General features: G+C 40.1%; 2 protein-coding genes across 7 annotated transcripts; both read right to left on the bottom strand.

The window, feature by feature from the left end:
* Positions 1 to 9,633: 9,633 nt before the first annotated feature.
* On the bottom strand, positions 9,634 to 13,940 carry LOC128734603 (transcriptional repressor CTCF-like). Its single transcript, XM_053828882.1, has 5 exons — positions 13,773 to 13,940; positions 11,239 to 12,242; positions 10,245 to 11,030; positions 10,065 to 10,183; positions 9,634 to 10,002 (listed from the first exon to the last, which is right to left on the bottom strand). The coding sequence occupies exons 2-5, from the start codon at positions 12,233 to 12,235 to the stop codon at positions 9,949 to 9,951; spliced, it is 1,956 nt and encodes a 651-aa protein (XP_053684857.1). The 5' UTR covers positions 12,236 to 12,242; positions 13,773 to 13,940; the 3' UTR covers positions 9,634 to 9,948.
* Positions 13,941 to 21,360: 7,420 nt separating this feature from the next.
* Positions 21,361 to 66,183, bottom strand: LOC128738865 (motile sperm domain-containing protein 2-like). Of its 6 annotated transcripts, none has more exons than XM_053834315.1 (10): positions 66,016 to 66,183; positions 64,886 to 65,205; positions 64,176 to 64,830; positions 53,246 to 53,395; positions 52,844 to 53,185; positions 52,547 to 52,776; positions 27,946 to 28,021; positions 27,236 to 27,348; positions 22,152 to 22,349; positions 21,361 to 22,086 (listed from the first exon to the last, which is right to left on the bottom strand). In XM_053834315.1, the coding sequence occupies exons 3-10, from the start codon at positions 64,273 to 64,275 to the stop codon at positions 21,724 to 21,726; spliced, it is 1,572 nt and encodes a 523-aa protein (XP_053690290.1). In that variant the 5' UTR covers positions 64,276 to 64,830; positions 64,886 to 65,205; positions 66,016 to 66,183; the 3' UTR covers positions 21,361 to 21,723. The 6 variants fall into 6 exon arrangements, with proteins under 6 accessions (XP_053690290.1, XP_053690292.1, XP_053690289.1 ...); XM_053834317.1 differs by having other exon boundaries at positions 64,904 to 65,205; XM_053834314.1 differs by lacking the exon at positions 64,886 to 65,205 and having other exon boundaries at positions 65,985 to 66,183.
* Between the last annotated feature and the right edge of the window lie 5,906 nt (positions 66,184 to 72,089).

Here is a 72,089-nt window from a genome sequence, read left to right as displayed (position 1 = left end):
CGTAGTACACGTTTCCGGTCGAAATAAAGCATATATGCAAGGCGCTTCTATCTAAAGCTTCCTTTAGTTCATAGCAGTGTCTATAGAAGAACGCTCAGGCAGCAAGCTGACTACAGATTTTACGGTTACAATCACTATAAATCGCGACGTGCGTAAGGGAAACCACTTCACTGCATAACCTACACTAAATTGTATGGGAGAGCTAACCTCGAAGCCGTCATCCATAAGGTTACAGAGCAAGCACTTGCCAGCACGCAGAACTCGTGCATCGAAACTATAAGATCTAGGGCACAGAAGGGTCTTCCAAACGAAGGCCCTTTTTATTTGCACGTGCTAAGTCTTCGTCAGCGCCGCGGACCTGAGGCAGTGATCGCAATAGGATCGTCTTTCCGTACGTCTACGTGGGACTCGTAGATATTGCTGCAGGTTTCTGCAATTCGCAAGCTGAAGGTGAAGTAGTGTTTCCGTCGCGCGTGAATCGTGTATTCTAAAAGCATCGTGGTGTGGAGACGATGCGACGAATGATTGAATGATCCACGTGATAATTGTGTCCGTTGTTTTTTACGCTCTCAGTAGAGCACCAGTGTAAACGCCATCGAAGAGGCGTACTCGAATTTCAGCGCGCCCGAAGAAGCGCGATCGATCATACCGCGCTCGAAGAAGCGCGATCGATCATACCACGCTCGAAGAAGCGCGATCGATCATACCGCGCTCGAAGAAGCGCGATCCATGTAAACGCACTCGAGGAAGTGCGATCCGTTGAAACGCGCGCGAAAGAAGCGCGATCGAAAGCATAAAGCGACGTCATTGATGTGTGACGTCAACACATCGCTCCGGAAGGGGAATCAACCTTGGACGCTGGAAGATGCAAGGTAAGCCTTAAACCTCATTGATTCGTTGGTAGTAAAGATTTAAATAGTTTTGGTCGACTTTCGCCCTATTCTATTGACCAAAAGATAGCTAGCCGGTGGAACTGATATTGAAACGAGCAGGGGGAGACTCGACCAAGATTCGATTACCATTAGTTGGGTAATTTGATTCAGATTAAAGTTATATAGAGATAAGAAGGAATACCGTAACACCCTCTACTATTCCTGGTGCCGGTGGGGTTCATGAAGAGCACAGATTTCACTGCACAGTCGTTCGGCAGTAGTCTAGTAGTCTCCCAACTTTCGCCTGCAATTCGTGGATAACACGCCTGCGCCACTCTCCGCTATCCGCCTGTACTCCGCCAAAAATAGTCCGCAACACAAAAAGCAAAGCCATGGGTATAAACGTCCTGTTGAGAACTTGGCCCTTCTTTATCGACAGACTTCGCAGCCGTTTATTGGAGTACAGGACAATTACTGGGCTAGTGCAACGATCCTACTGACTCTATAACAGCACCTTTCAGCCAAGATTCGAACATACGACGACTGGCTTGTTAGGACAGCATCGTACGCTGGAGCTAACTGGGCGGGCAACACCTTTTGTTTAAATACGGCAAGTTCACGTATGTCTTCCGTAAGTTGCCGCCTCAAGTTCATAGAAGACTTCCGGTCCGATTGGCGTTTTGCACATCGTCAGCTTTGTGCGGCGGCGAATGCTCCTTGATCGAAGCGTCTTGCGAAGGGCAAAGTAAGTTCGATTTCCAGCTTGAATGCGTCGTTGGATCTCCTTACTCGTACTATTGTCGGCGATGACCAGACATCCCAAATGTACGACTTCATCAACCACTTTCAGTACATCGCTATCAATAGTTGCTGTCCGTAGGAGGCAAACGTTACTTTCTCTGGAGCCTCTTCCTACCATATATTTGGTTTTCGACGCATGGATTTGTAACCCTATCCTCCTAGCCTCCGTTTTTAGTCTGGCGTATATTGCCTTCACCGTCCCAAGGTTTCTAGTAGTGATGTCGAGGTAGTCTGCGAAGGCTAGAAGTTGGCTGCTCTTGCTGAAGATCGTTTCTCTCGTTTCGATGCCCGCTCGCCGGATGAAACCTTCAATACCGATATTAAATAACATACAGTACTCTCCATCCCCTTGCCACAACCCTCGGCGTGATTCGAAAAGGTTTAAGAGTGTGCCCGAAACACGCACGTAGCACATCACTCGCTCCAGGGGAGCTTTGATCAGCCCTGTCAGTTTGTCCGGAAAACTGTACTCGAGCATTATCTGCCATAGCTGTTCGCGTTCAACTATATCGTATGCTGCTCTGAAATTCACACGGGGAAAGACGACGCAAAAAAATCTAGGAGAGCACCTTGTAGGCGAGGTGGTGACCAGCGCAGCGTAATGCCGCGGTAGTTACAGCAATCTGGTCGATCGACCTTTTTGTAGATGGAACAGACCCCACCTTCCATTCACTCCTTCGGTAGTTTCTCCTCCTCCCAAATTGTTGAAATTATCCAATAAAGTGCTGTTCCTAGCGGTTCCTGGCCATTTTTGTAGAGTTTAACCGGGAGTTGGTCTTTTCCGGTGGCTCTATTATTCTTCAGCTGACCGATTTCTATCCGGATATCCTCGAGATCGAGAGCCAGCACGCTATTATCGTTTGAAGGTACTCCTAGGTTAACTTCCGTTGTGCCTCATGCTGTTATATCGCCAAAGAGATGCTCATCGAGAAACTGCTTCCAGCTGTCGACCACCTCGCGCTCGTTTGTAATTAAATCCACCCCCTCGTCCCTATCACATGTCAGGTTTAGGTGTGTAGCCCTCACGAGTTTGGTTCTCCTTCTCGTAAAGCTTGCGCGTGTCATTAGCCCATAATAGTTGTTCCAGCTTCTCACGATCTCTGTCCTCCTTTTTTTCCTCCTCAGGGTCGTGGTCAACTCATTTCGCGCACGTCGATACTTGCACAAATTCTCCCTCTTGGATATGCTTAGATAGTTTTTCCAAGCTCTTTTTTCCTCTCCATCGCTTGCTGGCATTCCCCGTCAAAACAAAGATTTCGTGCGCTCGAGGTTTCTTTACCTAGCACTGTGGTTGCGACCTCATTGATGGACAAAGGAAGACAGAGCTTCATCTAGTACTTGCGCGTAGTTTTCTGCAACTCGCGGCTTTGTCTAATTGCCGAATATTTAACCGAAGAGGGCGGCTTTGCCGGGAGGTATAAACTGTCGATAGTTTTGAGTGGACATATACTGCTACTAGGTAATAGTCCGAGTCGATATCCGCACCCCGTAAGGAGCGTACGTTAGTGATGTTCGAGAAAAACCGGGCCTCGATGAGAATATGCTCGATTTGGTTCAAGGTTCGTTGGTCTGATCATCTCTAAGAGGCTTTGTGGATATCTTTGCGGGAAAAGAAAGTGCTTCTGATCATCAAGCCTATGGAAGCTGCATAGTTGATGCATCGCTGGCCGTTATCCTTCGTTTCGGTGTGCAGGCTATGGGACCCGATCAGCGGTCTTCACATTGATTCCCTACCGACCTGGATGTTCATATCTCCGATGACGATGTTGATGTCCCGTGGCGAGCAGCTATCATACGTTGCCTCCAACTGCGCATAGAACGCTTCTTTCTCGTCGTCGGGTCTAACTACGCAAGGGCAATGCACGTTTATGATGGTGTAGTTGAAAAACCGGCCTTTTATCATCAACATGCACATCCTAGCGTTGATCGCTTTCCAGTCCAATACGCGATCTTGCATTTTGCCCGTCACTACGAATCCCGTTCCAAGCTCGTTGGTCGCTCCACCGCTCTTGTAAAATTGGGCTTTGCCGCCACGGATCGTCCACATCTTCTCACATCTTTGCGACAGATCTCTTACTGTGGCACGATGCCGAGTTTCGGAATTTTAATTGATCGAGCAGCACCCTGTCGCCATGAACGAAATTTAGCGATCTGCAGTTCCAGGTGCCAAGCATCCATTCCTTGTCCTCATTTCGTCGCTATTGCCCATGCCGAACCGAATGTTTACCATTTGAAATATCTTGATGATGTGTCGGGAATACAACATGCCTACTCATCCCATATTCATCCCAACTTCAAATCACGCCTTCAACATTATATTCAAAAACTTTAGGACGACGGAAACAATCTACGTTAGACTGAAAGCGAAAGCTAGGAGAATTGCGCTAAAAATAATGTTCTAGTGAACTAAATAAATGAAAAGTATAGGCCCAAACCTGACGAACGTGCACCTCCCAGAGTCCGTTGACCGTTAACCGTTGACGACAACGAACTAGAAGTGGTAGGTAGATGATTTCACGTGTTTGGATTGAAGTGCTGGTGACCGAGGATAACAATACGAGGAAGAAGATCCACCTGCACACTCAAATAAGAAATCGAGCCTTTGCCGGCGTATTAATGGCGTTTGTATGGTTTCTGAATGTAATGAAACAACTAACTAGTAGAACTAAATAATAAACAAATGAAAATTTGTACGAATCTGTTACTTTTATTTTAAAAAATACAGAATTATCCAGAAGATCAAAATTTAATATTTGATTCTATATTAAAATGCATCTTTTTCATTAAAATACATTAATTAGACATGAAAATGTCCAGAAGCTGTAAATACAGGTGGTAAGGATTTCGTGATATAAACGTCAGAAATCTGAAAAAACCTATTTTTCCGACTTTTCTTTACTAAACCCCCTCCTTGTAAAAGGATCACCCCGCCAAGTCGCAATTCATAATTTTATCATTTAGTGCATTAAATTACCTTTCTAAAACATTTAAAAATTCGGAAATCCGTTTATTTTCCGCTGAGATATAGCGGTTTGAATTTTGGGGTCAAAATGACCCCAATGTACAGACAACGTAAGTATTTTTTTGTACAGACAGAAGGTTAAACATACTTTCATTAACAATTGAGAGAGAATTACGCATGCCCCAGATATTCAAAACGCCATATCTCACAAATCACCAATATTGTTTTTTCTAGTTAGGTGATTCTTATGTAAAATTTTCTGGCGAACATTTTAAGCATATTTATTTAAAAATAAAATTGGAGGTTTGTTTTGAGATATTCGCATTTTTCGTTTTAAATTGCAAAAATATGTATGATGTTGACAAATTAGATAAAAACTAATAACATAATAAGTAGCGCCACTGCTAGGGAGATTGATCAATATCTTAAAACTTTGGGAAATTGGTTGTGGGGTCTGAATGAACAGTTATACCAACTTTGGTTGAAATCGCTGATGATCCACACAGAATTACGTTGGGAGTTGCTAATCATTCGCAGTCGTTTCAACAAAATGAAAATTTCTACCTGCATAGCCTGTTTTCCTCTTGTTTTTATGTGATCTGCTAGATATGAGAATTCTCTTTTTGTTTCATTTATCCAACATTCTTCTGTTCATAATATATTTGTTATGTTAAAAAACACAAATATTTAAAAAGCCACAGGCTGAAAAACTTTCTAATATAGAATAAAAAAAAAACTTAAATCCAGAATATCTTAAGACTGAAGCAAATCATTTGTTACCACAAATGCTGTAGACATTAAAATGACTATTTGTTTAGTTGACCCTGTGGCTATTGAACTAAAAACCAAAATAATACAGCATGAAAAAGCATGTTGTAAAAGTGCAAAGCTTGGTGTTTTGTTCGATTCAACCCAAAACTTCATTCCCAAACCACGACACTGCCACCAATGGAGTGGGGCATGCTTTCAGCATAAGCATAGCGAAATCGAAAATATGCGCTGGCAGTCAACGGACGTTGCAGAGTTCTTAGTCTTCAGGCCAGTAGACGTGACGCGATGTTTGCCATCTCGCTGATCGACTAGTTTGAATGCCATTCGGCTGGCTTATACTGACTGCAACTGCAGCAGCAGCAACTGACTAACCGGTACAGGTTTCCGCTGATCATTATGATAGTTGCATCAAAATGATTGCACGCAAGAATATTATTGCAGCATAGTAGTAGAGCGCAAAAGCGAACGTTGTAGTTATAGTTAGACTGAGCCCGCCAAAGTAATATACATCGTACGTAGTACATAGTTCAACTTTCGTACGCCACTTCCAGAAACATCGTTCCGTCCTACGGTCGACTAGGTAATGAGTTTTTCTGCACGCTCGGCGTTCTAGGCTGCATATGTAGAAAATGAACAAAAGATATTGCTGGTTAATAAACACGCGTAAAACTTTCGATTCAGCATGTTGGAAGGGCAAACCGACTCGGAAAGTCTACCATTAACCGTTCAGTGTTACAGTTTAGGTTGCATTTGAACATGGATTATTAGAGGTTCAAGGGTACTACCACCGTTAGTAATACTGTTCTAATGCATTAACTACTGAGCACTAGACGGTTTAGCGAAACACATTTTATTGGTAATTTCAAGCCGGAAAAGCAGACTGATTGGAAATAAAAACGAAACTACCCATATCAAATTTCGAATGCATCATTAATTATTTGATCGTATTGTTGCATTTTAGATATATTTTACGGAACCCGAATATGGTACGAAAACAACGACTCGAAAACAACATGAAATCAAGGTTCAAATAAGTGTCATTTTTGGGATTCAAGGTTCAAACACACGTCATTGATTTCTGGGATTTCAAGAGCAATTTTTTTGTTCGAAATAAATATTCTGATCGTGAAAACAAACATACTCTTTGTGTTCAAATTGGCAAGAAGAAAGCAATGAATAGGGTATGTTACTGCTTCGTCGTAATTGCCTCTTCCCGTCCTATCCAACACAAATTATTAAAAATATCAGTATTTTTATGACACACAATGCAAAGCTATTCCCTAATATTTTAGTTTGTTGTCTATCATACGCGATCAATCAAAATGAGCTGAGATCTATTTAAATGCTTTTTATCATTAAAGAAGTCCCACATTTGTCATGCCGTCCTAAACAAATACATGCGCGTTAGCTTCGTAAACATTGTTGTGGTTTTTATTTCGGACGATGAAAAATTTTGATGGACGGATTTCAAAACGGTACGACGAATTTAAGAAATAAAGTCAGTTGCGTAATTTCAATAATATACTTTAATAATCGCTTTTCAGTGATTTCAAAGTTCACGGATCGGAAGGTACGTGTGTTTAAGTCAAATCAGCACAAGAACTTTTGGAGTATTCATTAATCCATCCAACAAATGATGAAAATTAGAATGGCTTTACTTACAACGACGGGAATTAGAAATAAACCCTACATGTTTAAAAACAGAACTTTTGTTTGGGCCCAAAAATTGCTTCCCAAATTCGAAAAGATAATGACTGCTCATTTCCCCTTAACGTAATGCAACTCAAATGCTAGGTAGACCGACGTATGGAGTAATCCACACTGTAAAATACTGACATAAACTGGGGTTAGTGCCCCAGTAGGAATAATATCTACAATATCAAATGCCCAAAAACCTGTATCCTCTCCTCCACGCTTTCCACCCCTCTCAGCACTACACTAACGGGGCCCAGCCAATGTCATTTTCGTTCCTGACGTCATCGTGGAATTCCTGATTAGTACGACTCAACGGGGTAACAAATTGACAGCTCCCATATACAGCAGTCTAGTTGGTCGCCCTTTTTGTAGATGGGACAGACTACGCCTTCCATCCACTCCTCCGGTAGTTTCTCTTCTTCCCAAATCCTTGAAATCAGCCAGTGAAGTGCGGTTGCTAGCGGTTCTTGGCCATTTTTGTAGAGTTCAGCCGGCGGCTCTATTATACTTCAGCAGACCGATTTCTCGCCGGATCTCTTCGAGATCGGGAGCCGGTACGCTGTCGTTTGTAGGTATTCCGAGGTTAACTTCCATTGCATCTCCTGCTGCCATATCGCCGTTGAGGTGCTCATCGATCACCTCGCGCTCGTTTGTGTTTAGATCCCCTCCCTCGTCCCTACACATGTCAGGTTTTGGTGTGTGGACCTTGCGAGTTTGGTTCACCTTCTCGTAAAACTTGCGGGTGTCATTAGCCCGGAATAGTTGTTCTAGCTCCTCACGATCTCTGTCCGATCTTCTGGCACTTTTTTCTCCTCAGGACCGTGGTAAAATCATTCCTCGCTCGTCGATACTTGGCCAAATTCTCTCTCGTGGATATGCTCAGCTAGTTTTCCCAAGCTCTTTTTTTCCTCTCTATCGCTTCTTGACATTCCCCGTCAAACTAATCATTTCGTGCACTCGAGGTTTCCATACCTAGCACCGCAGTTGCGGCCTCGTTGACGGCCGAGCGTATCCTGTTCCATCTGTTTTCGAGATTCGAAGCATCTAGCTCTACAGAGGAAGGCAGAGTTTCATCCAGTACGCACGCGTAGTTTTCGGCAGCTCGCGGGTTGTCTAGTTGCCGAATGCCTCCTCGACTAAGGAGGGCGACTTTGTCGCGAGGTATAAACCGTCGATAGTTTTGAGCGCACATGTACTGCTACTAGGTAGTGGTCCGAGTCAATATCCGCACTCCGCAGGGAGCGTACGTTGGTGATGTTCGAGTTGATTTGGTTCGAGGTTCGTTGGTCAGGTGATCTCCAGGTGGCCTTGTGGATATCTTTGTGGGGAAAGAAGGTGCTTTTGATCACCAAGCTTCGGGAAGCCACAAAGTTGATGCATCGCTGGCCGTTATCGTTCTTGTCGGTGTGCAGGCTATGGGGCCCGATCACCGGTCTATACATTGCTTCCCTGCCGACCGGGCGTTCATATCCCCGATGACGACCTTGATGTCCCGTCGTGAGCAGCTGTCGTACGTTGCCTCCAGCTGCGCATGGAACGCTTCCTTCTCGTCGTCGGGTCTACCGTCGTGTGTAGGTTTATGATGGTATAGTTGAAGAAACGGCCTTTTATCCTCAACACGCACATCTTCTCGTTGATCGCTTCCAGTCCATCACGCGATCCTGCATTTTGCAACACTACGAAGCCCGTTCCCAGCTCGTTGGTCGCTTCACCACTCTGGAAAAATTGGGCTTTGCCGCCACGGATGCTCCACACCTTCTCGCCTTTGTGACAGATTTCCTGCAGTGCCACGATGCCGAGTTTCGGAATTCTAATTGATCGAGCAGCACCCTGTCACTACCAACGAAATTTAGCGATCTGCAGTTCCAGGTGCCAAGTCTCCATTCCATGTCCTTATTTCGTCGCCTTGGTCCATGCAGAATATTCCGAGAAGATATTTTTGACTCTTGTTGTTAGTTGTTTGGGTTTAGATAGGTAGCCGTACTAGGGCTTACGCTACCGAGTCTCGGGATGGGGCTGCCATCTTTCAGTGTCGAGACAACACTGTGCCTCCTCCCCTTTTTGTATACGACCTTAGTTTCCACCGGGGTTGGTTACCCGATCTCCGCTAAGGTTGCTCGTATTCCGGCTGGTACCACGTGGAGGTAGGGGTAGGAGTTGCTAGATAAGAGGCTAGGCACCACAATGGGGTCTGTTTTACATATTATCCAAACATTTACCTATCTAAAGGTAAAAACTATTCCCAAAATTGCTGCCAACTGATACAAATATTTGAAGTGTTTCGCAATGTAGTTCAATAACCAACGCCTTGTACCAGCCATAGCAATAAATTGCAACGGATAATAAATTTATATATATATTGATATCACCATATTATCTACAAGGTGTTGAGAATGGAGGAAAACCAATATCAACGAAGCCCATAAAGGATATACATACGAATTTATACAAATTCCTTAAAATTGTAAATTTCATGAATTAGTTAGAAAAAAATGATAAAATGGTAAAATGATTATTCAAAAAAAACTTCTTCATTTTTATTCCTAATCAAAATTAAAAGGATGATTTGTAAGGTAACTAAAGCTAATGTTTTCAGGTTACAATAACGTTTTCAATTTTTTGTATCTATAAGAAAAAAAAAACAATTAACAGATGCGCAAATGTGCAATATCTGTCACATCATTAATTGTTTAAACGAAAATACGTAAGTGATATTTTAATTTCACTTTGAATCGTAACACTTTACACTTCCTATTCATTCATTTGAGACTAGATGCAGCCTACTCTCATATAACTTAACCAACAAATGATATAGTTATAGCGTTAGTAATGCTAGAACGATGGTGCTTAACTCAAAATTGTGATTGTTGCTTTACCATCTGTACTGTTTTCGTCTTCCTCCTGAAATGTATGAAGTATTGTAAAAACCAAAATATTAGACTGGTAAGTAGTTAAACACTTACGTCGAACCCGAAGCAGTTTGACGTCTCATTCTCGGCCGAATCTTCTTCATTTTTGTTACTTCTGCGGCTCGTGCGTGGCTTTTTTTCTCTTGGTTCTAAGGACGACATGAGCATATCCGCTAGAGTAAACAAAATAAACAACGTTAGTTTTGATTCTAAAATAATAAACAATTAACCTACTGTCGTTGAAAATAAATTCTTCATTGTCTTCGGGCAGATCGATTTCTTCCTCGCTCTCGCTCTCGGATTCCGTTTCGCTAGCTGGCTCCTGCTCAATCCGAGCCTTATTACCCGAAGTGCGCCTTTTCTTGGATTTTTGCTCCTCCTCGTCTTGAAGTTGAATCACTTCTAGTACGACATACTGCCCGTCTTCACCCTCTACAGTCATAACGTTTTGTTCATTTCCTTCTACTTCTTCGCTTTCATCGTCATGCTCCAGACGAATTCTGACTCGCTTCTGGCGACCCTCCTTCAGAGCCTGTTGTTGCTCCCGAGCCGACGATTCCGGATCATGCAAAGCCATGTGGCGAATCAGATTGCCCTTATGTCGGAAAGACCGAGGACAGCTAGGACATTTATGAGTTTTGGCCTTGGGGGCCGGAACGATGTACTCCGGATTGTGGTAAAGATTGACATGTCGTCTGAGAAGCTGCTTCTGTCGGAACGAGTGATCGCAGCTATCGCACTGGAACGGTTTCTGATCTGTATGCACCAATAGGTGCGATTCAAGGTGCCGTGCTGAAATCGAAGCGTATGGACAGAGATCACACTTGTAGCACTTTTCGCCTTCATGAGTTTTAGTATGCATTTTATACGAGTAGCGGTCCTGGTATACTTTATGGCATCGTCGACATCGCATTGGTTTATCCAGTGGAGTGTGTAATTTCTGCACGTGAATTCGCAGATCCGTTTTACGACCACAGGTTGTAGGGCAGAGCTCGCAATGAAATACGGGTTTATCACCAACTGAAAATTTAGCAACAATTAGAAGAGGGTCGTTTAAAAAAATGTGACAAATAAAATATTAACTAAAATTGGTTTAGCCAAGTCTTTCAGCAAACACAAAATATAAAATTAAATATTGATGATTACCTACAAATCTAGTGATTCGAACGAAAGCAAATAAAGCAAGTGTTTCTAATCCAATAAACTAATCAAACCATTACACACTTACCTTGGTGGATCATTTTGTGTGCCTTTAGCGAGTTGGACTGCGTAAAACGAGCATGGCAGACATCACACTCGTACGGTTTCTCACCGGTGTGAATACGCAAATGCCGCTTCAGCTTGAACGTGTCCGGTGAAGCATAAGTACAGTGAGGGCACTGATATGGTCGTTCGCCAGTGTGGCACCGGATGTGACGTTTCAGTTTACTCAATTCAACGCTGGCATAGTCGCATTCAGGACACTTATGCGGCTTCTCGTGTGTATGCCGGTAGCGAACATGGCGAACCAGTTCACCGGATGTAGTGAAGCTACTCTCACAATGTTTGCAGTGATGTGGCTTTGTACCGGTGTGCGTGTTAACATGATTTTGCAGCGAAGCAAGCGTTTTAAAACCTCTTTCACAAACAGAACATTTGTGTGGTCTGTCCTCCGAATGTGATTTCATATGGCGAGCAAGCAAAAATCGCTTGGTTGTGGTATAATTGCAGTAATTACACATATGCGTCACACGTCCGAGACTCTGAGTTTTGAGTTTACTAACGTTAGGTTTTTGTTCCGTAAGTCCGTAATCACCTTCTTCAAAGTCATATACATGCTCGCCTTCTTCTACGTCTGCGGCAGCTTCATCCTCACATTTCGTTTCATTTGGTTGTACAATGTACACGTAGCTTACGTCTTCGGATTTCGGTTCCAATTTACCAACTACGCTTGCAGTTATTTCTACATTCTCACTGCCCTCCTCATCTTCGCCTTCGATTTCGGCATCCGGGGGAGCTGTAGTCAACACCGGTTCCGAATCTTTACTTGCTTGGTAGTAATAGTTTCCACTCTGATCAACAAAGTAACATCCGCCTTCTTCCTCTTCATCGTCATCTTCCTCTTCTTCCATTTCCAGCGGATTGACTTCTTTATCTCCTTCGTCAATTTCCTTGTTAAACGATTCCAGATAAGACTGAATCTCGGTGCCTTCCGTTTTGACACGGATTTGCGATTTAGAAGCCATGTTGTTGCTGTGAAAAAATTACCAGAAAAATATACGTTTTAGTGTATTTAAGAGCTGTGAAATTTCACTGCAAGAAAAATTGTAGTATAGCAATGTTTATATTAACATTGATGAGAAACTATTTTATAGATGCCAGAAAATAATAACCATAAAACATAAAAATAAAACCGTACGCTTAAGGTTTCTATTAGAAATAGAGCTTGTTTGGCACGTCTGTTGCCAATTAAGGGACTCGTATCAAATTGCCCGTATCTTCTTTTTCATATTTTTGATATATTATGAAGAAAGCATAACTGCTGGTAGAAAATCTAAACGACGATTGACGGACTGCAATTCGCATTTCAATCCTGGTCAAGAAGTAGCAAGACAGTAACATTGTAAAATCTTGTCTGAAATCGTAATCGTACAACATTAGGTTGCCTTTTTTTCAACAATAAATGTTTACAAAGTTACAAATAGCGTTTTTATGGCAATTCTGTATGTTTAAGGACTTAAGAAATAAAAAAACAATATTTATAAAGTTCACAACCTTCCTAAAAGGTAGACATGTGCAGTAGTCTTAATTTTTTTTCTTTTTTTGTTAATCGCTGTGTGTTCAATGCCGACTACAAAACTTCCCAAATATATGTTAGCTTTTCATTTATTTTACAAATATTAATAGGATTACACTAAGTAGCGATCATGTTTTTTACCTTTCGCCTTAAACTTATTCCAATGCCTTTTTTGCTTTTCATTGTGGACACTTAAGTTATCCCTTGGTGTAAAGATTTTAAATAAAAAGGTTATTTGCTACCTACTTTTAAATTCCTCCTAGAATATTTTGTTTTATAAGCAACTCAAAATTCGAGTTTGTGCATAGAGGTACGCTTAAATTGCTTTTTATGATAAGCTTCAGGCAAAACACGTAAATTTCGAAATTCGCGTGAATCCCAAGGTCAATGTAAATATTTAAGTCGTTGAATTCAAAAATACCCGCGAAAAGCTGTTCGAACATACTTTTACGTCCTTGGGTGCACATGCCGATACAGTTTGAGTAAGCTATATGAAGCGTGCATGGTATCAAGACACCAGCTGTCATTTGACAAAGGAATTTCTTACCACTCTTCTTATTTTTGTTTTAAAACAGTTCGAGTAAGGTGATCGATCACACCGATGCAGTGAAAAATCGCCATATTTATTCTAATCGCAAATATGAGAAAAATAAAAAAAAACTCAATGCACTTATATTCCTGGTACTTAAAATACTTATATATTACAAAGCACTAAAATAACTAGCTTGTTTACGAAACTGAAAATATCAGGCCGCATCAAGAGGGAGCCACATCCGAAATTTCTAGTATTTCTCGCTATGAGCGCTGTGATGCCGTCATATAAAACGAATATGGCGTCAGTTTTCCACAATTCCGTGCGAACTACGTACAATTAAGGACGATTTCCTATCCTCCTAGGTTAACACTTTTCTAGTTAAATTACTACTTATAAATTTTACATGCAAACTGAAGTTTTTTCGAAGGTAATTGAAAATGGAAAAACTCACTAGTTTATCTCCAGCAGCGGAAATTTGTCACCAGTACACTACCACTTTTGCCGTTTGCTCCCGGAGGGCGTTAGTTGCACGCTTTACGGACCGAACAAAACTGCTGCGCGGTGGTCAGAATCGAAAGCAAACGACTATGCGCGTCATGCATCTGCGAGAGTGCGAAAGAGACCGACTATAAGCACCGAAGCAGCGATAACACTAAAACGTACACGATAGAGGGCAACCTCGCGGAAAATCAATTATATACACCAGTGGCGCTGACGCCCAGGAAAAAGAAACAAACGACCTGCTAAAGCGAAAGAAAGAAAAGAAACGCAGTACTACCTACTTTTCTGACAATGACTAATGACAAAGAGAGACAACAGTATTTGACGGACGTCAAAGTTTGACATAGATTGACACACTAAAATAAAGAACAGGTGCGGAAAATATAACCATTTCTAGCTAGAATTAACAAAAGGGCGAATGTCGCAAATATTGAGCTTGCTGACGTTTATCGTACGCACACATCGATGCGCGATTTGTTGTTGCTGTTGTTAGATTTTACATTGATTTTACACGTTTGTTTTTGTTTTCCCCCAGTTATACCCCGGTAAAAAAACATACGTTTGAGTGATAAACGATAAGTTTTTGTAGCTTTTTGCACTGGGCTTAGCAAGCTCTATAAACAAATCTCGCGCCACTTTTCATTTCGTCCAATGTAACAATTGTAAACAACTCCGGTTTATCATAATAAATTATTGCTCTTTTTAAACTCTATGTTATACAAAAACACCTGCCCAAATAGAATTATTTTGAGGTTAAAAAATTAGCATTATCAAAATGTCCAATGTGCACATTCGAATTGGGTCCTAAAATTTTTGATAAAAAGATGATTTTTTTAGAAGGAACGATAAAGCTTCCCATTATGACTACCAGAGTATAGTTTTTTCTTTTTTAAAAAGATGCAGAGCACTAAAAAATTAAAAAACAAAAATATTGTAATTTATTCTCCCTTGACATTAGAGATCTTCCTTGACATAACGAAAATAACACGTTTCTGGCAACAATGATAACTTTTTCTCACTGGCAACTCTGGTTTGACATTAGAGCAGCTGATCGTTTTGACAGTTACAGCTTCGCAGTTGTCTCTTGTGCTTGTCTGCGTTTTGCTGGTCGTGAGGAAGTGGAACATCAAATTTGTACTAGTTATAGGATAAAAGTTTTGATTCGGGCAATGTATTCCAATCCATCGATTCACGGTGCTAGACTTTGTCCAAATCTAGTTTGCGCTAAGAATGACTAAACGATGTCAAACTGATGGCCAACAGTATAATCTCGGTACAATCGACCCCGCAGAACAGTATGAAAAAAAAACGCCAACCGAAACTGGCACCGTATTATCAATCAGATTGGTATGTTCTGCTACTCCGATGTGAATCAGCAGTAGGGCGAACGGCAGACCAAAAATTTCTGTGCGTTTCTAACCAAACACGGTCGCATCTCGATGGCGAGTGTTGCATCCGAAAACTGAAGCCATCCACGCTGTGACCAAGTGCAGTCACTACGCTTATTGCTGATTTTGACAAAGGCCTTAATTAAACTGAGATGACCGGAACCGGAAAATGAGCTGTAAACTCAGAAAATGTTTTAGGTCGCGATTGCCAAGCCATTTCCTGACTTTGCAACTTTTGACTTTTTGACACACTATCACATGAGCGTGAAGGTAAACAAAAAGTTTTCCGTGACATTTCAAGACATACTATGGTTTCTTTTTATAATTCGTGTTGTCTAGACACCGCTTGACACAACCATGCACAACTATAGTTTGTCTATATAAGGTTGCCCAAATGTTTATTTTTTGTTCAAAATTTCACAAAATTAAAAAAAAAGGTTTTTAATGGCAATAGCCTAAAAATATAAAATTGAATATCAAAATATGTGTTCCTAACCCTAACCTCATCGATTCAAGCTAAAAACGACATAGGGCTTTAGGACCCAATTACGGATGACTGACTGTTACTTCGGTCGTTCTCATCTGATGTCCAAAGTGCAAAAAAAATCAAAACAAACCCAATCTGCACATTGGACGTTTAGCAAGTGAAAGTTTTTTTCGCATTATTTATGCGTTTTAAGTGAAACAAGCGGCCTAATATTGAAAAATAACCTCGAAAATAGCGTAGCACGGCAACGCACGTATTTTACGGTGATCTCGCTTAGTTTCTGTACAATAGCCTTGAAAAATAAAAACGTCCAAAGTACAGCATGATATGGTAAACAGTCCAATCTAACTTTTTCCATAATAAACCAAAACTGCTTAGTTTTAATTAGATTTTTAAAATCTCCGTTGAATATTGAATGTTATTATTCATCAACCACGTTGAGTGAATGACTGATAATTATTTCATTTTGAAACAATTTAAAGTTCAATTCGAAGAACTTCGATCTCGTTTTTCTCAATATGGTGGAATTGTTACATTGGACGAAATCAAAAGTGACGCGAGAAATATAACAACTCACTCGTCTTGAGTTGTTTTTTGCTGGACTAGCAGAGGAAAATCATCCCTCACTCGGTTTGTTTACGCTTGCGACATTCGCCCTTTTGTTAATTTTATCAAGATTTATCGATGCTTCTGACGTAGGACTATGGCTGTAAAACCAGGCGTATGAAACTGAAGGCACAGACAAACAGACATAACACTCGTTTTCCATTCTTCGTACCGATTAAACCGTCATTTCAAATTTGGGCTTAGTTGGGAATGTTTCCGTTTTGGTCAAAGTGGCGCTTTTTGACGAAAGAAGTAATTCCCCATAAAAATAATTGCTAGTTCGAGAGATACTCCTGTTGCTATTTGATACAGCCAGAATTCGTTAATTGGGCCACGACTGTACTCCAGCTGATTCGTTAATTGGGCCGACTGACAGTTGTTAGAAATTTCTAAACTCGAAAATTCCATACAATTTTGACATTCAAGTTGTCACATAGCCCAATTAGCGAACACCCAATTAACGAACCGCCCAATTAGCGAACCACCAATTAACGAATCTTTGCTGTATTTGGAAATGTCGATCATAGATGGTGCTAGTGTTCAGGCTAAATGTTTTTGCTGGAGCAGCATAGGAAAATGAACTCTCACTCGTTCTGTTTGACTGTTGGCTTATCCGCCCTTTGCAAATGTTGGTCGACAAATGTGAGGTACGATAATTTTTGTTGATTTTTCTTCTAAGAGTTATGTCTATTTGTTTGTACTGAAAGGTAAAGAAGCGACTAAAGGGCCAAACAAAATGCTGCGTCAACGCGTCCGTCAGCGTTATTCTGACAGTTTTCCCATGGGTTTACTGTCAAATTGAGGCTGACGGATGCGTTGACGCAGCATTCTGTTTAGGCCTTAACACAACGGCAGATATTAGTGTTTATGTTTCCATATTATTAAAAATCTAACACAAAACTTTTGTACAGTACTTAGATTTTAGTTCAAACCGAACCATCAAAAATTTTCGACCAAAGCACATAAAGTAAGCATTAGAGTGACTATATACAGAGTGGCGACAAGTCATCCCAAATGTATGCAATGCGGTTTTTCCAAGGTTTTTCTTTCTCTTTCCTGCATACGCGTTGGATAGGTCGTATGCTCGATTGGAATGACACTGACAGATAATTATCATTCCAATTTTGACATTGTCGCCACTCTGTATACAGTCACTCTAGTAAGCATCATGATGGTAGAGATGACCAAAGTAAATTGATATATACCAGGTATGTGACCATCGAGGGTTGCATCAGTGTGTGTAGAAAGAAGAAGAAATAGTTCTGAAATATGGTGGAACTTGCATGAAAATTAAAACTAAATTAATTGTAATTAATGAATGCAGCTATATTATTCCAGAGAAATATTTGAACATTTACAATGAAATGTAAGGAATATATTTTAAAGTCATTTGCACTTGTAGCCTTCTTGAATTATGCGTATAAAATTTGAGAACATGGGTGACTAACTATTTCGATGTGCAATTGAAAAATGAATTAATGTTTCTAATACTTCACGATCAATACGGTATACGGTTGCTTAAATTAAAACACGTTCCGTCCAACATTTTGCTTGCATGGTGCTCTTGAATATCTGCCTCTGATATCTTCTTTTAAATAATACTTTTATTCGAATAGATGCTTGTGCTACTGCTTGAAAATTCTTAAGTTGAAGTCACTGTTCCAAGATGATACCTTTTTATCATAAATTTGCCCGCTCACGTTGTTTGATATATATGCTCTTGTCTCAACACTACGTAGAAAACCATAAAAAGCAATCTTAGATTGCTACAAAACAGTCTTAGATGATAATTAACACTTTAAAAGCTTACCAGAAATCAGACGAAAAATATCGCGGGCGGATTACAATGTTGCTCATGCTGCTTATTGAACAATCATGTCCGAACATTTTAAAGAATTTCTTTTTTGTGTTACTACTTGTAGGAAAGCGATATAAGGACATTTCTTTGAGACATCTTGATATCACTTTGACGAAAAAAATTCCGCTTGCAATTTGGAATGTTGCACTTCATTGTATTCATGAAAATATTGTGCTTCCCGAGAAAATATTTTGTTTTCCAGTTTAATATAGTTGTGCGCAAAGGTAAATCATATATTATTGACAGTGTAAGCACGTGTAAGTTTTTTATGTTTATGCTCTTATTCTTTGCTTAGATAACATTTGTTTTGTCCTATTACGTACAGACTTACAAACAACACAGTTACAATGTCTTACGTTAACCGAAAATGATAAAATTTAAATGCTGATTGCGTTTGTGAAAAATTTGTCCATGTTTGAACGGGCAAACACGAATGCTATACCCTAGCATTCAGCTGATGAGCAAGAGAGAAATATTGTTGTTTTTCTCATCACTCTTGCGTTGACAGTTTCTTACGAGATTTCGTAAGAGTGTAAAAGAGATACTTTGACTGCGAGCAACCAGAACAGAGCTGCGCGCAACTGTTAGGCGCACAACTAAACCGATGAAAGAAAAATTTTAGATAATAATCGCAATACATACTAGAAATAATGTTCTAAGCATAAACATAAAAGCTGTAAGAAAAAAAAGACAAATCTTGCGTATCCAACGATTTTTTTAAAAAATTAACTAATTTTCCATACAAAATGCTCGAAATCTCAGAACTAGTGTAGATGTGTTAGTGCAAAGTGTATATGACAGCTCGCATTGTCATATACCTGGTATATATCAATTTACTTTGAGAGATGACAACGCTGGTCTATAGACCAAATCAAGGTGACGTCATCTGGCAGATACTGGCGCCCTTGTTTACAAACAGACCGCAGAGTCCAAAAAAGTTTCAGCTGTTTAAACGGCAAGTTTGTTGTTTAAACCGAGTTTAAACAGCATTAGGACTAAATTTAAAAGCTATTATGTCTGTTAAATGTTAAAACACACGCTTCATTCGCTATAAACGGAAAAGAAAGTTTTCCAAAATGTAAACAAGGGCGCCAGTATCTGTCAATTGACGGTATGATGATTTGGTCTATAGACCAAATCAAGGTGACGTCATCTGGCCAGGCTTGGCATACAATTTTTGCTTCGATTTTGCTCTTTTGATTACTGCATCTCAGCCAAGCAAAATTTGGAAAAGTGATGTATGGGCAAGTGTATGGGGCGTTTCTAGAATTTGTTATTGTCTACAATATAGACCAAATCATCATACCGTCAATTGACAGATACTGGCGCCCTTGTTTACATTTTGGAAAACTTTCTTTTCCGTTTATAGCGAATGAAGCGTGTGTTTTAACATTTAACAGACATAATAGCTTTTAAATTTAGTCCTAATGCTGTTTAAACTCGGTTTAAACAACAAACTTGCCGTTTAAACAGCTGAAACTTTTTTGGACTCTGCGGTCTGTTTGTAAACAAGGGCGCCAGTATCTGCCAGATGACGTCACCTTGATTTGGTCTATTCACGAGGATACATTTAGTAAACTGATGGTTAACAAATAAAACTGTTTTTCGATTTTCCGAAATATTCTAGGTTATACAGTGGACCCCCCTTCGTTTGAACGATTCCTCATGCAAACTAACGGGGTTAGCTTTTAATTTGAACAACTGGTAACCCTAAATATGCTGGAGAAATCCACATGGTTACTTTACAACTGCTCAAAACTTATTGATACTCTACCACAACATCTCCAGACATCAATCCCATTGAAAACCTTTTGGAATATTTCTGCAAAAAAGTTAGAAACCATTAAATTTCTAGCAAAAACGATCTTAGAAAGTACTTAATGGACGAATGGGACCAAATTCCCACCGAATACTCGAAAAACTGGTAGACAGCATTCCAAAACGAATAAAGGCAGTTGTAATGACCAAGGGATACCATACTAAATGCTAATCTTTGAAATTAAGCCACATCTGCGAAATCAAAACTGTTAATTCGAAGCCCGTACGAATATGGATTTGAGTGGATTTTTTCATACATTCATTATAATATTTTTTCAGATAAATAAAAACCATTTTTCCAAAACCTGATATCATACCTTAAAATTAACATCTGACACTATGATTTTACTTGAATAACATGTCCCTAAAATTTCTGTTAAACTTTCGAATGTAGAAAAACGAAATCTGCAAGGTACCGTACGAATACGGATTTGTATCACAGTACAAAACGATAGTCAGAGCGGTAGTCCTTTACGGACTTGAGACTGCTTAGGTGCACAATTGCCGTTTTTGAACGAATGGTGTTGCAGAATATTTTTGACGGAGTGGCACGGGCTGCACTACATTGAAACTCCTGTCGTACACTTGGCGAAAGTCGAGAGCCTATGATCGGCCGGCCTTGTCGCAAGGATGCCGGGCCAGCGAAATCTGTTCTCTTAAAGGACACCACCAGCACCCGGAATAGAGAGATCCAGCGTGCTAGATTACTTGACTAGTTGTCGCTACGTTCAACGAGCTGGTGATGTGTAGCCAAGGAACGAGTACGATGGAGAGAAGTTCATGATACAGCACGAGCTAGCCCGGCTCTAAGCTGCTAGTGGAGGTGAATTCCACAGTGATTTGAAAATTCAGAATTCCGTAAATTTTGTCTACGGATCCGTATTTGCAGAAAAACCGAACACATCTGCAGATCTACGGAGATTTTCGTCTATTTGCCTCGATTTTACGTTAATTACAATGAGGGATGGCTTGATCACCGTCTCAGTCAGAAGAAATGAAAATGTTATAGATCGGTTTGGGATATTTGTAGAGCTAGTTATACAGTTTTGCTGTATAAAGCAAGGCTATTTTGCATTGACAATGTCATATAACTGTTACTCCGTTGGCAATCAAATGACTCGGCTACCAACCAGGTAGCAGCATTGTTGCCCGGTAAGTACAAAAGATACAGCAATATTGTAGGTAATAATAGCAAGTTCTACAAATGTCCCATATATTTTTTTCAAATTTTGTTTGGCTGAGACGGTACTGTCAAATGAATCAAAATTGAGCCCAGTAATCGGGCCATCGAGCCTGATTACAATTACAATTTATTCATTTGATCAAAGGTCATCGATGCTAATTTGTTTATCAGTAATATCACGAAAATATGATTCTCTCTAACAAACCATTTATCATTTATTCTTGTCATATAATATATTGTTACTACACAACTAATTGTATTACCGCTAACAAATGCTATGTTAAAACCATTGATGAATTTTGTACAAAACATTTTACCATGCCTTACCGCCTATCCATAACTAATTATTACATGTTTCTTTAAATTATAGGATAACAAGAAAATGAATGAAAGAAAATATCAAAGTAATTTCAAATGCACTTATGTGGATAATCGGAAAAACGAAGAATAAGCTCTATCTATGTCGACAGAAAAAGAAGTTTTGCAGAACAAATATTGTGAACTACCCACATCCTTTGTGTTTGTCTAAACGTAATGCAGCAGATGCGGTCATGGGACTTTCTAATGCTTCAAACAATACTCCGAAGTAGCATTCTTAATTTCAGCTTTCAAAATATACACAATTACAATAGACAGCAGCAAAATTAACACCAGTGAGATCCATTGGAGCGTCTGGTTGAACTTGACCTGCGATTCCAGCCGATGAGTTGTATCATTTAACTGCGACACAACTTGTTGAACATGCGAAAATTGTTTATCACCACTAAAAGCGGCACCGCCGACGCCTGCGCCGTACATATCGCCGCCACCTACTCCGCTGCCATACGTAGGCATCCCATTGCGCATACTGCCATCGTCCAGAGTAGCCGGCAGTGCACACTTCAATCGGTGTTGCTCCACCGATGAACTGTTTACGGGGGTATTCTAGAATGCATATTGGAAATATCGTTTAACAAAAATACTAATTAGACACTAAGGCTTAAAATTACCTTCCAAAGCTCGGCCAGATCATGTGTGTTAGATGCATCGTTACTCAATTCCATGCACATGACCAAAAACTTTTCCCGGTTGATTGTGTTGATTTGTTGGCCTTGCTGAAGTACTACATTAATAGTAACAGTTTCACCTGCTGATAGGACCCCGCTGCTAGGCTTAACACGAAATTTGTCTGGCGCAGTTGTTTTGATCTGAAAATTTTAGAAATTACAGCAGGAACGGATTAAATGTGTTTGTATAAACTTTACACAGGAAACATATGCATGATTGATTATCTTTGCAAATCTATACCTATAAAAATGGATTTCTGTCTGTCTGTCTGTCGGTATGTTCCTTATAGAATCGAAAACTACTGAACCGATCGGCGTGAAAATTTGCATGTAGGGGTTTTTGGGGCCAGGGAAGATTCTTATGATGGTTAGAGGGCCCTCCCTCCACTAAGAGGGGGGCTCTCATACAAATGAAACACAAATTTCTGCATAATTCGAGAACTAATCAAGCAAATGGAACAAAATTTGACATATGGCTGTGACATAGGCGTTGTGATTTCATGTGCCGCAAGATGAATTATTTCATAATCCAAAAATATCCCGCGGAACCAGGTACCGGATGTTCCGGAACCGATGGTAAAATGGCCATTTGGCTTCCAAATGACCTTATTTTATTTTCATCAGTCTTATTAAATCAAGCCGATGTGATTTGATGTGTCGCAAGATGGGTTATCCTAAAATACAAAAATGGCCCCAAAACCCGGGTACCGGATGTTCCGGGACCAATGCTGATGTACCCATTTGCCTTCAAAATGTCTTTATTATACTTTCAATAGTCTTACGTTATCAAGCTGATGTAATTTGACGTGTCGCAAGATAAATCATCCTAAAATTTAAAATTGTCCTCAAAAACCGGGTACCGGATGTTCCAGAACCAATAAGGAAATGGCCGCTTGGGTCCAAAATGTTCCCATTGCACTTCCATTAATCTTATTTTATCAAGCCAATGTGATTTGATGTGCCGCAAAATGAATTATCTCAAAATATAAAAATGTCCCCCGGGACCTGGTAGTGGGTGTTCCGGAACCGACGCAGAAGTGGCCATCTGTCAACAAATATTCCCCAACATACCTTGGGTGCTAGTTTTTGGCCATAGCTTTCAAACGAGGTAAAGAAAACGAAATTCGGATTGAAAATGGATGAATGAGAGCAATTTCAAAACTTGGGTCGTTTTCGACCCTAATGCATAATATGTAACTTTTTTCTAATGCATTAGGAAGGTTAATTTGTGGCAATACTAAGTTTGTCGGGTCAGCTAGTTATTTATAAAACAGAAAAAATTAGGTGACTTGGACCTGTTTTTTTAAATACTCTTGAATACCAAAGCAAAGCGTAGATGCTACATTCCGTTATCGAAACTTGACCTTCTGTTTTTATACGATAGACTTCGCAGCCAGCTGTTAGAGTACAGGACAATTGCAGGGCCAGTTGCTACGACCCTATTGATCCTAATAGCCTCTCCCAGCCGAGATTCGAACATACGATGACTGGCTTATTAGGCAGCGTCATACCTCGAAGCCAACTGGGAAGCCCTTGAGTGAAAGGTTTTGGTTAAAGCAGAGAGCTGACACGATGTGTTAAATAGGTGAAAGTGAACGTCTTTAGCGAGACATAAATTTAGTGATAGTTAAGAAATGCGATAGGCTTTACGGACGTTTGCTTGTTTATACTATTTACATACTAGCTGACCCGACAAACTTCGTATTGCCACAAATTAACCTGTGTTGTACATAAATCATGAATCTCAGATGATCTTTGTCACAATCTCAAGTTTTGCAAGCCCCCCAGTGGGCGGCGCTTCCGACGGCGGGTCACCGGCAACACTCGCGACCGTCTCGTCCTGAATGATCTAGTGTTACTATAGATAGTTTTTGTGGTCTTGTATTGACTAATGTTTTATGGAAGAGTCTCGAATTTCTCGAGTTCGATTAGTTTTTGAGTTTCGCAAAAATTTCTGTATTTTTTTTGAAACGATGGTTCTACAATTGATGAAGGGACGGTAGGGGAAAGAAATGAAAATTTTTGGTGAAGGAGGGGGAAGATCGGAAAGGAAGGGGGGGGGGGGTATTGGTAGCTATGCTTGACAAGTAGTCATTTTGACTCCTACCTTTTGTCCAATGCTGGAAGGTGCATGAGTCGAACCAAGCTGTAATCTGAGATTATAACCGGATTCGAACCCACAACACCCGGTTATAATCTCAGATTACAGCTTGGTTCGACTCATGCACCTTCCAGCATTGGACAAAAGGTAGGAGTCAAAATGACTACTTGTCAAGCATAGCTACCAATACCCCCCCCCCCTTCCTTTCCGATCTTCCCCCTCCTTCACCAAAAATTTTCATTTCATTCCCCTACCGTCCCTTCATCAATTGTAGAACCATCGTTTCAAAAAAAAAAATATTAATATATGTATGACCTCATTCCAAGGTCAAGACTAAAATCTTGAGATTAGTCTAAAAATTTCTGTTTTATTTGTATGAGAGTCCACATCCCCCTACCACAGGGGTGAGAGGTTTCTAACTATCGTAAAATAAATTCAAGACTCCAAAATCTCCCACATGCCAAATTTGGTTCCATTTGCTTGATTAGTTCTCAAGTTATAAGGAAATTTGAATTTCATTTGTATGGGAGCTCCCCTCTTAAAAGGGGAAGGGGTCGTAATTCACCATAGAAAAAACTTCTGCCATCTAAAACTCCCACATGCCAAATTTGGTTCCATTCGATTGATTAGTTCTCGAGATAAGAGGAAATTTGCATTTCATTTGTATGGAAGCCCACCCTCTTAAAGGGGAGATGGGCCATAACTCGCTTTCTAAAGAAGAGAGGGGTCTCAATTCACCATACAAAAAAATCTTGCGTCCAAAACCACTTACATGTCAAATTTGGTTCCATTTGCTTGATTAGTTCTCGAGTTATGAGGAAATTTGTTTTTCATTTGTATAGGAGCCCCCCCCCCCTCTTAAAGTTGGGAAATCCACAGAAAATATACCATAGAAAATATTCTTGCCTACAAAAACACCCACATGATAAATTTGGTTCCATTTGCTTGATTAGTTCTAGTGTTATGAGGAAATTTGTATTTCGTTTGTATGAGAGCCCCCCTCTTAAAAAGGTAAGGGGTCCTAATTCATCATAGAAAAAATGGTTGCCTCCAAAAACACCCACATGCCAAATATGGTTCCATTTGCTTGATTAGTTCTCGAATTATGAGGAAATTTGTATTTCATTTGTGTAGAAGCACCCCCTCTTAAAGTTGGGAGGGGTCCTAATTCACCATAGAAAATATTTTTGCCTCCAAAAACCTCCACATGCCCAATTTGGTTCTATTTGCTTGATTAGTTCTCGAGTTATGAGGAAATTTGAATTTCATTTGTATAGGAGCCCCCCCTCCTAAAGTAGGTAGGGGTCCCGATCCATCATAGAAAAAATTTTTGTCTCCAAAAACACCCACGTGCCAAATTTGGTTCCATTTGCGTGATTAGTTCTCGAGTTATGAGGAAATTTGTATTTCGTTTGTATAGGAGCCCCCCCCTCTTAAAGTTGGGAGTGGTCCCAATTCACCATAGAAAATATACTTGCGCTCGAAAACTTTCACATGCCAAATTTGGTTCCATTTGCTTGATTAGTTCTCGAGTTATGAGGAAATTTGTATTTCGTTTGTATAGGAGCCCCCCCTCTTAAAGTGGGGAGGGGTTCTAATTCACTATAGAATATATTCATGTCCTAGAAAACTGGCACATGCCAAATTTGGTTCCATTTGCTTGATTAATTCTCGAGTTGTGAGGAAATTTGCATTTCCTTTGTATAGGAGCCCCCCTTCCTAAAGTGGGGAGGGGTTTCAATTCATCATAGAAAAAAATAATGTCTCCAAAAACACCCACTTGCCAAATTTTGTTCCATTTGCTTGATTAGTTCTCGAGTTATGAGGTAATTTGTATTTCGTTTGTATAGGAGCCCCCCCTCTTAAAGTTGGGAGGGGTCCTAATTCACCATAGAAAATATTCTTGCCCTCGAAATTTTTCACATGCTAAATTTTGTTCCATTTGCTTGATTAGTTCTTCAGTTATGAGGAAATTTGTATTTCATGTGTATAGGATCCCCCCCTCCTAAAACGGGTAGGGGTCCCAATTCATCATAGAAAAAATTTTTGTCTCCAAAAACACTCACATGCCAAATTTGGTTCCATTTGCTTAATTACTTCTCGAGTTATGAGGAAAATTGTGTTTCTTTGGTACAGGAGCCCCCCTCTTAAAGTTGGGAGGGGTCCTAATTCACCATAGAAAATATTTTTGCCCTCGAAAACTTTCACATGCCAAATTTGGTTTCATTTGCTTGATTAGCTCTCGAGTTATGAGGAAATTTGTATTTCATTTGTATAGGAGCCCCCCCTCCTAAAGTGAGGAAGGGTCCCAGTTCATCATAGAAAAAATTTTTGTCTCCAAAAACACCCACGTGTCAAATTTGGTTCCATTTGCTTGATTAGTTCTCGAGTTATGAGGAAAATTGTGTTTCTTTGGTACAGGAGCCCCCCTCTTAAAGTGGGGAGGGGTCCTAATTTACTATAGAAAATATTCTTGCCCTCGAAAACCTTCACATGCCAAATTTGGTTCCATTTGCTTGATTAGTTCTCGAGTTATGAGGAAATTTGTATGGAAGCCCCCCCTTTTAAAGAGGAGAGGTGTTATAATTCCCCTTATAAAGAGGGGAGGGGTCTCAATTTACCATAGAATAAATTCTTGTCACCGAAAACACCCACATGCCAAATTTTGTTCTATTTGCTTGATTAGTTGTCGAGTTATGGAGAAATATGTGTTTCATTTGTATCGGAGCCCCCCCTCTTAATGGGGGGAGGGGTTTCTAACCATCACTAAAACCTTTCCTGGCCCCAAAAAACCTCTACATGCATATTTTCATGCCGATTGGTTTAGTAGTTTTCGATTCTATAAGGAACATACGGACAGACAGACAGACAGAAATCCTTATTTATAGGTATAGATTAGTGTCAAAAACACCGTGTGTTTGCTTACCTTGTAAGTTACTGTTTCCGGATTAATATTGAGGATCTCCACATTGCCTACCAGTTCGCTGCCGGACCTAGTAAATTGGATTGAGGTCTGTGGAAATATTCGTAACATCTCGCCTAAAATAAAACAATCAAGACAAATAAAAAAATCGGTGTGGTGTTGATTTATTTTATGTATGAAACTCTCTCTCTATTGTGACGCGTTTGGAAGATTATTGCAGGGCGGGCTAAAGCTTTGTGTCCAGAGTACATTTAATCAGCGACCAACGATAGCAAATAATTGACGGTCTGATAATAACGAATAGATAAACAAGCCCACACTTTGCAACAGTGTTTTCGTGGGGATAGAAAATAAAGCTCGCTTCTGAATGATTGTTTTAGCTGTTGTCGCTTCACATCCGTTAATTCTACGTCAACCCTTTGCTTCATGGATCACGCTAATTTATTTTCTTTTATTATACTTTACGTGCAGTTGAATGTATTTATTTTTAGGCTTCAATTTCATACTTCATTGCTCAATTAAATACTAGATAATAAAAAAAAACATGACATTATTTAAACATTTTTTCAGAGTCTCAAGATAACGCAGGAAATCAGTAAGTGAACAGAGCCAACGAAATACTTTTGAGCCTTGTCCGTCCTCAACTTTTTCGCTCTAGTCATTAATATTAATAGTGGTAGCCAAAAATTAGCTTTTACTTCGCTCAAACTTACCGTCAACGTTTTCAAAATTTGTGTTTGACGACTCGTTCATCGGGGAATCCTGCGGACTGAGGTTGGCGAAATGAACCTATAACATAGAGGCGACTGTTAATATAACTACAATTTATTTTTTCATTTCACTACTGAATTCAAGTAGATGTTTCAATTTTATCAAACATGTTCATAAATATAGTAAAAGAAATGTCTTACGCGCAGTTCTTTGCAAGGTAAAATCAACAATCAATTTCTGACCCTTTCCGGATAGCAAAATTGTACCGTTTTGGTTTGCGAGTTCTGATACAGACAATAATTTTATTATGTCACGTAAAAATAGACACAAGCGAAGTCGTCGAACTTGATCAGCGTTTGCTGGGATAAAGTAGAAGCACAATCTCGGAATAACTTTTCAACAAAAAAGAGTGAGCAATAATTTTTCACTTGGCGGTGTTAGATTTCGTAAAATATTTCTGAACAATACACAAAGTCTTAAAACGGTTTTTCATTAACTAAAAACATCACTGTACAACATAAAAACATATTTTTATAAAACAGCGAAACATTTGATTGTGCGCTGCACTTTTCAATTTTCACTATCCCAGAATGATAAATTTTGCCAGTCAACTAGCGACATTGACTTGTTATTTTCATCTTTTCTCGCAGGCGTTCACTTGACAGTTGGCACACGTTAATTGACAGCTCTGTGAGGCTTGCGTGCAAGGTGCAACATTGTACAAAAAGCAGGGCTGCCAGGTGAATCGGGATAAACCTGTCACTTCTCGGATGTATTGTTGTTGCAGTTGAAAACCGAAATAATCGACTCGCGACATTCGGTTTTATTCTTGTTCTGAGTGTCGCAACTACGTCGCACATGGTGCGCTGTATAGCGCATCAATGTGCGATCACAGCGCACCACGTGCGACGTAGTTGCGACACACAGAACAAGAATAAAACCGAATTTCGCACGTCGATTATTACGGTTTTCAACTGCAACAACAATATTACATGCCTTTTCGTACCAGTGTCCTCTATTTTCACCACTTCGAAACCATTTGTGCCACTCTTTACTCTTGTGGATCTGACGGAAAACCTTACGCATTAAAAAGTCCGCCAAGAGCTATCCGTCCGGTGCAAATAAGTTATTGACACCCTGCGGTAAGACGTAGTCCTACGGCAATAAACACATTATTGTTCGAAACCACATAACTTAGCAACCACATTACAAAGGAAGAATACAAGGTATTCAAACAAGAACATGTAAGTTATACTATGATGACAAGCATGACTCTCCGAGAGCTGCTGTCCTGGTTAATGCAAATATTAATTGTTTTGCCATTACAGAGTTCATTAAACGAGACATCGTCGCGATCAGAGTTGAGGTACCAACCGCCAGGGGAAAATCCGATATTATCATAGCATCGGCATATTTTCCTGGTGATTGTCCTGAGACTTCCACTCAAGAGGTTGCGGCGTTTGTAAAATACTGCAGAGAAGTCAACAAAGACTTTATCACCGGCTGTGATGCCAACGCTCATCACACTCTGTGGGGAAGTACTGACATCAACAATCGAGGTGAGTGCCTTTTAGAATTTCTCTCGTCAAACAATATCTATATTGCTAATAGAGGCAATGAACCTACATTCATAAATGCTATCAGGGAGGAAGTCTTGGACCTGACCCTGTGCAGTCCAGTAATTTCGGAGAAAATACAGAATTGGGTGGCCTAGTGTCACAGGTCCCATATCGAGATCCTAGGAAAACCAACTGGGATCAGTATGCGCTTGAGCTCGAATCGAAAAACCTCACTACAAGAATTAGGTCGGTTCAACAACTTGAGTCGGCCTCAAAAATCTTAAACCAAACGATAGTCTCTGCTTATAACAGTAATTTTCCACTTATAAGGGTTACTTCAACTAGGAATGTTCCCTGGTGGAACAGAAGGCTCGAACGGCTTCGCAAAATGGCGCGAAAACTGTTCAATAGAGCAAAGATTACTGCGGACTGGACTCAATATAGGAGAGCTCTAACCGAATATAGCAAAGAACTAAGACGATCAAAAAGGAAATCTTGGGTACACGATTGTGAAAGCATTGAAAGTACTCCAATTGTGGCAAGACTTAGGGTTGCCAAGTCTGAAAATTACAAAAAACCGGCCGGTCGGTCCCGTCTTCAAAAAAATGCCAGGGAGGGGGCTCCCCAGTCAGGTCGCTGTGGCATTTTTGTATTTATAGTATATTAAAGGATTTGCCTGGAATGTGTAAATGTGTCTAGTCGCCGGTAGATGTAACCGTTGACAGTTTTCCGTGTAAATGGGATGATGAGTAGTCAGTGGAGACGAACGGCAGGACATCACAGTCGCAACCACACCGAACATTGAATGGACAATTGGAGGTAGTAACAACCTGCTTCTGGCGCTAGTGGACAATTTAATGTATATTACCGCCAGAAGCAAGGTATTGTCACTGCAAAACTAGCTACACTCAAGTACTTTTTTTACACGATTTAGTTTTTTGAGTATTAAGAACGGGGTAACTTAGAGACCATTTATTTATTTCTCAATACATTTGGGAGTAGCTCGACATTCCTCACGTAGATTGTAAATAGTTCCTTAGTGTAGGGAACGAGCCGAGTTAGATGAATCAGCGTAAAACAAATCTAATGAAACTGAATTATTTACTTGAGTGTAACTGAAACCCCTTGCATAGGAAGAATACCGTCATACGAACGATGAGAGACAAGGAGAGAAATGAATCGTTCAATATGAGACTTACGCATACTGTGGCATGATATAGCATGCTCTAAACAAGTCAGTTTTTGGACGAACGTAGACTTTGACGGACGTTGTTCCGTATTCCGGAGGGTTCAGTTGGAAATAACCGACGGACACGACATTGGCGCAGTCGGTAGGATATACGTAGTTTGATCTGGCCTGTAGAAAATCGCTTGTGTGCGAAGGTTTCCCTGAGAGCTGATGATGAAAATGATGATTGCAATGACGGAAATAATTATGGTAATGACAAAACTGATTCTGGTGATATTGAAAGTAAGGATTGCAATGAAGAAAATAATTATAATAATGACTAAAGTGATGATGAAAATGAGGTAAATGATTATGGTAATATCGAATCTGACGTATGTGATGGCTGTAATGACGAATATAAAGATAGAAATGAAGTAAATGATGATGGCAATGACGAATCTGATGAAAGAGATGATTGTAAAGACGAAACGAAAGCGATGATGCTAATAACGAAAATGACGATGGTAATGCCAAAATAGCAATGGTAATGACGAAAATGATGAGGGTAATAACGAAAATGATAATGGTAATGACGACAATGATAGTATTGATGATAGAAAATGATGACGATAAAAATGATAGTGATAATGACGTAAATGATGATGGTAATGTCGAAAAATATGCAGACGATATTGACGATTTGGTTATTTCAATGATGTTAGTTTTGTTGACCTGGATGATAATCATTTTGATCATTTTGATGATGCTGATGATTTTGAAGTCGTGGATAATGTTGACGGTTTAGATAATGATGACTATTTGATGAAGATGTTGATATAGATGTTGATTTTAATTATTTCGATGGCGTGAATGATGATTTTGAACGTTTTGATGATGTTGATGATTCCAATTATGTTAACGATTTTACTTATGTTAACGATTTTAATTATGATGATGGTAATGGTAATTATAATGGTAATGACGAAATTGATAGTGGTAATGATTAAAACGATGCGGATGTCAAAAATGATGATGGTCATAAGTTTTTTTGGTCAATTAATCAGAAGAGTAGAGGAGGGGGTGAATGTAGGGAACGAGCCGAGTTAGATGAATCAGCGTAAAACAAATCTAATGAAACTGAATTATTTACTTGAGTGTAACTGAAACCCCTTGCATAGGAAGAATACCGTCATACGAACGATGAGAGACAAGGAGAGAAATGAATCGTTCAATATGAGACTTACGCATACTGTGGCATGATATAGCATGCTCTAAACAAGTCAGTTTTTGGACGAACGTAGACTTTGACGGACGTTGTTCCGTATTCCGGAGGGTTCAGTTGGAAATAACCGACGGACACGACATTGGCGTAGTGCTCCCAAATTGTGAGTATGTTAAGTTGAATATAATAGTGGCGTCTGTCAAACGCCTGTTCGAGAAAATTAAAAAAGATGCTTGTGCGCATCTGGCTGTTTTCTGAACTGCCTCTGTGAAGGCTGTTTTTTGAACATATGTGTTTTTTTGCGTGTGTGATTGCGTGCCTCCGGGAAGGCAGAATGGTTTGCTGAAACACGCTGGTATGCGTAGTTTGAACGCCTCTGGGAAGGCTGTGCAAAATCGTTTGTGTACGATAGCTCTCCTGAGAGGGACTTTTAGTAACTCGCTTGTGTGCGTCTTTCTTTATTGCAATACGCTGGTGTGCGCGAAAAGATGCTTGTGCGCATCTGGTTGCTTCGGAATTGCCTCTGTGAGGGCTGTTTTTTGCACATGCTTGCGTGTGTGATTTGCGAGTATGATTCGCGTGCCTCCGGGAAGGCAGAATGGTTTACTGAAACACGCTGGTATGCGTAGTTTAATCGCCTCTGGGAAGGCTGTGCAAAATCGTTTGCATACGATAGCTCCCCTGAGAGGGACTTTTAGTAACTCGCTTGTGTGCGTCTTACTTTATTGGAATACGCTGGTGTGCGCGAAAAGATGCTTGTGCGCATCTGGCTGTTTTCTGAACTGCCTCTGTGAAGGCTGTTTTTTGAACATATGTGTTTTGCGTGTGTGATTGCGTACCTCCGGGAAGGCAGAATGGTTCACTGAAACACGCTGGTATGCGTAGTTTAATCGCCTCTGGGAAGGCTGTGCAAAATCGTTTGCATACGATAGCTCCTTTGAGAGGGACTTTTAGTAACTCGCTCTTGTATGCGTCTTATTTTGTTGGAATACGCTGGTGTGCGCGGATTACGCGCAAAATGGTTTACTGAAACACGCTGGTATGCGTAGTTTGATCGCCTCTGGGAAGGCTGTGCGAAATCGTTTGTGTACGATAGCTCCCCTGAGAGGGATTTTTAGTAACTCGCTTGTGTGCGTCTTACTATTATTGGAATACGCTGGTGGGCGCGAATTAGTGGCGTCTGGCAAAGGTCTATTTGAGAAAATTGAAAAGATGCTTGTGCGCATCTGGCTGGTTTTTGAACTGCCTCTGTGAGGGCGACTTTTTGCACATGCGTATTTTTTGCGTGTGATTTGCGATTATGATTCGCGTGCCTCCGGGAAGGCAGAATGGTTTACTGAAACACGCTGGTATGCGTAGTTTGATCGCCTCTGGGAAGGCTGTGCATAATCGTTTGTGTACGATAGCTCCCCTGAGAGAGATTTTTGTAACTCGCTTGTGTGCGTCTTACTATTATAGGAATACGCTGGTGTGCGCGAATTAGTGGCGTCTGGCAAAGGTCTATTTGAGAAAATTGAAAAGATGCTTGTGCGCATCTGGTTATTTTTTAGCTGCCTCTGTAAGGGCGACTTTTTGCAAATGCTTTGTGTGTGATTCGCGTGCTGAAACACGCTGGTATGCGTTGTTTGATCGCCTCTGAGAAGGCTGTGCGAAATCGTTTGTGTACGAAAGCTCCCCTGAGTTGGACTTTTAGTAACTCGCTTGTGTGCGCCAGACTTTATTGGAATACGCTGGTGTGCGCGTATTAGTAGCGTCTGGCAAAGTTCATCTGAGAAAGTTGAAAAGATGCTTGTGCGCATCTGGTTATTTTTTAGCTGCCTCTGTAAGGGCGACTTTTTGTATATGCTTTGTGTGTGATTCGCGTGCTGAAACACGCTGGTATGCGTAGTTTGATCGCCTCTGGGAAGACAGTGCAAATTTGTTTGTATGCGATTGCTCCCCTGAGAGGGACTTTTAGTAACTCGCTTGTGTGCACCTGCCTTTTCGGAATACGGTGGTTTGGGCGTATTAGCGGTGTCTGGTAAACGTTCATCGGAGAAAGTTGAAAAGATGCTTGTATGCATCTGGTTATTTTTTTAGCTGCCTCTGTGAGGGCTACTTTTTGCATATGCTTCGTCGAAAAACACGAATCTGATCCTGATATCTTTTAGCTGCCTCTGTGAGGGCTACTTTTTGCATATGCTTCGAGTGTGATTCGCGTGCCTCTAGGAAGGTAGAAATAGAATAGTTTACTGAAACACGCTGATATACGTAGTTTGATCTGGCCTGTAGAAAATCGCTTGTGTGCGAAGGTTTCCCTGAGAGCTGATGATGAAAATGATGATTGCAATGACGGAAATAATTATGGTAATGACAAAACTGATTCTGGTGATATTGAAAGTAAGGATTGCAATGAAGAAAATAATTATAATAATGACTAAAGTGATGATGAAAATGAGGTAAATGATTATGGTAATATCGAATCTGACGTATGTGATGGCTGTAATGACGAATATAAAGATAGAAATGAAGTAAATGATGATGGCAATGACGAATCTGATGAAAGAGATGATTGTAAAGACGAAACGAAAGCGATGATGCTAATAACGAAAATGACGATGGTAATGCCAAAATAGCAATGGTAATGACGAAAATGATGAGGGTAATAACGAAAATGATAATGGTAATGACGACAATGATAGTATTGATGATAGAAAATGATGACGATAAAAATGATAGTGATAATGACGTAAATGATGATGGTAATGTCGAAAAATATGCAGACGATATTGACGATTTGGTTATTTCAATGATGTTAGTTTTGTTGACCTGGATGATAATCATTTTGATCATTTTGATGATGCTGATGATTTTGAAGTCGTGGATAATGTTGACGGTTTAGATAATGATGACTATTTGATGAAGATGTTGATATAGATGTTGATTTTAATTATTTCGATGGCGTGAATGATGATTTTGAACGTTTTGATGATGTTGATGATTCCAATTATGTTAACGATTTTACTTATGTTAACGATTTTAATTATGATGATGGTAATGGTAATGACGAAATTGATAGTGGTAATGATTAAAACGATGCGGATGTCAAAAATGATGATGGTCATAAGTTTTTTTGGTCAATTAATCAGAAGAGTAGAGGAGGGGGTGAATGTAGGGAACGAGCCGAGTTAGATGAATCAGCGTAAAACAAATCTAATGAAACTGAATTATTTACTTGAGTGTAACTGAAACCCCTTGCATAGGAAGAATACCGTCATACGAACGATGAGAGACAAGGAGAGAAATGAATCGTTCAATATGAGACTTACGCATACTGTGGCATGATATAGCATGCTCTAAACAAGTCAGTTTTTGGACGAACGTAGACTTTGACGGACGTTGTTCCGTATTCCGGAGGGTTCAGTTGGAAATAACCGACGGACACGACACTTAGCTGCACCGTTTTCGAGTAATCGAAAAAACAAACCGTGTAAAAAAGACTTAAGTGTATCTGCAATGAACCACTGCTCAGGATACCTACTAATAAATTTATCAGAAAATTTAAAAAATCAGGTAAAAAGTACAAATCCGGCTTCATATGTCGGCAAACCGGCCTTTTTGCCGGATTGACCGATCACCGGCTTTGCTAGTGAAAAACCGGTCGGGCCGGCCAAAAACCGGCCACTTGGCAATCCTAGCAAGACTTAACAAGACTCTTGCTAACGATCATTCGAACGGACTCGGTACTCTCAAGAAAGATGACGGTTCGTTCACAAAATCCCCGACTGAAGTACTAGACTTGATGATGGGGACTCACTTTCCGGGATCCTCCTCAGTTCATGCTGCTGCCAGCTCGGACTCTGATTGTGATATAGGATGTTCTCAAAGAAACTCTTCGGGATCTGAGAGAACAAAAGAGATTGCAACCAGAGTCGCAGGGATGGCTTTCACTAGGGCTAGGATGGAAAACGCAGTCAGTGAAATCCTCTCAACCTTATAAATCGGCAGGTGCGGATGGGATTTTCCCAGCGCAGATTCAAAATGGAGAATCAGCGCTAATTCCATCTCTAATCGAGATTTTCAAGGCAAGTCTGATACCAAATCATATTCCGTCTACATGGAGATTGGTAAAAGTTGTATTTATACCAAAACCAGGAAAACGTGACAAATCACATCCAAAAGCCTTCAGACCAATTAGTTTATCATCAGTATTGTTGAAAATTATGGAAAAGGTATTATATGAATACATTAAGTCTAAATACATGATTAGATATCCATTATCGAAACACCAGTTTGCTTACCAAGCTGGGAAATCTACAATCACAGCACTACACACGCTCGTGACAAAAATTGAAAAGTCTCTTTCATCGAAAGAAACAGCATTAGGCGCATTTCTCGACATCGAAGGGACCTTTGATAATGCTTCTTATTTATCATTCGCAAATGCGATGAAGAAAAGACAGTTTGATAACTGTATAGTCGAATGGATCCACAGTATGCTCACACATAGGCAAATCACCTCGGAGCTAGGAGTTGACTACAACCAAAGGTTGCCCACAAGGAGGGGTTCTTTCACCCCTTCTTTGGTCATTGGTAGTTGATGATCTTCTGAGAAGCTTAGAGGCAAAAGGTTTCGAAGCTGTGGGTTTTGCTGATGATTTAGTCATCATGGTTCGTGGAAAATTCGACGAAGTGATATCGGATAGAATGCAAAGGGCCTTAAACCTTACACTATCTTGGTGTAGTAAAGAAGGCCTGGGCATTAATCCTTCAAAAACAACAATTGTTCCTTTCACTAGGAAGAGGAAACTGAAGTTACAGTCTCTGCACCTTGGGGAAGAAGAAATTAAATGTAGCGTCTCAGTTAAATATCTGGGAGTAATCCTAGACGCCAAATTATCTTGGAAAGCACACTTAGATTCAATAATCAGTAAGGCAAACACTGCCCTATGGGTATGTTCAAAAATGGTGGGAAAAACATGGGGCCTCAAACCAAAAATGGTGTTGTGGGTCTACACCGCCATTGTGAGACCTAGGATAGCTTATGCTTCGTGGGTATGGTGGCCAAAAACTTCAGGAGCCACGGCTATTAAAAAGTTGAACAAACTTCGACGATTAGCATGTATGGCCATAACCGGAGCAATGAAAAGCACACCTTCGAAGGCTCTAGAAGCTATTCTCCATCTGCTACCTCTGAATCAACACGTTCAGTTAGAGGCTAAGAAAAGCGCCCTAACACTTAAACGATGGATAACAATACTCGACGGGGATAAAATAGGACACTTGAGTATCCTGAAACTTCTACCTGTTGGCCCAGTTGCGGAAATGAACAGTGATTGGATGGAAGCTAGAACCAACTACGACATCCCATACACGGTAAACGAACCATCACGTTCGGTCTGGGATGAGGGGGGCCTTGCGTCCGCACTGGTTCAATCAAGTTCTATACCGACGGGTCAAAGGTGGGAGTCAAAACGGGTGCTGGAGTGTACGGCCCCAGAACTAGAATATCTATAGCAATGGGAGATTGGCCAACAGTTTTGCAGGCTGAGATAGCTGCTATAATAGAATGTGCAAACGTCTGTCTCAAAAGGAAATACAGACATGCTAATATCTGCATTTTCTCTAACAGCTAATCGGCACTAAAAGCGCTTAAAGCTTTTAAGTGTTTCTCAAAACTTGTCTGGGATTGCATTTGTCTCTTACTCTTACTGAGTCAGGTAAACTCGGTAAACCTGTACTGGGTCCCTGGTTATTGCGGAATAGATGGAAATGAACTCGCAGACGAACTAGCCAGATGTGGTTCTAACTCTCCATTCACAGGTCTGAATCCATTCTGCGGTATCTCGGACTGTGCGATGAAGAGTGGGCTGAAACAATGCGAGAGCCGAATGATTATGGCCAATTGGATGGCCGTACAGTCGCTCAAACAATCAAAGAAATTTATAATGCCTAGTATTAAGGTTACTCAGAAGCTACTGAGTCTCAATAAGATAGATCTCAGTACGTTTACCGGTCTGGTGACAGGACATTGCCCGAGTAAATATCATCTTCGGAATCTCGGTTTCGTGCAAGATGATATTTGTCGCCTGTGTAATACCGAGAGCGAAACCTCGGAACACTTACTCTGCAATTGTGGAGCACTAATAGGACGCAGACTGCAGTATCTCAAAAAGACCCTACTAGAGCCTAGGGAGATCTGGTTTGCGTCGCCGATCAGGATTATAAGGTTTATAAACCAAGTCATCCCTGATTGGCACCTGTCTCGCTCCAGCTACCAGCCTACCACTTCCTCAATAAGTGATAGGTAAGCCTGAAGCGTACAGCAAAAGAAACAATGGGGCATACCACAATAGTTCAAAATAATGGACGCAGTGGTGAGAGTACCCAACAGAAGAGGAGGAAACCACATAACTTTTTTTCATGAACATACTGAGGGCATCATTTTTTCGTCATTTAAAGGATGTATGCGGAAACTGATTGATATTTAGGCATATTTTTGGATGTGAAATATCTTGTGTTGCCAAAAACGAATACTTTTGTTGCCAAAATCGAACCATGCTAAAATCGAACCGTGTCAAATTCGAAATACAACTGTACTACGAATACGACCACTGGAAACGCCACTTTTGTCAAAATGCAGTGCTCCATTTCTTAAAACTGGTTATTTTACCTTAGGAGTTAATATATTTGAATCTTTTCAAATTCAAATAATTCAAATATTAACAATTCAAATACGGTTCGCATTCATGCTTGTAATTTTTTTAAATTTTGTATGAATATCTAAACTACGACTTAAATAGGGTTACGGACCCTGTTCGTCATACGTAAACACGATCCATACCTTATTGCGAGTTTTTATAAGAATTAATCTGCAAGTACTCTTGTTTTTTAGACCAGATCAATCGGACACATCTTGCCTGTACTTGTATACCCATTCAGACCGAAAAAATATTTCGGAACTTACATTTCCCAGAGGAACAATTTATCATGCTCCAGTGGTAGTTCGTCATACGAAAATTCACTTCGTTATTTCTTTCGTTTATCATGGACAGACAGCAATTATTTACAAAAATCTATGCATGTATTCTTTGAGCCGTGTGCAAGAGCTACCCAACTACTATAAAAAAAGTGGAAATAGCTTGAATCACAGCTCAAAATTTCCGAGCGATTAGCAGATTCTCTTTGTCATAGTCAAAACTGATAGGAAAAAACCAAGAAGACTTCTATTTTTCGAACAGAGTGAAAAATAGTAATTTTCTAACATATTCTGTTCCTCAATAGCGAAGAGAAAATCCATAAATATCAATATGAGTTTAGTTTGAATGTAATTCGCATCAAAATTGGTTATAATGCTGGATTCTTGTCTGGAAAGTAGATGATAGGGATGGGAATCGAAAGCCAAAGTATTGATATCAGGTATCGCAATATATCGGACCGATCCGATACTGAGTAATGAGTATATCGCAACCAAAATATCGATACTTCGATATTCACCGATATCGAAACCCGAAATATTCAGAAAGTTTTCAGATACGATCCGTCACGGGCTTGCGATGCGGCCACCTGCCTCGTTTATGTCGCCGGCATCTACGCACCTCCAAGATACAGTATACGTTCCACTCGACAATGTTCGCTGCAGATTTATTGGTCAGGCGGGCACTTTTTAACTAGAAACATCAGGACTAGAACTGATCAGTTTCAAACAATTTTTCAATAGATTGGTCTAAAATGCAACAAAATATCCGGGCAAGATTTTGTTTCGAAAACCCCGCTGATTTGCTGCATAGTTTGTTATATTCCAACAGAAGCAGCATCATAAATGCTTACATTAAGGGGGCATAGTACTTTTTCAGTTTAAAAAAATCGAAATTTTTTTTATTGATTATTTCGAAAGATTAACATTTTGACCAGATGTTTTTCAAGTCATTTCGATGAATTCCAAAAATTGGCAAAGTTACAGCTATTTGTACCGCGCATGTCTGGAGCGATTACACAGCGAATAAAAACTTCAACGTCGTTTTTCTCGAAACCAGGTTTTGAAAGTCGGTACCATAAATATCTCAAGAACGACTCAAGCTATTCTCATGATTCTTTTTTTGTTTCAAAGCCAACAAAATTATCTAGTGTTTGACCCATCCTTTTTTTGATATTACAATTTTTGTATTTTTTAGAAATGTTTAAAGTCAATTTTTTCGACTAAAAACCTTACTTTTATGTTTGAATGTCCGCCATTTTGTTATGTGTTCGAATTTTAAAAAAAGGATGGGTCAAACACGAGATAATTTAATATACTTTCATGTCGTTTTGGAATTTTTCAATTCGGATAAGCCCACCAGCTCCAATCCATGGTACCGCAAATCATGTTTTTTTCGAATGATCATGTTCAAGGAGCCGTAGGGGAGAGGGAAAGAAGTTCACATATGCAAACAAAATTGTAAATATTAGTATAAAGTGCAATGTTTAGAATGCAAAAAACCCGAATCGATTCGCTTTTCGCGTTATCGAGAAAAAAATATTTGAAAAAAGGCAAAAAATATGGTGTAAAAAGTACTATGCCCCCTTAACTCCTATAATCAGAAAAGTGTTAGGTGTAATTTAGATTCGCATAAGTTTACCTTCTCATATTATTTATTCACATTGTGTTATTCTAGGGGGGAAAATATTAAAGATAATCCACATCTCAAAAAATAAAATTCCAAATTAGAATCAGACATTGGCAAAACACCGAGCGTAGCTTATACAGTCGGTACCGTTTCCTATAACGACGCTACCAAGTTCATCTCTTTTTCATACATGCAAACAACCTCGAAGTGTGGCTAAGAATTTATCGGTGGTGTTGAATTTGTCATACTTTTAACACCAGTTTTCAATGCCCCCGGTTAACACATTTCCGAGTTAACTGATATCGGCCAGCGCGCTGGCAAGACTGTCATCTGCATATAATTTGAGTGAAGCCAAAATGTTTGGTCCTGGGGTCCAAGTTGAAAGCTCTCTTTTCAGCTAATTTCGGTAAAGCCCTATATATCCGGAAAAAACTAATAAACTAATGTTAAGTAATAAAAAAGTTTTTAGATTTTCTGAAATATTTTGAGTGACACAAGGCATGGCTGGATTATGAGATTCACATTTTTAGGCAGAGAATATAAATAACTGCTCAGGAGCACGATCGGTTCAAAGCAAATTATCATACGTAGCTCGCTTCACAGTTCACTTTATAAATGGTTCTTGCAAATCAATCTGCGCCTGCAGCAATACGATGTTCGCTGGTGGCTTCAGGAAATAATTAACCTAACAGTCCGTTGATATCGGCATCCACCGTAGAAGAGTATTCTCAAGTTTGCAAAAATACACATGAATGTGCTTCATATTTATTTCAGTTGGCCGTGTGAGTCAGTGAAATAGATAAGGGAATACGAAAACCTAACGCTAGCAAAAAGACACACATCCAGCATATATCCGAGGATCTTTTATGAAGCTAGCACACGCAATCCCGGGTGTTACCGAAGTGCTAAAAACCGGCGTATGAAAGACAACACCGACACTGGTTGCGGTTGGCTTTTTTTGAGTGTGCAGTTCATTTTATCAGGCACGGCAGCAGCGTATCGTCTCAAATAACTTTGTAGCTTTGTAAACTTTGTATTTTTCAAATGCGGCATGCAGTATGGTTCAGCTTTTAGACATGCCTGTTTGGAAGCTTGAAAACTGAAAAATGCGAGTTCGATAATTTGGCAAAAAGTTATGCGTGAAAAACTGACCTTTTTGTAGCTTTCGATACCTATAATATCGGATGAAAAGGTATCAATATCCGATAAAATCGCATGGTAAAATATCGATGCCGGATACTCGATATATCAAATGAAAATATCGATACCTCCGGTATCGATAAAATATCGCACATCCCTAGAGATGAAGACCCGCCGTAGACAGGACGAACCAATCCTGCACCCTAGGTATATGTATTTTAGTCGTGATCTAAACAATATTTATCAGTTTGTTGACAGTTCAATGCCCTTTAAATGGAAAATACATTCAAAATTATCTGACACAAAAGCAGTGGCAGAACTGGTGAATCACACTGTACAAATAGCTACAAATTTGTTGATCAGATCTTCGAATGTACAGTTCTGAGGAAAATATAATTAACTGCGAATAGTGCCTTACAAGAAGGTGATAAATATCTAATGAAAGTGAATAGACCCATTTCCTTTGCAAATGAGAATATAAAAGAGCAGCGGGTGACCGACTGATACTGGAACAGTCTAACCTATTTTACAATGAGTTTTTCACGATGCAATGAAACATCAAACTTATGGTGTCAGCAAAACATACACGACCGTTGTTTTTAATTATACACGAAATTTTTCAGTATGCCCAAAAAATACTAGTAATCTGCTAAATACGTTGTGTAATAAATCTACACTGAAAACAGAATTTTATAATAATATATTGAAAAGATGCTTTCATACCCTTGCCATTTTCCGTTTAAATAGTCAGGATGAAAAGGAGCGTTCAGTCACTATTCGATTCAACTGTAGTTTTCTGTCTTGAGGTAACTTTAATTTCTTCAAATTCAGCGTTATACTGATTTACCAATAACCAATAACACACCGAAAGTCGGAGCTCTTCAGGATTTGTGTCACTGCTCCCGAGAGTCTCAGCATTTGCTGTTCATTTTCTTTTAACTAATCATTGTGCTGAAGATTAGGTTATTTGCTCAGACGACCGATAGTCTGTTACCAAAACACGTTTATCAGATTTGTTGCAGCGCGCAAAGACCCACTTCGTTTCTTCTCTCCCTAATCATTTTCGTATTCAGTAACCTTTACCAAGTAGGGTTCATGGATGGTATATTTCTTTTGCTTGTCGATTCACGTTGTAAACATATATGTATTACATAGCTGTTTCATTCTTCTTCCAAGAACCTGTAACAGCAGCAAATATCCTCTAAGTTCGTTATGTGCTACATTTATCCATGCTTTGGTGCTCTTAACAATCAACTATCTTCTGAACTGTTCAATGCTGCTATTCAGATGTTTAGTATTACGAAAACGCAATTTCACTTTGTTGTTAGGCCGGGGATAGTGCTAGAAATCAATATTTATTTTTGGATTCGGAGTCTATTGATCGTGTTTGAACACACCATAGCGGTGTAGTATCCATTTTGCTACAGTGCATCAATACACTAGTAGGTATTAATCATAACTAAATCATATGCATATAAGCTATAGCTACACGTAACGTCCTATTTCTATAATATATCATACAGACTGAAGGACAGCGAAAATCAGGATCGGACACCTTCTCATATTATTATTTTTGTGTTGTGTTTTACATTTCTCTTGAATTTAAGCACGTGCGGAATCAATTCCAGATTAAATTGTTTTTATCGATAGATTGTTTTCAGTATTTGCATGCGTAACAAACACTGATTTTTCTTCCTAATATTCCAAATATTCTACACACTTCTACACTTTGGCTAAAATCGGTGGAATGCAGCGATAGAATGGTAAATATAACTGAACCAGCAAACGGGTACAATGAGCACATTCAAATACCGCGCGAGCATAAGGCCACTGAACTTCAATAACCGCACTTTGATTCGGTGGGTAAATGGCTAACGGCGTGCAGCGACCGTCGACGGTACGAAAGCGACTAAACAAGCCGAAATTGTTATGACGATGGCGATGATGGGGTGCACGTTTGTATGGGCTGGCCGCTATGCCGGTTCACGATCCACGTGCTTACACGCGCGTGCTCAGTTCTCCTGGCGTCTGATGTTTACTTCTCTTCGCGGTTAAATGCTGAGAGAATTGGGCTTTTACTATCTGAATACAGCGATGATCCAATTTTATGACCGAGAAAACTGATTTGTGTGTTTTTTAGACGTTGGCGCTTTCAAAACTTCTTATATTTAAGACTTAAAAAAATCTCACTTTTCTTGTGATGCCATGTTTGAATATTGTATTCGATTGTCTCTCATATCAATCACATAGCTTGTTTTGACGTAGGACTACGTCTTTCGGCAAGTTTTGAGATAGGGTGTCATTCCAAAAAATCGAAAAATGCGAGCGTCACGAAAAATGAAAGGTTTTGAGCGCAAATAGCTCAGCGGTTTTCCGATCGATTTTCAATATTCTTACACCAATCGATCGGAAAATCTTCTAAGAATTGACCCAAATAAAGAAAAGTATGGATTCTTGATGTTGAACTATTGAAAAATTGAAAATAATGTCCCTATGTTTTACCAGAATTCTCACTTCGTGATTGGTTGGAAGATTCTTTACGATGATCTAAACCTATACCAATTTGATATCTGTGCTTGGGAAGTAAGCCAAAACAAGTGACAAAGTTTCCTCATTTCAACAAGATTTCTTAACACCGCGGTTCAACCTAGACCATTTTGATGTCCTTGCTTGGGAAGTACGCCAGAGAGAGTGACAAAGCCCCCTCGTGCCAACAGATTTCTTACGAACGCGATTAAACCTAGTCCAATTTGATGTCTGTGTTAGGGAGGTGTGCCAGAAAAAATGACACAAGTTCGGCGTCCCAACAGATCGCAAATTCTTTACTGCGAGACGATTAAACCTCGGCGAATTTGATATCTGTGTTAAAAATGTGCTACAGCTGTAACTGCCTATAAAAGCATAACTGTCCCATATGGAAAAACGTGAAGCGTGGGAAAATGAGATTGAAAGTGGCTGACTGATTTATATGTTGTGCGTCATTATACAAGAATTATTTTACTTTATTCGACAAAAACATCACGTTACACTAGTAATTGAACTATCCACATAAATTTTGTTGTTAAATTGAACACCAATGCAATATTTTTTTCGAAATTTCGATGATGGGACAGTTATGCTTTTATTTACAAGCGCAAGTTGCTAAATAAAAGCATGTCTGTCCCATATTTTTTTCAATTTTTGCCAGTACATAGTGAAAGATAGTTTCTACGCCAAAGTATGCCCTACAGAAATGCTCCTATAATATTCCAAGATCTCAAGGTCGTGATTAAAGAAGACAAGAAAGCCGTCGCGGTGTTAGACATAAAGTCGCCGATCTTTTTCGAAGCAATGATGCTGGCTTCGTAATCACAAATTATAAATCCTAGCCAAGGCTATACCCCGAAGATATTTGAGAAATAATATTCAAAAAGAGCAGCCTTGCTGTTAAAGATAACAGCAAACTGGATGAAGCTCGATTTTCGAACTTCAAGTATGTGCTGCTGTTGAAAAAACAGCACTAGTTATTGTTTTGAAAACTTTTCAATCGAAATAAAACATCAGCATAAAGGATATCGTGGAATCAAAACGAAGAGAAAAGCTGTTCTATTAAATACTCTTTTCCCTGACACCGCCGAAGAAAATTGTGCCAGTGAAAGCTTCGCCGATTAAGAAAAGATTGTGGTCGAACATTGAAATAAACTTAAAAACAAATTAGGCTTATACAAATTTGAAAAAAAGTTTATGTCACCCCCCCCCCTCCCTTCAAAATTTTTTGCAATTTGAAGGGGTGAAAAAATAAAGTGCAATAATGTTGCATTCTTTATTGGTAAGCAGATTTTTACAATTCAACAAGTTTACATCTCTAAATTACCCAATTCGTGCAAAGTTGAAGTAATTATCCCGTTAGTATCGATTAACTATTCTACACCATCTATGTTCTCTGATTCCTGCTACAGGTCACAGGCGACTATTGTGCTTACCCTTTAAGTTCCGACGCCAAAAATTGGGGTGCTTGGAATTAGATTTCTGGTTCCATTTACTTTAAATTTTGTTCCATTATAATTCAACTTGCTTCAAAAGAACCGAATTAGATTGAGGCATCAATCAACTAAACAATGTATTAATGAAATTTGCTACCACTTTTGACGGAGATATTCCGAATTGCTGTGGGCTTATATTTTGCTGTCATAGGTATTTTATTCCGTAGTGTCCATGCATCTACCCTAATTTTGGATGTAAGGGACGAAAAACTTAAAGATACAATTTTTTACCATGCATTGGACGCATGCAGAAAGGATGTCACTGAACTGTTCAAAACTTTTCTGACTATTGTCATGTTGTGATTATCATTGGGACCAACGGTGGCCCCGACCATTACATCAAATCAAGCCATGTTAAGTCATATTGATTTTTTACTGAGCTTTAGTATGGAAATGTACGAAAGTGGAATTAAATTGGAATAACACTTTCATTGCTAGGCAGTCGAAAAAGTTTATCTCTCCAAACATTTCAATAGTACGCAAAAGCCTGGAGCTTTCGAAAGATCTAAAAGAAAGATCTAAACATTTATGCTGATCTTATAACAGGACATTGTCCAAACCGCTATCATCTGGAGCTTATGGGGAAACTGCAAGGTGATATATGTCGATTCGGTGGCACAAAAAAAAGACTCGGAACGCCTGTTATGCCGATGTCCGGCATTCTTCAAGGTTCTTCGACAGAAGGCTGCTAGAAGCCCTGATATTTGGAAAACAACTCCCAGCATACAAAGTGCAGCACCGGACTGGACAAATGCTATTAGTCAAACAATGACAATCGCTTTTGATAGTGGTGCATTTGCATCCTTAATATATCAAAGATAAACACGTTATTATTGAGAGCCAGCATCAGCTGAGGAATAGGTTGATATTCATATGACTAAAAGGTTGACCAAGAAACAAGCGGTTTCAAACGTGAATGGTACCAGAGATTTTTTTTTCTTAAAAAATGTCAGTAGCATAGCACATGCGTTCCAAGTGATAAAGTTTTAGGGACCTAAATTACCATTTTTACGAGGAGATTAGATTCCGATACTGTTTTGTGGTTACCGAGTTTAGAACTAGTAAGTGACACAGATTTGGATTATTCTAAAATACAAGGTACACTCAAGTACTTTTTTTACACGGTTTAGTTTTTTGCGTATTAAGAACGGGGTAACTTAGAGACCATTCATTTATTTCTCAATACATTTGGGAGTAGCTCGTCATTCCTCACGTAGATTGTAAATAGTTCCTTAGTTGCATTTCGCATGCGTTTTCGATTAATCGAAAAAAAAAACAAACCGCGTAAAAAAAGACTTGAGTGTAACTAAACGAGTGATATGCAAGTAAAACACTAAATTCAAATGAAGGTCAAGTTACACGTTTATGGCTCTCTAAGGTGATCCTGTAGCACTCCACTATTTTCAAGTAGATTCATCTCTGCCCGAATACTTACTTTATGTGCTTGGATCAAAAAATTTTGAAAGTTGTTTTGGTTTGAACTAAAATTTAAGTACTATACAACTTTTTTGTATTGGACTTGTATTAATCTGGAAAAATATACACTGGTTTCTTCTCCTTTTTTTAGTTATTGAAGGTTTGATGTTATTATTTTTTCCTTGCCCCCCCCCCCCCCCCCCCCTTGAACACTATTTCGAGACCAGGACATAAACTTTTTTCCAAATTTGTATAAGCCTTACTGTCATATTTCTTTTTTTTCCTATTCAGGTGGAAATTAAAAGAATATTGTTTTATCAAAGCTATAATGCCTTATGGTTGCCTCAGATGGCAGAAAAAAATGTTTATAATGGACAATATTATTATGGGACAGTCATGCTTTTATTTTTCGTATGGGTCAGTTCAGGTTTGATATTTTTTGGAAAAATTTTCGAACAAAGTCCGTCTAAATTAAAGTTTTTTAGATAAATTAGGATATAAATAAGCTACTTTCGTGCTTTTCTCAAAATCGATAAAATTCCATATGGGACAGTTATGCTTGTATGGGCAGTGTAGTGTTCGGTTATAATACGACTCTGTATGAATACTCATGCTTGCCGTTTCATTAGAAGTGTAGTGAAAAGATGTGCTGTTGATAAAATAGGATTGAATTGGTAAAATCCCTTCAACGTGGGAAACCATGGATAATAAAAACAATCTTTAATTTCAGTAAGGTAGCAGGAAAGCAATAGTTTGTGTTCTTGATTTTGTTAAATTGTTTTCAAATGCACAATCTTTTGTTAATTGAACGTATGCAATGTTACTACTTTGATAAATGTTACATACAACGCATGTAGCATGTACATATGTTGCATATACCTAGCATGTATACATGAAGAATCGAATGATTACAAGCATGAATATATGCTACTATCACTACAAAGAGACTTACGTAGTCCTGCGTCACCTATATATGCGGTCGTGTCTTGTATACAACCCCTCTGATTTTTACAATGATAAAATCGAAACGTGGCTGTAATCGCATAACTTTAGGTGAATAATATACAACAGCTTACATGATAACAGTTTTGATACAAAACCTCATACACTTGCTGTAATAATTTGCCCGCATGTTACACAAAGTTTTGTATAAAATTCTGCTTAGTTTCTGTCTAAGCATTTTTGATTCAAAACATTTTGAGGATACCTAGCACCAAGAGTTAAACCCTATGAACTAAACAGAAAGGTTTTTGAACATTATTTACCTAAAAATAAATTCATTTTTCGAGACAATGGGTTATTGTCTGAATGATCTCGATCGAATTTCAATAAATAGTTTTCAAAACTGATAGTCTTTTTGAACGAAGTTCGTTTTAGGAATTCACTACTCGCATAACATAAAAAAATACGTCAAACACTGAACGTAAACAAATAACCGGTTAATAAAGATATACGAAACGAAATTATGAAAACCAGTTTTGCCCTTTCATACTAAGCGTGGTATATGAACAATCGGTATCATTTTTACTATCTATAAGGTCTATAAGCATTATGATACAAAGAAATACTGCATTCGTGCTTATGTTAATTTTTTTAAAAATTATAATTGATATGTGTTCAATTCAGCATCTTTTCAATATCAGCGGAGCCATCACTTTAGAAGTACCGATGCGGATAGAGACGAATTTTACGCACAGTTGAAGCGAGAATACGTCTATTGCCTTAGATCTGATCTAGAATTCATCGTTGGGAGCTAGAATGCTTTGGTCGGTCAGGAGGAAGAATTGTAACCGGTGGCGGTGATTGGATAAATCAATGCGCACCAGCAAATGAACGAAAACGACCAAAGACTTATGAACTTTGCCGTCTCCGAAAGTATAGCAATACGTAATAGCTGTTTGCAGTATAATTTCCGACATCAGTACACCAACAGGTTACCCAGCCACATAGAATCACCTTTCAACCATGTTTTAATAGGCATTTCAGAGATGTTAACGGTGTCAGATTTTATCGGAGTGTTAACATATCAAATTGTATCACGGAAAAAAACGCTGTAGAAAATTACCTAGCTAACCGATCCTTTTCAAACTTTTAGATAATAAAATATAATCCATTAGTAAGCTTTTGGCATATTTATTTCATTTAACTTCAATACCATAACCGTATGCTCGCACCTTACGCTTAACACCACTCATAAAGTTCTGTAAGGACTGTATCGAAAAGTAATTAGCAACTTTTAAAATGATTTTACTCAAAAATGGGTGAAGCAATTTTTATGTGCACGCCAACAAAAGTTTGTTTATATGTCTAGAAAAAAGTTATGCAATCGATTCGTTTCGATTATTTTTTTACTTTTCGCTATGCCTCGGATTGATCTTGAAACCAGAAAAAAAATCTGCACACTTGGTGCACTGAAAACGGTGTTTTTTATCAACCAAATCACAAAACGGTTTAAAGTGCACCACACAAGCGAAAAATATCATCGATAAATAAAGAACAGTTATCCTTGAAGGATCTGCCTTGGTCCGGAAGAAAACCTGGTTCCAGTTAGCCCCCGGTAGATTCTGAAGTAATAAGTCATATTAAACGACACTGATTGGTAACAATGTCTTATTTGGCTAAAATACTTAAAATAAGTATTGCAATAATTCAGTGAACCAGCGTCAGGAACTCCGCAAGGACATACAAGAAGCATGAGGATTCTAAGAAATCCGGAGAGCAACAATCTCGAGCCTAAATAAGGGCACGGTAACTATAAACGGATAATAATAGACAACGGCAACAAGTGCATCTATATGGACGACGAAACTTACGTCAAACAGGATTCAAAAGCGCTTCCAGGGCCGAAATTCTTCACGAAATCGGCGGACGAGGTGGTGGACGATACCGATTGTATGTTTGCGCTGGAAAAGTTTGGACAGAAAGTTTTAGTATGGCATGCTTTTTGTACTTATGGTCTGCGATGCGTATTTTCTTCACAAAGTGTGCAATAAATGCTCAAACTTACAAAGATGAATAATTATAAAAAAAATTGTGGCCCCTCTACAAACAGTATCAGTCTCCCCCTCTCTTTTGGCCGAATTTAGGATCTGTACATAGCGCTAAGCCTGTACTACAGTGCCTTTCGGACAATCATATCCAATTCGTCGAGAAAAACGTCAATCCACCATATTGTCCAGAGCTCTAATCAATTGAACGTTACTGGTCGATAATGAAGAGGATCGTCAGGAGGGAAGGAACAGCTTCCCAAAGCATAGAGGAATGCAAGAAAAATTGTACAGTAGCATCCAGGAAATGCACAAAAGCTAGTGTGCAGAATTTTCTGGGAGGAGTTTTATCAAACGTGCGCTCATTCTTTAGGACCTAATATTTTGAATAATGTAGGACATGTTATTGTTTCAAGTCGTACTGATCTTCAATAAACCGTAAACAAAAATTGAAATAATAATCGTATTTCATTTTTTTTCACGAATATATGTTGCTAAAGACTTTTCGATACAGTCCTTACAACATCTGGGTGCAGTTTATTCTGTACGGAAACCCACTTTTTCTCCATGTCTTCCTAATATTTGACCTACTTAGGATGCTTCCGTAATTCCTGCTTCATAATAGCGCAGTATTTTTCGATGAGCCTGAATCCCGATTAGTTCCGGTGCGTTGGAGGGGTTCGTGTCCTTGGGTACGGAAGTGACCCCGTTGGCTTCGTATCACTCCAGGATATCCTTTGAATAGTGACACGAAGTTAGATCCGGCCAGAAGATCGTAAGGTCTTCGCGTTCGTTCAACAGAGGAAACAGACGCTTATGTAGTCACTCTTTGAGACAGATCTGCCCGTTAACAGCCCCGGTAGTCACGATCGGCGCACTCCGTTTGCCACATGAGCAGATCGCTTGTCAAATCATGTCTTTCTTGGGAAACTCTGAAAGTTTCTACTGGGCGATGAAGAATAGTAGCGCCGGAAGCTACCGGAAGTCTGCCTTAATGTAAGTCGCATCATCCGTGATGAAACAATGAGGTTTCGTCAGCATCTGGGTGTACAGTTTCCGGGCCCGTGACTTTCGCACCGTACTTTGCCGTTCGTCACGATTTAGAACCTTCTGCAATTTGTACGTATGCAGTCCCTCTCGGTTCTTGACTCTCTGAACGACAGACTTTTTGGCCACATCACTGAGTGAAGCATTGTGATCCTGATGAATACCGTGGACTCCCGTTCGTTTGACCATTTTTAATCTGAACACTTTTTAATTTGAACCCCGCTGGTTTGCAGGACGTGCAAATTAAAAATGGTTCAAATGTCATTCTCAACATGACATCATTTGTTTATGTAGACAATGCACATAAACATGATTTGTTTGTACTGACCTAGCGTGTTTAATCGGTTTCAACTTTCGTCTTCCCAACGATTAAAATAGAAATCCGATCGGAGAATGCAATATTCGCGCTTGAAACTGCCAACTAAAACAAACCATCAAAACAATAACAAAGAGCAGGGCGACCAGTTTACACAGGTTTCAGCATATTTCGGGTTACCAGTTGTTCAAATTAAAAAGTAACCCCGTTAGTTTGCATGAGGAATCGTTCAAACGAACGGGGGTTCACTGTAATAGCAAATCCATTCTGACCGCATTTCTCCTTCCGTTCGATGCTCAGAGCTTCGTAGTACCGTTTAATCCCGAGACTCAACGTTGACTGCACGATTCCGAGTTGTTTTCCAATGTCTAGGGTTGCCAAGTGGCCGGTTTTTGGCCGGCCCGACCGGTTTTTCACTTGCAAAGCCGGTGGCCGGTTAATCCAGCAAAAAGGCCGGTTTTCCGACGTATGAAGCCGGATTTGTACTTTTTGCCTGGTTTGTTAAATTTTCTGATAAATTTATTACAAATCCTGAACAGTGGATCAATAAAGATAGCTAGTTTTGCAGTGATACTACCTTGCTTCTGGCGGTAATATACATTAAATTGTCCACTAGCGCCAGAAGCAAGCAGTTGTCACTCAAAAACTAGCTATCTTCAATGATTTACACGGGAAACTGTCTAACGCACATTACACATTACAGACAAATCCTCTAATATGCTGCTACCACCCACCCCCCCCCCCCCCCCGCATTTTTTGATGGCAGGACCAACCGGCCGGTTTTTGTAATTTTCAGACTTGGCAACCCTACCAATGTCCCGATGAGAGAGTTCAAGAACTAACTGTCATATATGCACACTCTAATAAATATAAACCCGTAGATATGAGATTTGCGAATCGAAAATAGATTATGAATGTAGCAGTATTGGAATCACTCAATCGTAGTTTGAATGAACAATATTGTGCCTTGCACCAATTTTACAAGTTCTACGCAAATTCATATATTTTTTAATAATAATTATCCTGTACTCGCCCGTGGTTTGTTTAACACCACTACCTAATGCTATTATTTACGCTTTTTAGAGAATATGACAATAATCAAGTCATTTATCTACTATGCAACTAAGAAGATTTTACCTACCTTTTTGATGCTGTTGATATTGTTGTTATGAAGGATGAAATTATTATTCACTAATGGCAATTCAGGACTTTTCTGTTCCGATATGAACTCGAATTTATAGTCATCAGTTCCTCCCCATGGCACTAATAGGCTGTCTTCCTGGATGTACTCCCTAATTGTATTATTGTTGATGTTTTTTAGCCTATCTACAGCGTTTGCAGGTAACAGTTTCTTAATAATTAGGAATGTTGCTGAAAGAATACATGTATTTTGTCGAACATGATCTTAATCATATTACCATAATTTAGCGATGCATACCGTTAAGTATCCATGGCAAATCGTAAACCAGGATGTAGTTTAGTGATAATGGATAGTAGTTTTTCAGCGTACCGATGATGTACTTAGTATACTCCATGTCAACATTGCCTAGACCTGCATCGGTAAGCTCGAACATGATCGTAATGTAGTCATCGTTTGCTTCCCGAATCAATCGCTCTAACCAATACAGAAACATGCGCTTCATGTCGTTGAGGTTTCGGGAGCCACGTTTGTACAATCTAGAGCGATATATGAAAAGAGTTTTTCCATCGATATCTTTTCCTCGGGGGAACATTATACCTTCGTGAACGTAATCTATGCGAATGTTTTCTTCACAGATTTCTGAAATTGTATTTTTGTAAATTACTCATAAATTGCAGTTTATAAATGATGATTGCATACCGTTTATCTTTTCCGTCTTTCGCCACACGCAGGTATCCCAGAGCTGTTTCAGTGACTCTTTCATATCAAGCTCATTGTTCTCTAGGAATTTTGTTAGCCATATATCATTGTCGAAAATTTTATTGATTTCATTCTCATGAAATCCCCCAGCTGGAATAAAAATAAAATAATTATCTCTATAGATTGGTTGAATCTCATAATGACGAGAATATGAAATAAAACTCGAATCATCTAATATCTAGATGCACTAGTTGTTTTACTGCAGTGCTCCTAGTGATCAAATCTGTAATGTTTAGCAGCAGTGTGTTTTCTCATTAAGCAGCGAACCCAAAGTTAATTGTAAACAACCGCTTCGGAAATCCGACGTGGTCAGGTTAAAAAATTGCGACGTCGTTGAAATTGGCTAAATCTCGACCGTGTGTAGTGTTCTCAAACATAACTGTAAGCGGCATGAAGTATTCCACCACGCACACATATAAGGATTTTTTGACATTAGCTGAGGCCCTCGCTGATGCTGTTTGCAGTAGGAATAATATCAAAAACATCAAATATCAAACTCCCGGATCCTCTCCTCCACTCTTCGCTCCCCTCTCACTCCTACATAACCGATCCTCAGCTAATGTCATTCTGGTTAGTGACGAAACCGCAAATTACTTCATACTATCGATCAGTAGGATCATAGCACAGACTAACAGACGTAACACTGAAGCCTCATTTCATCGCCAATAAAAACGATCTTTTCAAATGTTCACTTAAGCCAAGACTCAAACAACAGTCGCTGCGCGAGAACGACGCTTGCTTGCGCTGGCGCTGTTGTCAAATAATATACAAGTAAATTTATAGCATTGCCAAATTTATAGCGCGCTGCTCTGCGTAGCGCGAAGACTACACCAGGTGATGCTAGTGTATTTCCAAGTTTTAGAGGTGTCATTGAAACGATGATTTGTTAGAAAATTTGTTCGAAGTGTTACGTCTGTTAGTCTGTGATCATAGCATGCGTCGTAGGTGACCAAAATCTACTGAGTAGCCAAAAGATGAGCCCGGAAGCAGTTCAATGAATTACTTACGAAGTACGAAGGATACATATTCATGGACGACGACACATATGTGAAGATCGATTATATAAATTCACAAGAAAGCTTATGGCAAGGTATTTGTAGCTATTGCGGACAAAAAACCCAGGTTTTCGTGACAAACAAGACTATGGATCCCAAAATGCACCACCAGGAGTGCCAGAAAAAACGTCACGGGTGACAAAATATTAGAATTTTTTTACCCAATATACTTTTTAGCCAATATACTCAACAACAAACGAGCTCAGAGAGCAATGAGTGTATGTATGTGTTAGCTCTATCTCTATTTCTATAGTTTGTTTTGTTTATGCTTGCCCAGTTTTGCTTAAAATGGCGTCGGAACAAGAAGCATTGCGGGAGCGCATTGTACACTTCTACGAACTGCCATCTCGGCAAAAAGTATATACCGTCGATTCGGGCGAAATTGATCAGTCGGGTGAAATTGATCACCTTGGACCAACGAGTAAAAAACTCTTTATTCTACGTTTATACTGATTCATAAAGCTGAATATGCACCCATCCATATAAAGATTGAGTTACAGGTCAAAGTCGCTTGGCTTTCAGCAAGATTGATCTTGTAAATGGCTTGATTTTTTAAAATTTACTATTTTGATCGAATCGCAATTTTCAACATGCCCGATAAAACTCCTTGCTGTTAACACAAATTTCGTTACAGAAGGAAACTTTAATAGAACTAATTCGATTATCTAATTATCTGGCTGTGCTTTGATAATTTCCATGAATAAAATAATGCGACAGAAATTGTTTAATTTGACCTTTTAAGAAATAAAACGATTGATAATATCATGAACTGAGGCAACATAGATTTCTAGATCGCTATGGGTGCGAAATGGAGCTGCCACCTGCGAAAGTTTATTCTTTCTGTGAAGCAGAATGCAGATTTATAAAAGGGTGCAAAAGACAGACAATACTTCGCACAAATTTTACAAACGCTCCATATGGCAGTTGCATGAGAGTGCAAGAGATCGATTTGTGCTTACATAGCGAAATGCAACTACACATTCAAAGAGACAGTCAAGCTCCCGTATATGAGGAGAATTAAATTATTTGTTTCACTAGATTGGTGAAGATTGTATACGAAAATCGTACATTTACACATATGTTCAGCAATGTTTAAACAAAAACAAACGATTACGATGCTAAAATTGGCTTGATATCTTTTCTATCGTTTTTATTTATTTAGCAGATGCATCAACCATGCTATTGTAGGCAGGCAATATCTCGATTACGCCAGATTTTATACTGCACGTTATCTTATTGCTGTCAGAGCGTATGGTTTAATAGCAATATCGTCTTGATTTCTACGTGATCAATTTCACCCGTTATTTGTAAATTTTCAATTTCACGATTACATTAAGTTTTATCTAAAATAAAACTATTTATATGAGATATAGATGACACTGTCGTGTAGCCAGCACTACAGTACTTATTTTAAAATTGAATCATCTTCCTTAATATGTTTCTATTCAAAGATATTTAAAAAATACTCGAAAAAGTGATCAATTTCACCCGAATTCACGGTAGTACAATATTTGAAAAGCGGATATGTTGCGGCTTTGACTGTTTACCATACCCGAAGATGCTCAACAACTATTCGCAAGCAAGGTAGTGGAAGGCCAGCCAAAATTAAGGTCGCAGAAGGACATCGTTCTCTTTCTCGCGCCTTCAACAACAAGTCCCCTGCTTTGGCAGGGTTAAGTTAAGATGTGCACCAGACGAATGTCTGAAGAAAATTTTGATCCCGTTTCTACTGTTTTTGTAGTGTAGTGTATAGTAGTGTTCATGAAGATCGACAATACGTGTTTTGGCCGGATAGAGTATCATCGCATTACGCCGAAAAAACACAATCGTTTCTGAATACCCATTCGATCCCATTTGTACCCAAAAACCACGGCCCGACAAATCTGTCTCAGTGCGCCCAATCGAACATTTCTTCGTGACTTTGAGTTCCTTGGTGTACAAAAATAACTGGAGAGCCACGAATTGCAAACAGGTGGTTGGTAGAATCTAGAGATGCATTCGCAAGGTTGACATGACGGCCGTACAACTCTTCTGTTCCGACATCAAATAGAAGCTTCGCCGAACAGCCGAATTCGGTTCGTTTTCAAATTTTAATTTCAGTATATCAGATCTTCTTCATATATCTTCATCTTTTTTTGACAGCCTGAGAAAATAAATTCCAAAATTTTAGTTGTCATCCGTTATTTTTCCGAATATTAAAGCTTTGGTTGATTTGGCAAGTTGCCACTACAGCTGCCTTCGATCCTTGGATCCTATTGACTCTATCAGTCTCTCCCAGCCGAGATTCGAACATACGACGTTTGAGGCCAACGCGCTGCAGCGTCGTAACTCAGTGGCCAACTGGGAGATGCTTGGTTTTTATTTTTGACGTATTCACCACTAATCACGTCAGCTATCACGTTTCAGTTTGGTATTCTGCTCAGCAACCGCCTTGAACGTCCTTCCGACAATGTCTACGTCGTCATCATATGAATTGGCTAGATTTATTGAATATCGTACCCGCAGGTTAAAGCCCGGTTAAAATGTACCCGCAGGTTAAAACGATTCATAATACCTTCTCGCGATGTTGAGCAGAAGACAGGAAATACCATCGCCTTGTCGAAGTCCCCCCTTGATATGCGTTAAGTGCTTGCTGTCCTAAGACAAAGCTTGTTGAACAAGGTTTCTTTAGTTAACTCGGATGTGAGCTACCGCTCACCAATGCCTTGGGCACCGAATACGTACCGCCAGATCTCGGCATTCTTGTAACATGCTCTCCTTTAGCCACCTTATAGACACTGGGTTCGCCATAGAGCAGTGCGAGTTCAAGGTTCATCCTCCGCATCCAAACTCCGTTCTCCTCTACACCGCCGAAGATCGTTCTTAACCCAAGTGTCCACTATAGAGTTTTTCAGGTAGAGTTAGAGAAAAATCTCACGTAGAGATAGGTAGAGTAGTTTATACATCCTGTAGAGCTCACTGGTAGCACTCTACAGCAACTCTATGGGAGAGTTCTCTACTACAAAAAACTCTACAGTGTATACGCGTTCGTTTTGTGTTCAGTAGAGCTCTACATATACTCTACGTTTTATCTAACCTGCTAGATAGAGCTGTAGAGAGCTCGATAGAGGACGATTTCGTTTTTGAAACTATTTCGCTATATAACGCCATATTTTGCTGATGCAACCGACGCAAACAAATCGCGCATACACGCTGTGTGATTCGAATGAACTTGACAATCCACCCGAAATCCGAACGCAACAGTGTGTACAATCTCTCGAAGCCGGTCTTTTCAGTATCGTAACCGGCCTTGAAATCTACGAATAGGAGGTACGTAGGGATTTGGTAGTCGCGATACTTTTGGAGGATCTGTCGCAGCACAAAGATTTGGTTCGTTGTTGGCCGACCGTCCACGAAACAGGCTTGATAACTTCCCACGAATCTACTTGCTAGCGGCGAAAGAAGATCTGAGAAAGCAGATCATTCGATAGCTCTTACATTCCAACTTGTCGCCCTACTTGTATATTGGACATATTACTCCCTCTTTCGTCTTTCCACCCTTTCGGTAGCTGTTCTGTTTCCCAGATCCTGACTATCAGCCGGTGCAGACAGGTGGCTAACCTATCCCGGCTCATCTTGATTTGATAAGCTCCGCTGCGATACCATTTTTACCAGCTGCTTTGTTGTTCTTGAGTTACTAGATGGCTTCGTTCACTTCGCCTATTATAGGGGTCGGCACATCACCACCATCCTTCGTGCTGATGTAGTCATTACCCCTGCGGTCTTTTTTATCCGTCTCCGCGCTATTCAGCTGCTCATTGTAGTGCTGCTTCCATCATTCGATCAGCTCACGTTCATCCGCCAATATCCGTCTATCTTTATCCCGACAATTTCCGGCTCGCGGCATAGGTTCAGTTTCCTGTTGAATTTACGCGTTACCTGAGAACGATATAGCTGTTCCATGTCCTCGCACTCCATCCGGAAAAACTGGGTTTGCTGTCTTTGTTTCTGTCTATATCATTCCACGCTTTGACGGGTCCCCTGCTGCGGCATCGACGATCCACCCGTTATGTCTATTCTTTTCAGTGAACCCAACGGTAGCTTCCGCTACGCTGTTTATACCTGCTTTAACACTATTCCAAAAGTCCTAGAGAGGGGCGTTCTGCTCTTCTCACCCGGCAGCGCAGCCTCAAGGCATATCGCAGTGGCGACTTGAGGTAACTTGAGTCGTTTCAGATTGTACTGTGGCGGACGACGGTACTAAATGTTGGTTACAACGAGAAGTCAGAAATTAAAGAAAAGAAGAAAACTTTTCCCAATTTAAATTCTACTATTTATATAATAACAGTATAAGTAGTAGTAATTTCAAGTTTCTACTAAGACGCTTCAAAAACTTCAGTCAACGAGAAGTCTTTGGCGCACTTTCATCATCAAAAGGTAATGATTAGAATCAATGTTTGCGCCACAATAGGTTCTTACTTGTTGCGAAGCCCACACTCGTGTGATTTGATTTTCTCACACACACATACTCATTCTAACGAAAACGCCAGCATAAGCATCCTTTTCGAACTCTCGCTCTTATTTATTCGTGCACTGTGACAAGTTTTTGCGAGTGTGTATTAGCTAACAACTAAAGTCGTCGTTCGTCATTGCAGCTCGAGCTACTGATACCGATTACTCGCAAGAGCTAACACTCCCGTCCGTGAGTAGAATCGAGGACGAAGATGAAGATGAAAAGAGAAAGTAATAGAAAATCTGTATCCCAGTGCACCACTAGTCCTCACGGGCAGCTGACTGCTCACGTGTTATTTGACTCGTGAGTAAGCTATGTAGGAAGACGATATGAGGCTGTGCGTTCGCGTGTGTGTAAGTAGTAGAATGTCTGCACACAGCAACTGCGGCTGTTTGTCTTACGATTGTGTAAGCGTTGAATGCTGTGCTTCTCATACTTTCTCGCGTGAGAGTATGCATCGTTGGCTTGTTGCTTGATTTGCAGCATTGGTTCTATCGTTGATGATATCCGCGAAGTCAATCAACGCGTGGTCGATTTGCGAGTCCGTCTGTTGTGATGATCTCCTGGTGTACTGATATGCCGGAAGTAGATACTTCGTATGGCTATGCCAGAAGTGGATATTTCGGATGGCAATATTTTTAGAGGCAAAAAAGCAAAGTCATAAGCATAAACGTCCTTTAGAACTTCGTCTTTTTCTTTATCGACATCCTTCGTAACCGATTAAGAGTACAGGGTAATTATAGGGCTAGTGCAACGATCCTACTAACTCTATAGCAGCACCGCCCAGACGAGATTCGGACATACGATGACCGGACGGTACGTGTCTGGTGTTAAATTAGTATCCGAAAACTGTACGAATTCACACATTACGCATAGCACACTAGATCACCGCGTGCGACGGACACGGTCTGACGCGTATGGGAAACAACAACGAAACAAACTTCACGGGTCACTTTAGAACGTTTCACTAAACGATTCCAGCATGAAAATGTATTTTCCGGAAGAACTTGCGGACAGTCACCTTTACTATTGCTTCGCTAATTGTGTTGCAACGACAGCCCAGCAAGAATATGGTTGTAAATTTTCCGACTGTCGACTACCTAATGTAAGTAAGTTAATACACATGCAGACATAATCATTTTGTAGCACAATAATTTTAATTCAGGGACATTTACGATGATCCCAAGACACGTACAAGACAAGTTGCAGCACAGTCCCGTGTCACATTGGGAGGTGATGTGAAGAGTTCTGAATCGGGTTCATATGCATCCAAATCTAAACCTAAGTGGTTTGATTTTTGCAGGATTATAGTAGCAAAAGTGGAGGCGAACCCTCAATTTACGAAAAATATGGTTGTTGCTATTCATACGTGTCAGACCGTCTCCGTCGCACGCAGTGATCTAGTATGCTATGCGGTATGTATGAATTCGTGCAGTTTCAGATACTAATTTAACAATTAACACGTTAATTTTAAATTTAAATTGTAACGAAACTAAACGAGATAAAAAATTCACGCCAAACGAAGCTAAACCAGAGCTATAAGTTGGTAAATAAAAGCAATCAACTGTATTACACTTTTTAGGAGAAATTTTATAAAAACACTTTAAGAAACACTTATTTTAAAGTTTTTTGCTTTTAAAAAGTTACTAAGTTTCACGAAATAGGCGGTTTAACGGTAATTTTCAACGTAAAATTTTTTCAGTTTTTGAGTAAAAGCAACACAATTGAGTATACTTTTTGCGCTAGAGCTAATTCAAGGGAAACAGAACCGAAAACTTGGTTGGTAAACGGCTGGATAATGCGGAATATAGACCCCATAGTGGTCGTTAGCCTCTTATCCAGCAACTCCGATCCCGACCTCCTCGTGGTACCAGCCGGAATACGAGCAACCTTAGCGGAGATCGGGTAACCAACCCCGGTGGAAACTAAGGTCGTATACTAACCGGGAAGGAGGTATAGTGAGTCTCGGCACTATAAGATGGCAGCCCCATCGCGAGACTCGGTAGTGTTGCCCCAGTACGGCTACATACCTAAATTAAAAAACTAACAACATTCAAGCATATTCGGAGCGGAATATTCGGCATCGACCTAGGCGACGGAACAAGGACGACGAATGGAGACTCGGTACTTGGAACTACAGATCACTAAATTTCGCAGGTTGCAAGCGGGTGCTGATTGAACAGCTTGAACCCCGCAAACTCGGCATCGTAGCTCTGCAGGAAATCTGTCGCAAAGGAGCGAAGGTATGGAAGATCCGTGGCGGAAACGCCCAGTTTTAGAGGGTCGGGTTTTCTCTAACATCACGAACGTACGCTCCCGTCGGTGTGCGGATATTGATTCTTACCATTACCTAGTAGCAGTACATGTGCGCTCAAAGCTGTCCACCGTATACCGGACACGTCAAAGCCGCCCTCCTCGGCTGAACATCAGGCAGCCACAAGCAGCCATAACCCACAAGCTGCCGAGAACTACGCGCGAGTACTGAATGAGGCACTGCCTTCTTCCGAGGAGTTAGCTGCTTCAAACCTCGAAGACGCTTGGGGCAGAATACGCTCGGGCATCGGAGAGGCCGCACTAGGCACTAGGTATTGAGCCTCGGAGTACACAAAATGATTGGTTTGATGGGGAATGCCAACAAGCGATGGAGGAGAAAAAATGCTTGGAAAAATTATCTAAGTATTACCACTAGAGAGAACCTGGCAAAATACCGACGAGCTAGAAACCAGTTGACCACGATCCTGAGGAGAAAAAAGCGCCAAAAGGAGGACAGAGATCGTGAAGAATTAGAGCAACTATTCCGAGCAAATGACACGCGCAAGTTTTATGAGAAGGTGAACCAAACTCGGAAGGGCTACACACCGAAACCTGACATGTGTAGGGACGAGGGAGCGAATCTAATTACAAACGAGCGCGAGGTGGTCGACAGGTGGAAGCAGTTCTTCGATGAACACCTCAATGGCGAAGTCGCAGAAGGAGGCGGAACGGAAATTAACCTAGGAGCGCCCATGGAAGATAGTAATGTCCTAGCACCTGATCTCCAAGAAGTCAAACGAGAAATCGGGCTGCTGAAGACCAATAAAGCCGCTGGGAAGGACCGCCACCGGGAGAGCTTTATAAACATGGCGGAGAAACGCTAGCAAAGGCTCTACACTGAGTTATTTCGAGGATTTGGGAGGAGGAAAAGCTACCGGAGGAATGGATGGAAGGAGTGGTTTGTCCCATCTACAAAAAGGGTGATCGGCTACACTGTTGCAACTATAGTGGTATCAGCGCCTACAAGGTACTCTCCCAGATCCTGTTACGCCGGCTGTCACCGATAGCACAAGGTTTCGTAGGGAATTATCAAGCGGGTTTCATGGGGGCTCGCGCAACTACGGACCAAATTTTTACTATCTGACAGATCTTGCAGAAATGTCGGGAGTACAACGTGCCCACGCATCACATCTTTATTGATTTGAAAGCAGCATACGCTACAGTCGATCGAGACCGAGAGGCAAGACACTGTTGAAAATATATTACTTTTCCCTATGAAAATATTTTTTCAACCTTAATATATTTACCTTCCCACCCATAATATAACCTAAAGCCCTATAAAGTTCTACATTTATAGGGCTTTAATAGGGCCTAATATATTAATATATGATAATATTATGAAGTGTCTTGCCCCTCGATCGAGACAAGCTATGGCAGATAATGCACGAATACGGTTTTCCGGACAAACTGACGCGACTGATCAGAGCTACATTGGATCGAGTGATGTGTTTGGTACGCATCTCTGGGACACTCTCGAGTCCCTTCGAGAAGCGGCGAGGGTTTAGACAAGGTGACGGTCTATCTGCATGCTGTTCAACATCGCTCTTGAGGAGGTGATCCGACGAGCGGGCATCGAAACGAGAGGCACGATTTTTACCAAGAGTAGCCAACTTGTAGGCTTTGTAGATGACTTCGATATCATTGCCAGGAACTTTGCGACGTCGGAGGCAATCTACGCCAGACTGAAAGCGGTGTCTAGGAGAATTGGGCTAAAAATAAATGCGTCGACGACCAAATACATGAAAGGATGAGCCTCTTCCAACGCAAAACAAACAAAACAAACGCGCGCCTCTCACGGACGGTAACCGTTGACGGTGACGAACTAGAAATGGTAGAGGAGCTCGTGTATTTGGGATCGCTGGTGACATCCAAGCGGGAAATCGTGCCTACTTTGCCCTTCGTAAAACGCTACGATCAGGAAGCATACGCCGCCGCACGAAGCTAACAATGGACAAAACCATTATTAGATCGGTAGCTCTTTATGGACTTGAACGTGACGCTGCTTACGGAGGACACACGCGCCCTTGCCGTGTTTGAGCGCAAAGTGCTGCGGACGATATTTGGCGGAGTACAAACAGAAAGCGGAGAGTGGCGGAGGCGTATAAATCACGAGCTACAGGCACTGCTTGGGGAGACTTCCATCGTACATCTAGCGAAAGCTAGTAGGCTACGGTGGGCCGGACACGCCGTAAGGATGCCGGACGCCAGTGCGACGAAAATAGTCCTCTTCAACAACCCCACCGGCACCAGGAACCGGGGGCCTAACTTCTGAGACGACTAGGAAATTGGTGACGAGTGGCCCAAGACCGAGTTGAATGGAGACGAGTGCTTGAAACAGCACGAGCCACCGCGGCTCTATGCTGCTGAAGAAGAAGAAGAACCGAAAACTTAAAATGTTTAATAACTCTGTAACGATTTAGATTTGACCAGATAAGCGTAGAAGGGTTTTATTCGTTAAATGTGGTCCTCTATCCCCCTCCCCCCTGAAATATTTGCACTAAGCTACAACACCCTATATAAATCATCAAAATTTATTTTAATATGGCCAAGCGATGTACATTCGAGCTTTTAAAAAGAAATGGTACACTCATGAGTAATAATTTGAATACAAAACCAATATTTTCAATGACATAAAAAGTAACAAAGAATATAATATTCTAGAAGGAGCACCAAAAAAGCTGGTATTAGAATTTTAATATTTTGTGTAGTGATCTCCATCATTCCGAGAAAATTGATTGCAAGCTGTTTTGATTATAATTCCTTTGATTTCAATTATGTAGCTAATTTCATAAATTACCAAACATTCTAAAATTGTACCGATAATGCATATTTCGTATACCAAAGATATGATTGAATTCCAGCAATCACATTCAAACTTTCTTGCGATTCGTTTCGTTTTTTATGATAAATTGATTGGTAAACTCAATAACCTCTATAGAATTTAGAAAGCATAAACCTAAACGTGCTAAGGGTCACCAAACACATGAATGAAAATCGATACACCACTTACCGGGGATTTTCGCAGCATCCGTTTCCATCTTCTGTTTGAATCGTTGCCGCAGTGTTTCCACCACCTCCGGGCCGGGATTCAATGTCTCTGGCAAGGTCATGTTGGAAGCACTTAATGCGGTCGAACTTTTTTTGATATGATTATTATGGATCAGACTTATTTGATTGCTCTAGCAAGTTGCACAAGGTAGAATATTGGTTGACAATCTACTTGGCACTTCTTATTCACTAATTTGGCACTTATTTTCTTTTTTTCCCAAACTAATACAACCGGCACAGATGAGTCTGCAACTACTAAACATTACAAACCAATGATGTCTGGCTCAACATAGATTGCACAAATTCCGTAAATTCGGATTTACTTCACTTCATTGGCCGTTCGTTGTGGTTAGCGTCTCAATCGTTTGCTGCTCTCAGCGTGCATCAGTAGCATGGTAGCATGGCATGCACATTTGTGGGTTGCTTCACAACGGCAATCGATGCTGCCACTTTTGGAAGGTTTTCGCTTGAAATATATGACACAGCCTTCAGCGCTTCTATAGTATTGTCCCGGCATAGTTTACTCAGTTAGTCGTTTAGACAGTACTCCAGCCTTCACATGATTATAGCTCGCACAGATCTACCGCACTGCCACACTGCAACAACCGTAGGCGATTCTGAAAGTAATTTTCTGAAGGTGAACAATATTCAAACCACTGCTCGTGTGAATACCAGCCAGCGCTCTGGTACCTAACGATGATGGTTTCCACAATTTTGTTGTTCGTATGAGAAATTCGGTACTTTGCTGTATAGCGTTCACTTAAAGCTATACGCTATCAGTAGGTATCTAACAGATTTGTGCCGCCTAATTGTGACACCTGTCGAACGATAAAATCTACCAGGTGTTCGGCAGTGATAGGATTTTGGGGTGTTCACCAGTGGTTTTATTACGTTTCAGCAAAATAGTTTTGATTAAATTCGGTACGGGATTCACTGTCGCAGAAGAAAGTCTCGTATACAATATTTTCCCATGATCAAAGAAAAGAAAAACACTGCAAATGCGCCATGAGAATTATTTTCCGAAAAAAAATAATACAAGGTGCGCTAGAATACGTCGATACAATATCGAATCCTGCTTTATTTTGAACTAGTGCATTGTGCAGAGATTAGAAAACAATAGATTTACTGTGTGCTTCATGAAAATTATCCATAAAGTAAACAAAAACGTTCTTGGCACCATGAAATAACAAATAATTGATTTCACAATGGTATATTGTATTGATGGCTATAACAAAAATTCAATGTTTTGTTTGTTGAAAACGACTCAACCTCTATTGAGAATTAGCGTGATAAAATTCGCCTCACTTTAATATGCAGTGCACTTTTTAATAGTCTCTGTCGCTATACATTAGCAATTTACATTTTTGTCACCGAGTAATCGGAATGCCGTCACTTACATCCGGCATGTTCAATATTGACAAAACTGAAACTTAACCCATAGATAGTCACCAACAATTAATCGTTTTATGAGTACTGTATATAATATAACATTGTGTGACGTATTAATAAACATTATGTAGTTTGTGCGATTACTGATAAGAACTGGTCAAAAGTCCAAGTAACGACGATAATAGATACTGTACGATGCTCTGTGTACACTTTTTATGCATTTAGCATACAAAATCCAACCCGCTTATCACGATAGACTACCACTGGATATTTTAAACACGTGTTCCTATCAATGCACACGTAATTTTTTGTTTTGTTCGCCAAGTATGATAATTTCTCTGGCCTCTATGTGTAAGAAACAATAATGCACATTCTACACTACCGTAAAATACTAATCACGTTGAAATAATCACCTATAACCGAAGGAAATTACACTATTATTAAGCGAGTTACAGCGGCTTGACAGCTATTTCACGGAAAACAATGCACTTGTGTCGACCCGACGCGGAATATACACAAACACGAGCTCGTCTCCGCCGCCGTCGAAAGCTGGGATAAGTCTGACGGCTGACCAGCAGCGACTCAGAAGCGAGCACCACCGCCGCCAGTAGAATTAGGTGGTGAACTACGCTGTTCTCTACAGCGCGCTTAAAGTCAGTTTGTCTGTGTTCTGTGGCTGACTTTGTACGTGCGATTGTCGGAGTTGGTTTGGTGTCTCCCCGCGACAAACAGATTAACCAAACCAACAACAACGATGAACTCACGCTAATAATGAGATGCGGCCATGCGGCATGTGCGCGGAGGTTGGCGGTGCGTTACAATGCGGCTCACTTGAATACTTGGGAACCAACAGTGAAAAATTCGACTGCAAGTTGGAGAATGAAAAAGTTCATCGCTTATGATTACTTCAGTACGTAAGCCATTATGTGACTTTTATTTTGCGCAACATTGGAGATAATAGTGATGGGAGAATTAGTAATGATACCAACATTTTTTAGATTACCAAAATATTTTAGGCGTTTAGAATCTTGTTTGCGAATATTCTTTCAATTTCATAGAAACCTTGTTTGCGCTCAGCTTAAAAAATAATATGTCTGTTATCTACTTATTTTATGTATAATTGTTCAGCAATGATTTGTGATTTCGGTAAACAATTTCAATGACCGAAACTTCTTTTTTTTTCGTTAGGGCAACATACAATTGCTCCCGTCTTGTCACCAACCACTGTATCTGCTGTCGGCTAATGTAATGCGAGCTATTACTATATACCTACATAACCTATAGGTGTATATATGATTGCTTACTTTTTATTTCTGCACAGCCTCGGCTGAAATTGAGTATCAAGTTTTCAAGTTCAGCGGTTTGCGCTTTAAAGTTGATGTATGTTTTGCCGCGGTCCGCAACATAAATGCGAGATACCTTGCACGTGATAGCCGGTTGAGCCTTGTAATTGTATGCGTGTGTTATACCTAAATATTGACCTAAAACTGGAGTGCCTTGATCCGTTCGTCTCAGAGAAAAAAAATTTTTGAGATGAAGTTCGGGACCGTTCAGCGACAAGCAGCCATGCAGGGTGTTTTCAGTTGCCTTTTCTTCGTCTGCGTGCGCGCTTTTCAAGGTCGAGGTTAAAATTCCTACTTTGCACTTCAAGCACCAATTTGCACGAAGCCTGACATGTGATTGTTCTAGATAGTACATTTCTGATAGCAGATGATATTTTTTTATTTTCGTTCGGTGTAATCGTGCTTCACTTAATCAAGCTTTCCGGATGATTTGCGAGAATAACACTGTGGAGTCATTTCGCTACTCAGTAATGATGACATTGTTTATGTAATCGATACCGTTCGTTAATTTTCGGTATTTGAGTTCTAGCAATAAATGCGAATTGCTAATTGAAAGTAGCGAATGAGTCATTGGTAGTCATAGTGTGAGAACTCTTTGTGCCGCATGAAATTTTAATAACTGATAGAGTAGATATCCCTACCTTTTTCGAAAAGGCTTAATTTTATTAAAAATCTGCAATTGCAAAAATTCCCATCTCTAAGGAAAAATGGATAATTAGAGTTATCGGATCTTCTGTTGCACTGAAGATTTTTCTACTCAGAAAAAAATTAAAAAAAGCAAAAAGATTCGGTTTGTCTTTGTCATTATTTTAGAGACTTGGAATAGAATCAAAGCTCGAAGAACCACAGTCCAGTTATAAAACGACACCTTAGGGTGTAATATTGTCGCCGAAGAAAAGAAACCTGACGAACTCTTCAGTACACTGTAGCGAGTTTCGTATTTCAAGAGTTAAGTTTTAACTTTAGTAAGTATATTGACTTAATAAATGTACTAAATCACGGAGAACGTTTTTAAATTATTTTCTGAATTTTATTCGGAATTCTCTGAGGCAATTTTCCTCCTTTTTGTGAAATAAAATGTCCAAATCGGTATATAGCATTGCCAGTCTAAAAGTTTGGTTATGAATCAAGAGTTTATTTTTTAAATAAAGTCGAGAATCTTTGTTTATTAGAGATAATAAACATCTCATATATTTATTACATCTTGAAACTAAACAAGTTTTCAATGGTGTCCTTGAAAGTGAGTTTACTTTTAGTATAAGCTAGCCCCAGGTAGTTAACCTGGTCAGACCAGCTCAACAAAACAGCTTTATTCATCTTGATACGCATACAAGCGCGGGCAAGGCGAATGAGAGCGTATCACCGAAAGTTTGAACGACAGCAAAAGAAAAACGAATTAAACCACCCATGCATGACTTATATACTTTTACGGCAACGGACCTTTACCAAATACAGCGCCGAACGAAATATTGCTTTTCAGTTTTGACGGTCTTAGACAGGTATTACTCAAACACGTTCCTCGAACATCAGTTGATCATGCGCAACGCACAATATTGCAAAGCCTGTCCCTGAGTCAACGACCGCTTCCTGGTTCTGCTGCAAGCGATAGCTTTGGGGCCTCTTTCATCAGTATTATTTTCTTTCAATTAGCATATTTGATATAACTCATGATTCACAAGTCTGTTTCACACTACAGACTACATCTTATTATTTATTGCCACGCCAAGTTATACTTAAAGAATTCGAACACTTGTCGATCAGCCTCTTTCATCTCTTACATTGTATATCCAGCGACAGCTTTTTGCGACCATTCAAACTATTTCAGCTGGTGGCCGTATCCGTGGATGCAACTCGTAATTTGGTTTCCTCGAGTACTTCAAATTATTGCCCATCCAATTCAACGTCAGTGACAATACGCTTTGTGTCATCTATAGTACCAACCCAAATAACATGTATTCTGCAACTGGTCTTAGTTTGGTAAACAGGATACGGAAGAACACTCTAATGTAAAACAATCTGAGTGTCACATCTTGTTTAAGATTCAAAATCAGTTTGATGCGATGAATAATATTTGTGTGATGTTTAATATTAGCAGAGCTAAATATAAATGTCGAATGCATTCAAACGCAGTGCTTCGATGATCACTTGAATGGCACCCAGGCATCAGCTGAGAAAGATGGTATCGAAGCGGAGCTTATCAAAATGGATGGTTTATATGCACCGGTTAATTGCTAGAATTTGGAATACGGAACAGCTAACGGAGGAGTGGCAAGTTGCGTTTATCTGGCCGATCTCAAGAATGGTGGTAAGTTGGAATGTGAGAACGATCGAGCGATCACCGTTCTCAATGCCGCCTACAAAATGCAGTTCCAAATAATCAACGTATCGACGTATCGGTAGATCCTCCAAAAACGCCGACAATATAGAGTTTCTACACACCATTTGTTCGTTGGTTTCAAGGCCGCATCTGATACCATGGACCGGAAAGACCAATGGAAAATCATGGACGAGAACAGCAACAAGGCGTTATGAACCAAGCGGGTATTAACATGTGGGCACGATCTTCAACAAATCTTGTCAATTCGTTTGCTTTTCTGCTTTGTTGATGACATGGATATTAACGGCAAAACAACTGTGGTGGGGGCTGAACAGTACACCAGACTACACCACGAAGCAGAAAAGATTGAGTTAAGGTCTCTCTCTCTCTCACTCTCTCACTCTCTCTCTCTCACTCTCTCTCTCTCTCTCTCTCTCTCTCTCTCTCTCTCACCAGTCGTCACCACACGTCGTCGGAACCTAAGTCAACTGTTTATTAAAGGTTTATTAGTTATCAACCATAAGAATCCTACCGAAAAGCAGCCTTCAGAGGGAAATTTGTATTTTAACATACTAAATAACCGTGTAGGACAAAAAGCAAAGCAAAGCCTAGGTGCTACATTCCGTTATCGAAACTTAACCTTCTGTTTTTGTACGACAGACTTCGCAGCCAGCTGTTAAAGTACAGGGCAATTGCAGAGCCAATTGCTACGATCCTATTGAATCTAACAGCCTCTCCCAACCGAGATTCGAACATACGACGACTGGCTTATTGGACCAGCGTCATACCTCGAAGCCAACTGGGAGGCTGTAGATCATTAAAAAGTGTGTGTACAGTTATTGAGCAGAATTGAGTGCTCTCTTTATATTTCGCAACCAGCAACGGCAATATAACAACGGACCAAGTCTTCGCCCTTCGGCAGATCCTCCACAAGTGCCGCGAACTCCGAGTCCCCACGCATCACCTGTTTATCGATTTCAACGCCGTATATGATAGTGTGAACCGACAAGAGCTATGGAAAATTTTGGACTAAAACTGTGCATCGATGAGATGGACTAGCTTATCTGGAACTCCTTTACGCCTAAGTGCGCCCCAAATGTTTTCGTGGTTGAGTCGGTCGAACACCTTTTCGAAGTCAACGAACACCAGCAGAAGAGAGTCCTGGAATTCGTTGATCTGCTCCAATATAATGCGGAGCGTTGTGATATGGTCTACACATGATCGGCCAGCACGGAATCCAGCTTGCTGCCACCGGAGAGTAGCGTCGATCTTCTCCTGGATCCGGTTGAGGATTACCTTACAGAGTACTTTGAGAGTAATACAGATCAATGTGATGCCACGCCAGTTACAGCATTCCGTTAAGTCTCCTTTCTTAGGGACTTTGACCAATATGCCCTGCATCCAGTCCACCGGAAAAGTTGCGGTTTCCCATATATTGCTGAAAAGCTGATGCATCATCTGGGCTGACAAAGATGGGTCAGCTTTGAGCATTTCGGCTGAAATACAGTCTATCGCTGGCGCTCTATTGGATTTCATACTCTTGATGGCTGCTACAAGTTCATCCAGCGATGGCACCTCCGTGTTGACGCGATTAATTCGACGAACTGTAGGGGTCATACGCTGCAGGTTTTGTTGGTCTCTGACATTTGAAACTTGGAAGAGTTGTTCAAAATGTTCAGTCCATCGTTTAAGCTGTTTGGTACGGTCAGTCAATAGCTGACCAGCTCTGTCCTTTAGCGGCATCTTTGTATTCATCCTGGCACAACTAAGGCGGCGAGAAATATCGTACAACAAACGGATATTACCATTGGCAGCGGCGGTTTCTCCTTGTTCGGCTAGGGAGTTAGTCCAGGCTCTCTTGTCGCGCCTACAAGCACGTTTAACAGCCCTCTCCAGTTCGGCGTATCGTTGACGAACAGCTGTGTTAGCCGATCTGGTCCGCGCTCGCTCAATGCCGGGTTTCGCCTCTCTCCGCTCGTCGATCTTCCTCCAAGTTTCATCCGAAATCCACTCCCTCCGCCCACTGCGCGCTTTCATCACTGGTCGCGCGGGTTTCATCACTGGTCGTGATGAAGGCGTTCTTGATGCCGGTTTATTGCTCTTCGACGGTTCCACCAGGTGGCAGCTCCGAGGCTCGAAGCATTTACGCGAAGACAAAATATGTTGTCATAGTCGGGCCATGTTGTACAGGTTGGACCACTGCAGAAAATCTAAGACATACGTATTGAAATTCTATATAGAGACATGAAAAGAATGAATTCCGTAAACAACGGCTCATATAGGTACAAATACCCTATTTTTAATAGCATTTTTGCGAAATTTTGGCGATCTTATAAAATCGATATTGCTACAATCGTCTTTTCCGAAATGTACAACTACAATAAAAAAAAAACAACTAAAATCAAGGTTTTTATCGTATTAATTTTGCGTATTAATCGTGTTAATTTATTCTCTAGCGATTATTGGACTTCTGCGGTTAAAATTATGGTGGCCCAACCATGACTACTCAAGTGGCTCGACCTTTACAAATAGCACTTTTCTAGTATTTCACCTTAGCCTTCTCAAACACTTCACTGGAAGGGATTTTTCTATAGTCTTCGTGTGCAGCTCAACACACTTCATACATTTTCAAAATTTATCTCGATAATTGCATTTCATGAATCATTTCTTGAAGAAAAGTTCATTGCGCTTGGAAAACTTTTTTTGTAAGATTTAGTCACTGAATTCAGTATAGGTGTTTTGAATATACGATTGAAACTCACAATATTGTGAAAAGTTAGCTATCACAGTAAGAAGTTTTACAATGGTTGTATCATAGATATCATGA

The sequence above is a fragment of the Sabethes cyaneus genome, chromosome 2 (assembly GCF_943734655.1).
Source record: "Sabethes cyaneus chromosome 2, idSabCyanKW18_F2, whole genome shotgun sequence".
Taxonomy (NCBI): domain Eukaryota; kingdom Metazoa; phylum Arthropoda; class Insecta; order Diptera; family Culicidae; genus Sabethes; species Sabethes cyaneus.
Note: the sequence above shows the minus strand (reverse complement) of the source record. Positions and strands in the feature narration are given on the sequence as shown.

Excerpts from the sequence above, each read along its gene's own strand:
- LOC128734603 (XM_053828882.1), bottom strand. The coding sequence starts at position 12,235 with ATGGCTTCTAAATCGCAAATCCGTGTCAAAACGGAAGGCACCGAGATT. Across the intron at positions 11,031-11,238 it reads ACACAAAATGATCCACCAAG|TTGGTGATAAACCCGTATTT; the intron begins GTAAGTGTGTAA and ends CTAAATTTTCAG. Across the intron at positions 10,184-10,244 it reads AGAATTTATTTTCAACGACA|CGGATATGCTCATGTCGTCC; the intron begins GTAGGTTAATTG and ends TGTTTACTCTAG.
- LOC128738865 (XM_053834314.1), bottom strand. The coding sequence starts at position 64,275 with ATGACCTTGCCAGAGACATTGAATCCCGGCCCGGAGGTGGTGGAAACA. Across the intron at positions 52,777-52,843 it reads TTTGCCATGGATACTTAACG|CAACATTCCTAATTATTAAG; the intron begins GTATGCATCGCT and ends GTATTCTTTCAG. Across the intron at positions 22,087-22,151 it reads ATCTGGCCGAGCTTTGGAAG|AATACCCCCGTAAACAGTTC; the intron begins GTAATTTTAAGC and ends TATGCATTCTAG.